Source organism: Oncorhynchus gorbuscha, linkage group LG06 (assembly GCF_021184085.1).
Source record: "Oncorhynchus gorbuscha isolate QuinsamMale2020 ecotype Even-year linkage group LG06, OgorEven_v1.0, whole genome shotgun sequence".
NCBI classification, from domain to species: domain Eukaryota; kingdom Metazoa; phylum Chordata; class Actinopteri; order Salmoniformes; family Salmonidae; genus Oncorhynchus; species Oncorhynchus gorbuscha.
Genome location: NC_060178.1, coordinates 23873933 through 23934880, shown reverse-complemented (window position 1 = coordinate 23934880; position 60948 = coordinate 23873933). Strand labels below are relative to the sequence as shown.

At 44.5% G+C, this 60948-nt stretch overlaps 1 protein-coding gene and 2 pseudogenes across 1 annotated transcript; all 3 read left to right on the top strand.

Annotated features, from left to right (window-relative positions):
- The first annotated feature begins 1615 nt into the window (after positions 1–1615).
- Positions 1616–29735, top strand: LOC124037723 (unconventional myosin-If-like). The gene is made up of 28 exons (XM_046352715.1): positions 1616–1787; positions 5329–5460; positions 6236–6325; positions 7557–7651; positions 8174–8261; positions 8518–8607; positions 9612–9743; positions 9984–10118; positions 18362–18494; positions 18677–18873; positions 18971–19051; positions 19171–19257; positions 19364–19450; positions 22000–22167; positions 22307–22392; positions 23423–23504; positions 23629–23735; positions 24055–24153; positions 24926–25070; positions 25243–25357; positions 25861–26030; positions 26168–26313; positions 26564–26710; positions 26830–26978; positions 27131–27193; positions 27384–27582; positions 27705–27880; positions 28952–29735. Exons 1-28 carry the CDS (start codon positions 1785–1787, stop codon positions 29026–29028), a joined length of 3279 nt encoding a protein of 1092 aa, XP_046208671.1. The 5' UTR covers positions 1616–1784; the 3' UTR covers positions 29029–29735.
- Positions 29736–29758: 23 nt separating this feature from the next.
- LOC124038653 lies at positions 29759–34718 on the top strand (annotated as a pseudogene).
- A 2821-nt stretch (positions 34719–37539) lies between these two features.
- On the top strand, positions 37540–55443 carry LOC124037063 (annotated as a pseudogene).
- The last annotated feature ends 5505 nt before the right edge of the window (positions 55444–60948 follow it).

Below are 60948 nucleotides of genomic sequence, written 5' to 3'. Positions count from 1 at the left end.
CGATCGATTGGGAAAGGCCCGATACATCAGCACCCTTGACCTGACCAAAGGATATTGGCAGGTACCGTTGTCAGCCTCCTCCCGAGAGAAGAAGGCATTTTCGACACCAGACGGGTTGTATCAGTACCGGGTGCTCCCGTTCGGTCTCCACGGAGCCCCTAGGACCTTCCAGCGGCTGAAGAACAAAGTACTTCGACCCCATCAGCAGTACGCAGCGGCCTATTTGGATGACATCATCATCCACAGCCAAGGTTGGGATGAGCACTTGACGTGCCTCCAGGCGGTGCTGGACGTGCTCAGACAAGCCGGGTTGACAGCGAACCCCAAGAAGTGCAAACTAGGTTTTGAGGAGGTAGAGTACCTGGGGTATTTGATCGGACGGGGGAACGTCAAGCCCCAGGAGAGGAAGGTTCACGCTGTGCGTGACTGGCCCGTTCCACAATACAAGACACAGGTCAAGTCCTTCCTGGGACTGGCAGGATACTATAGCCGATTTATCCCCAACTTTGCGGCTATAGCTTCCCCCCTCACCGATCTAACCAGGGCCCGCCTCCCGAAAACAGTGAAATGGACTAACGAGACAGAAGTGGCGTTCAGCCCTCTGAAGGAAGCGCTGTGCTCCCATCCGATTCTCGTAACGCCCGATTTCCAGGTGCCGATGGTGGTCCAGACGGATGGGTGTGAAGTGGGACTAGGCGCCGTTCATCATGTACATCAGCAGAAAGCTGGTTCCTAGAGAGAAGAAGTACTCCATTGTTGAGAAAGAGTGTCTAGCGGTGAAGTGGGCGCTAAAACACTCTCAAGTATTACCTGTTGGGAACCCACTTCACCCTGGTCACGGACCATGCTCCCCTGCTCTGGATGGCCAGGGGAAAGGACACAAACGATCGTGTCACCAGGTGGTTCTTGTCCCTTCAACGCTTCTCTTTTTCTGTTGTGCTCAGGTCAGGGGCGAAGCATGGAAACACGGATGCCCTATCGAGAAGGGAGATGTTCGTCGCACTGACGGCAGCCCCCTCCCCGACAGAGCTAAGGGGGGGTGTCACGTCAGCCACCAGGGGGAGATTTGTCGAGGCCTGGTGACAGATGGAGTATACATCACGAGGCGATGGCTCCACCTGCTGGACGTGCCAGGACTCAACGGGCTCTCCGCCCAGGACTAATTGGGGCTGATTGTGGAGTTGGTGAGAAATCAAGGGCTGATTGCTCACCAGCTGTACAAGCCCCATAAAGCTACCAGAAGGGCAGCACACAGGAGACGACTGTAAGGTGACTTCCATGTAGTTGGAGACGGTGCCCGAGCTAAGACGTTTGAGTTTGTGTGCCAAACAGGATACAGCAAGACCCGGAGCCCAGAACACGGAATCCCAGAGAGGGTCTCATGGGGAGATCCTTTTCTTTTGATTTATTACTTAATAAACACCCTTGAAACCAAGCTAATCATACTCTGTCCGTGTCTGATCTGTGTAAACGTCTTGACCAAACCTCCTGGTCTGCCACAATAGATATAGGATGATTGTATCTGTGAGTGTGTGTCCTCTGAGGCAGAGATCAGTTCTTGTTTCGCTCTAGGTCTGTGTATGAGGAAGTAGATTTGAACGCTGCGGATGTTGAAGTCTTCTTGGTGTCTCTCTGACTGACTGTGTGTGCTGGAGACTTCCTGACTGTGATGGCTGTGCTGTGAGGGTCTAGTGTGGGATTACCGACACACACACACACACTCTGGACTTTGGACAGCTGAGGCAGGACCGCAGGAAGAGAGAGGCACACACAACGCTGGCACGATGGTAACACACCTCACACACATTTAGACTGATGCGGACTCTCACTAGGGCTTGTATATTCTCTACAGCTACATGCTGAGTTTTCCTCTCTCACAGACTTACTGAAAACACGGCCTTATATGTTAAGTTGAGGTCACTTGACACAGCTGTACAGTGAAGTCTCACATTCTACCCTGAAGCTGGCACTTTGAAGCCTGGCAACTGCTGACATAGAACAGTTGTTGAAGCACAGTGATGTTCAATGGTGTCTGACTGAGATTTAAATCTGTTCCAATTCTTACACAATGAATGGAAGAGGGCATAATGTGAAATGGTAAAGATATGTCAAGATGATGGAAGGAAAATAGATAACTTCTAGGTTCTATCGCTCTTTTCAACAACTATCATACAACAAAGAGCTGCAAAACATGGGGTAGTGGACGTTAAGTAGTAGAGAATGTAACTCCTTAAATGGAGAAGATGGTTTCCTTTCCTCCTTTGACTGACAAGCCCTGCTCGTGTCCACCTAGGTTTTGGTGAGCATTCCTACACTAGAGGGATAGATATATCCTCACATTTCCGTAAGAGTGTGTGCTATTCATAACCAGAGATTGGATTCTCATGACTTTTAAACACGACGTGAGAGAAGAAGTACAAGATCAAAGACATTCAAAACTGTCCTATCAAATGTGAAAAGGAGCAGTAGATGTGTCTATTGTTCCTGAGGAGCTGGGTAAGGTCTAACCGCAGGGGTGTAAGGAGGGACTGCAGCAGAGGCGTGTTGTAAAGTCGAGAGGGTTTTGCAAGATGCAGTGGCGAGGCGTTAGAGGGGAAGTGCAGCAGCCCTGGCAGAGAGACAGATGGTCCTTTGGTTTCTATCGCAATACTTCCTCCTCACACTCCCAAGCACAGATCCTGCCCCTAAATCGCAATACTTCCTCCTCACACTACCAAGCACAGATCCTGCCCCTAACTGGATACCCAAACACAACAGATTTTCGAAGATAACGTAATTAGCCAAATTTACATTAAGCTTACATTAAGACAGTTTTCATTGTCAGATTTATTTTTGATGCCTTGTCGGGACTTTCTCTGCGACAGGCTGACAGTAGTGACAGGGATGGTGAATATAATACAGTAGTAGCACAAAGCATCTCTCAGGTCTGACACTGCACAGTAGAAAGTGAGCCATTTTTTAAACTTATCACTTGATCAAAAATCACATCAGAAATTAGCTAATTTAAGATTTTGGCTTTTGTCCACCATTTTCCACCATTTTCTTCTCTTCTCACCCCCCCTCCCCCCCCTTAAAATATTTAGATGCACTATTGTAAAGTGGTTGTTCCACTGGATGTCATAAGGTGAATGCACCAATTTGTAAGTCGCTCTGGATAAGAGCGTCTGCTAAATGACTTAAATGTAAATGTAAAATTTTATCAGCACATCCTCAGACTTGTGGTTATGACTATGGTACCACCTAATGTTAGGTAAAGAGCTGAGATACTGTAGATCAATTGAAACTTTTTTCTCTGTCTCTGTCTAACCTAATCACTGTCTTATTGTCGCTGACTTATTTGAGTGCTTTGTACAGTTTAAATATCAAACAAATGGATAATCTGATTTTGTATGTAAAAACAAGGTGAGAGGGAGAGAGTGATAGAGAGAGAGAGGGAGAGTGTGAGAGAGGGAGAGTGTGGGAGAGGGAGGGAGAGTGTGAGAGGGAGAGAGAGAGTGTGAGAGAGGGAGAGAGAGAGGGAGAGTGAGAGGGAGAGTGAGAGAGATAGGGAGAGTGTGAGAGAGGGAGAGTGTGAGAGAGGGAGAGAGAGGGAGAGTGTGAGGGAGGGAGAGAGAGGGAGAGTATGAAAGAGAGATGGAAAGAGAGGGAGAGAGAGAGGGAGAGTGTGAGAGAGGGAGAGAGAGGGGGAGTATGAGAGAGGGAGAGAGAGGGAGAGTATGAGAGAGAGAGAGAGAGAGAGAGAGAGAGAGAGAGAGAGAGAGAGAGAGAGAGAGAGAGAGAGAGAGAGAGAGAGAGAGAGAGAGAGAGAGAGAGAGAGAGGGAGAGTGTGAGAGAGGGAGAGGGAGAGTCTGAGAGAGAGATGGAGAGAGTGTGAGAGGGAGAGTGTGAGAGAGGGAGAGAGAGAGGGAGAGTGTGAGAGAGGGAGAGAGAGGGAGAGTATGAGAGAGAGATGGAGAGGGAGAGTGGAGAGAGAGATGGAGAGAGAGGGAGAGTGTGAGAGAGAGAGGGAGAGAGAGAGGGAGAGAGAGGGAGAGTGAGAGGAGAGAGGGAGAGAGAGGGAGAGTATGAGAGAGAGATGGAGAGAGAGGGAGAGTGTGAGAGAGGGAGAGAGAGAGGGAGAGTATGAGAGAGAGATGGAGAGAGAGGGAGAGTGTGAGAGAGAGATGGAGAGAGAGGGAGAGTGTGAGAGAGAGAGAGAGCGAAAGCAAGAAGAAGAAAAAATTGCGCAGTCAGAACTGTGGTTTTAACCGGCTGTTTTCGAGCCGAGCAGATTATTTATGGATTTGTTGTGATATGTGTGACAAACAAACAGCCTTATAAGTCAGGTTGTTCACATGAAAAGTTGGAATGAATCTTTACAAAAGAGCTATTCCATTACCGCCCTTGAGGACTGAAGTACTGCTGGTTTTCTTACAGTATCTACTGTACATGGTATCTTACTGATAATTGAATATCATTGATTAATTGGACAGAGAGTTGACTGACTCATTTTGGTTGAAATATACAGATGTATTCAAATGTTCTCCTCCAAAGTTATCATCAGCTGGTTAAACTCAGATCACAGTAACAATGTTAGACCTCCTTTCAGGTTCCACCACACATCAAATCAAACCGGTGTTGGGAACCCAAACAAGGCCAGGACCATGTCATTCAGTGTAATACAACATCTTTGGCCAAACCTGGGCCACCTCAACTGTGGTCAGGAAGCTCTCTGCACTACGTGGTGACAGTGATCATCATATCAAGGGCTTGAGTGTAGACAATGTAAAGGTAGTCCTTTAATTGACCATTACTTTACAATGCACCAGATTCATTTTGAGTAAAGAAATCCCCAAACCATGGCCCAAGGGTGTACTTTAAACTGAGTGCCCTCCCATTCCACAGACTCCTATAGGTAGCATCTATATTCAACAGATACCATAACTAATGGTTATCACTCTGGCAGATTAAAGTGGGAAGCAGTAGTTTACAGAGATAGCCAAACCGGCATGTGCTTACCTCATCTACTGCTCGTTGCCTGGTAACTGTCCTCAGCTTCTTGAACTGATAACCACAGTTAGTCACGTTCTTAATGACAGGGTTACACACAGAGAGACCCTGCTGCTGAGAAACTTCTCTCTGATGTCTGCTGGTGCATGTGCCTTCCAATTACAGTAGGCCCATGCTTCCTCTGGGTTTCTATACCCTGTCTTCTGTTGTAGATACCCTCTCAGAATACCTCACATTCAGTAAGAACTAGGTTCTCTACAGACCTACCTCTGCTTTTCTCTGTCTCAATTCCAAATAAAACGATGTGCATTCCCTAACCCTGACCGTGCTCTCCTGCAGGGCAGTAAGTACCACTGGCAGAGTCAGAACGTCAAGCAGAGTGGTGTGGACGACATGGTGCTGCTGTCCAAGATCAGCGAAGACGCCATTGTGGAAAACTTGAAGAAGAGATTCATGGATGACTTCATCTTTGTATCCTGTTGGATTGATTGTTAGAGAGTTCCTGTACCACTTCTCACAACAACAAAAAACACATTTTTCTGTGAAGAGATGGGTATTTTAATGTTTCTGTTCTTGTTTCTTTAAATGTCTCTTCAGTGAAAGCTAAAAATAGGAGGGGAAGCACACTGTTAAAAAATGACCTACCCACACACACACTCTCAGACGGATATATATAGGCACACGTACACGCACACACACACACATGCACACAAACAAAACATCTTACAAAGGATTTAATACCATGTAGATAGATTTCAGATGAAACATGATTGAGGTCATATCACTGGCCAATAGCATACATGTAGGTCCTTCCATTCTGTATCACAGGTGACCATAGATGGTACTCCTATTGACACGTTAGCAACAACACAATAACAACAACACAATAACAAACATACCATCCTTGCCTCAGTCATCCCCCTAGCACACATTTTCACACAGCAGACACACATCTATGTATGCAATAGTAGGACTGCACTGCTCTTCTTTTAAATTCACTGTGTGACTCAACAGCAAACTTCCCTATTTTTAGGACACTTTTTACTGGCCATTAGGCATGTACGTCCTACTTTGTGTGATTTAAAAAATATATGTGTATATATTATCCAGTCTGGATGAAACTAGGGTTTGTGATATTTTTCTTTTCGGAAGGTTGATATCATCATAAAAGATATCCCTGTGATTGTTTCAATATGACATGATTTCACCAGAAACACCCTCCCTGTTCCTTGACAGTCTTCTGCAGACCTATATTGGCTCTGTGTTGATATCAGTGAACCCATTCAAACAGATGCCCTATTTCACTGACCGGGAAATTGAACTCTACCAAGGGGCTGTGAGTAAACCATCCTATTCTTCAATGTTTACTTTGGCCTTAATATGCCCATTCATTTCCTTATTTACCTTAGTAGTTGTACACTGAACAAAAATATAAATACAACATGCAACAATTTCTAAGATTTACTGAGTTACATTTCATATAAAGAAATCAGTCAATTGAAATAAATTCCTTAGGCCTCATCTATGGATTTCACATGACTGGGAATACAGATATGCATCTGTTGATGACAGATACCTTAAAAATAAGAAGTAGGGGCGTTGATCAGAAATGTGTGACCCTCATTTGCCTCATGAAGCGCAACACAATCTACTTCGCATAGAGTTCATCAGGCTGTTGATTGTGGCCTGTGGAATGTTGTCCCACTCCTCTTCAATGGCTGTGTGGAGTTACTGGAACACGCCGTTGTACACGTAGATTCAGAGCATCCCAAACATGCTCCATGGGTGACAGGTCTGGTGAGTATGCAGGCCGTGGAAGAACTAGGACATTTTCAGCTTTGTGGAATTGTGTACAGATCCTTGCAACATGGGGCCGTGCATTGTCATGCTGAAATATGAGTTGACGACTGCAGAGGAATGGCATGACAATGGGTCTCAGGATCTCATCACAGTATCTTTGTGCATTCAAATTGCCATCGATAAACTGCAATTGTGTTCGTTGTCTGTAATTTATGTCTGCCCATACCATAACCCCACCGCCACCATGGGGCACTCTGTTCACAACGTTGACATCAGCAAACCGCTCGCCCACACAATGCCACGTGGTCTGCGATTGTGAGGCCGATTGGAGGTACTGCCAAGTTCTCTAAAACAACGTTGGAGGCAGCTCATGAGCTTCTCTCTCTCTCTCTCTCTCTCTCTCTCTCTCTCTCTCTCTCTCTCTCTCTCTCTCTCTCTCTCTCTCTCTCTCTCTCTCTCTCTCTCTCTCTCTCTCTCTCTCTCTCTCTCTCTCTCTCTCGCTGTCTCTCTTTTCTCTCTCTCTCTCTCGCTCTCTCTCTCCCTCTCTCTCTCTCTCTCTCTCTCGCTGTCTCTCTCTCTCTCTCTCGCTGTCTCTCTTTCTTTCTTTCTCTCTCTCTCTCCCTCCCTCCCTCTCTCTCTCTCTCTCTCTCTCTCTCTCTCTCTCTCTCTCTCTCTCTCTCTCTCTCTCTCTCTCTCTCTCTCTCTCTCTCTCTCTCTCTCTCTCTCTCCCCCTCTCTCTCTTCCTTTCCATCTCTCTACCTGTAAAGGCCCAGTATGAAAACCCTCCCCACATCTACGCCCTGACTGATAACATGTACAGGAACATGATGATTGATCAGGAGAACCAGTGTGTTATTATCAGGTGTGTCATTATAACAGTCTCACACTTTATTTATAAAGTCTGCAATCTGTTTCTTCTGGAAGGCAAGATGTAGGCCGAGTGCTTCTCTGTGCCTCCGTCTTACACACCTTAGGCCGATGTTTCCCAACCCTGGTCCCCCAGGACCCCCAGCAGTTTCATTGTAGCCCTTGACAAACACACCTCATTCAACTCATTGAGGGCTTGATGATTAGTTGACAAGTTGAATCAGGTCTGCTTGTCCATGGTTACAATAAAAAGGTGTGCTGTTGGGGGTCCTGGGGGACCAGGGTTGGGAAACACTGCCTTAGGCCTTCTCATGTGTGTCATTCCACCCAAGCTCACTGAGGCCAACTTTCACTGCTTTTCTCAAAACTACCAAAGAATCAGTGTTTCATTTCCTTTATACCAAAAATGTAACTGTGAATTGCATGTGCAGCCATAGTTAACCTTTCCAAAAAGTTTCACACAAAGTATTTGACATTGCCTCTAATATGTCTGTGTGTTATGTGTGTGTTGTGCCAGCGGGGAGAGTGGAGCTGGGAAGACTGTGGCTGCCAAGTACATTATGGGTTACATCTCCAAAGTATCAGGAGGAGGTGATAAAGTGCAGGTATTAGCATATTACCATTCATAAAACAACTATTAACATTATTACCATTCATAAAACAACTATTAACATCATTACCATTCATAAAACAAATATTAGCATCATTACCATTCATAAAACAAATATGAACATTATTACCATTCATAAAACAAATATTACCATTATTACCATTCATAAAACAAATATTAACATTGCAATTGCTAATGACTGTGATGGAGACTCTGAAGTGCTGTGTTGTTTCTCCGTATGTTGTTCTCAGCATGTGAAGGACATCATCCTCCAGTCCAATCCTCTACTGGAGGCCTTCGGCAATGCCAAGACTGTCCGCAACAACAACTCCAGCCGCTTTGTGAGTGATACGTACAGCAATCAGCCTTCCCCTTTCCCATTATTTCTCTTTCTATCCTCCTCATCTTGTACTTCCTTCTCTTCTCCAGACACTGGGTGTGGCCTATGAAAGCAAGACTGATACTGTAAACTTTTCATTTCTGCAACTATTTCCCCAGAACTCTAACGGGTCTGTTAGTCACCTGCTACCTATTCTTATAGCCAATACACTGTGAGGTTGTTGTTTTTCCTGTGCTCTACCAGAGATGATCTGGATTCTGAAGATATATAACCACCGAAGCAGTATGCAATAGTCACCTTTCAACCTCTCCCCTTTCTCTACTGCTGTAACCCTGAGAAGTTCTTGTCAGTTCCTAGCCACACCCACATGCAACAGAGCAGGCTTTGTAAATGTGTGCCTGTCACCTCTGGGGTTTCCTGCCTCTGAGGTGCTCTGCTGTGCGTACTGCAGGCCTCTATTACGGAAGAGCAACACAATGAGATCAAAGAGCTTGAGAATCTGGAACTGAGGTGAAATCCTGGGTGGGGTTAACATCTGTCTAGTAAAGTCATGTAACCAAAAATGTACCCATCAGCGGATGTCTTAAAAGGAAAATCCACTCAAAAACTATATTTTGGTGTTGTTTTCGTTAGTCTACTGTTGATACAGCCGTGTGTTTTGCATGTCAGATGTCAGGTTCTTAAGATATTGGACTTTCAAGAAGCAAAGTGTCACCGGCCTCATCATCATGATGATGCAAAATGCAGTGGACTAATGGAAAAAATACTAAAATATCGATTTTTCCTTTATAGGCTAAATATCCTTCCTACACGTTTATGTTATTTACATACAAATATATTTTTTAAGGAGTTAACCACAGATTGTGTCACTGCTCTGATGCTCTCATTTTCCCAGTCCATACTAGGGCTATATCCCCACTCCAAACCACAACCCTCAAGTCATAACGATGAACCATGTCTAACTTGAGTTATATGTTTTTTTGTGGGTGGGTTCTGATCTAACAGGGTAAGTACTTTGAGATTCAGTTTAGCAGAGGAGGAGAGCCGGACGGTGGTAAAATCTCCAACTTCCTCCTTGAGAAGTCGAGGGTGGTGAGCCAGAACGAGAACGAGAGGAACTTCCACGTCTACTACCAGGTCAGTCAGGTCCTGAGCTAGGCCAGCACTAACACAGCTAACCACAATGACTCTCTCACTACCCATCTTTAGGAGAGATGTCCCCCTCCTATTGGCCTTTCGTACAACTGTTGCACAATGTGAATGACCTTCTCACCCTTGAGCACATTAACGGTTCTGTGGTATTTCATAACTGTGTGTAAATTGTTGATGTGTAATTAATGTTCTTTCAGTTGTATTTACCTGAACTGTTGTATTTAGCTAATAGAGGGAGCCAACCCCCAGCAGAAAGAAGCCCTGGGCATCATGACTCCAGACTACTACTACTACCTGAACCAGTCAGGGACATACAAAGTGGACGGAACCAACGACAGCAAGGACTTTCAGGAGACAATGGTACTTTACTCCATCAGGGATTAAAACATATAGTACACTTTTTTTCACAGAAGCACTGGGAGCAAAATAACACTTCCGGTTTACACTACCAGTCAAAAGTTTGGGATCACTTAAAAATGTCCTTGTTTTCCATGAAAACATACATGAAATGAGTTGCAAAATGAATAGGAAATATAGTCAAGAAGTTGACAAAGTTATAAATAATGATTTTTATTGAAATAATAATTGTGTCCTTCAAACTTTGCTCTCCATCCTCCATTTGCAGCAATTACAGCCTTGCAGACCTTTGGCATTCTAGTTGTCAATTTGTTGAGGTAATCTGAAGAGATTTCACCCCATGCTTCCTGAAGCACCTCCCACAAATTGGATTGGATTGATGGGCACTTCTTACGTACCATACGGTCAAGCTGCTCCCACAACAGCTCAATAGGGTTGAGATCCGGTGACTGTGCTGGCCACTTCATTATAGACCGAATACCAGCTGACTGCTTCTTCCCTAAATAGTTCTTGCATAGTTTGGAGCTGTGCTTTGGGTCATTGTCCTGTTGTAGGAGGAAATTGTCTCCAATTAAGCACCATCCACAGACATGGCGTTGCAAAATGGAGTGATAGCCTTCCTTCTTCAAGATCCCTTTTACTCTGTACAAATCTCCCACTTTACCACCATCAAAGCACCCTCAGACCATCACATTGCCTCTACCATGCTTGACAGATGGCGTCAAGCACCGCGTCTCACGAATGTTCTTCTTTGTGATCCGAACACCTCAAACTTAGATTCACCTGTCCATAACGCTTTTTTTCCAATCTTCCTCTGTCCAGTGTCTGTGTTCTTTTGTCCACCTCAATCTTGTATTTCTATTGGCCAATCTGAGATATGGGTTTTTCTTGGCAACTCTGCCTAGAAGGCCAGCATCCCGGAGTCGCCTCTTCACTGTTGATGTTGAGACTGGTGTTTTGCGAGTACTATTTAATGAAGCTGCCAGTTGAGGACTTGTATGTTTCTCAAACTAGACACTCTAATGTACTTGTCCTCTTGCTCAGTTGTGCACCGGGGCCTCTGATAGGTGAGAATTGTCTGTTAATTGAATGATTAGAATATTCCGCCCTGAAACATATAATTGTATGGAATTGATTAGAATGTATAAAATCACAATCAATAAATGTGTAGTCCTAGTCAGAATTAGGGTAAAACAATATGTCTTTATGGTATTTTAAACACAGACTGTCTAAGCTTGGTGCCGACCTGACTAGAGATTTGGGAGAGAACGGGGAGTACGTCTCAAGGACAAGGTCACTAATCTCTGTCGGTTGGGTAGTGAGACAGACAGTGTGTGCGTAGCAGGACATGTGTGTGCGTCTGTTTGTGTGCATGTGTGTGTGGGTAATGTGCGTATGTGCGTCTGTTTGTGTGTGTGCGTGTATGGCTGTGTGAATGTGTGTGTGTGAGAAGTCAGTATAAAATGAATTGTTTTGTATTCTTGACTTCAGAACGTTCCGTGAATAAACCTTTTTGACTATTTTAGCTGGACCTCCGTCTGTTTTAATCAACCAGGATCTTACAAATTCTGGTTTGCAGACTGAGGGTAATATAATTAAATTTTGTGATGTACCTGGAGAACGTAATTCTCTTATCAGCCGCCCGCTCCTCTTTCTATTCTGGTTAGCGCCAGTTTGTGCTGTTCTGTGAAGGGAGTAGTACACAGTGTTGTACGAGATCTTCAGTTGTTTCTTGCCAATTTATCGCATGGAATAGCCTTCATTTCTCTGGCTAGACTGCAAACTCTCCTTCCATACTCATATCAAACATCTCCAATCTAAAATCAAATCTATAATCGGCTTTCTATTTCGCAACAAAGCCTCCTTCACTCACGCCGCCAAACTTACCCTAGTAAAACTGACTATCCTACCGATCCTCGACTTCGGCGATGTCATCTACAAAATAGCTTCCAATACTCTACTCAGCAAACTGGATGCAGTTTATCACAGTGCCATCTGTTTTGTTACTAAAGCACCTTATACCACCCACCACTGCGACCTGTATGCTCTAGTCGGCTGGCCCTCGCTACATATTCGTCGCCAGATCCACTGGCTCCAGGTCATCTACAAGTCCATGCTAGGTAAAGCTCCGCCCTATCTCAGTTCACTGGTCACGATGGCAACACCCACCCGTAGCACGCGCTCCAGCAGGTGTATCTCACTGATCATCCCTAAAGCCAACACCTCATTTGGCCCCCTTTCCTTCCAGTTTTCTGCTGCCTGTGACTGGAACAAATTGCAAAAATCGCTTGTTGGAGACTTTTATCGCCCTCACCAACTTTAAACATCTGCTATCTGAGCAGCTAACCGATCGCTGCAGCTGTACATAGTCCATTGGTAAATAGCCCACCTGTAACGACGTTCGTCTGTTGTAAGAAGAGAGTCAGACCGAAATGCAGCGTGTAGGTTACTCATGACTTTAATGAAATGAAAACGGTACATGAAATAACTGATATAAGAAAACAACAAACGGAACGTGAAACTAATTACAGCCTATCTGGTGACTACAACACAGAGACAGGAACAAACACCCACAAAATACAAAGCGAAAGTCAGGCTGTCTAAATACGGTTCTCAATCAGAGACAACGACAAGCACCTGACTCTGATTGAGAATCGCCTCAGGCAGCCAAGCCTAACTAGACACACCCCTAATCATACACAATCCCAATGCTAATAAAACCCCAATACGAAACACAACATATAAACCCATGTCACACCCTGGCCTACCCAAACATATAACAAAAACACAAAATACAATGACCAAGGCGTGACACCACCCAATTCAACTACCTCATCCCCATACTGTTTTTATTTATTTACTTTTCTGCTCTTTTGCACACCAGTATCTCTACCTGCATATGACCATCTGATAATTTATCACTCTGCTAAATTGTAATTATTCGCCTACCTCCTCATGCTTTTTGCACACAATGTATATAGACTCTTTCTTTTTTTCTACTGTGTTATTGACTTGTTTATTGTTTACTCCATGTGTAACTCTGTGTTGTTATCTGTTCACACTGCTATGCTTTATCTTGGCCAGGTCGCAGTTGTAAATGGGAACTTGTTCTCAACTAGCCTACCTGGTTAAATAAAATAAAAAATAAAAAATGTAAAACTATTTTACGCTACTGCTACTCTCTGTCCATCATATATGCATAGTCACTTTAACCATATCTACATGTACATTCTACCTCAAACCTCGCTACTTTTATAGCCTCGCAACTGTTTTTCACTGTCTTTTTACTGTTGTTTTTATTTATTTACTTACCTATTGTTCACCTAATACCTTTTTTGCACTATTGGTTAGAGCCTGTAAGTAAGCATTTCACTGTAAGGTATTTGTCATGTTTTGTCATTGATTATCATGTCTTGTCCCTGTGCTTCCCTTCTATTCGTTTCCCTCTGCTGGTCTTATTAGGTTCTTTCCCTCTTTCTATCCCTCTCTCTCCCCCTCCCTCTCTCCCTCTCTCGCTCTCTCTCTCTCTCTATCGTTCCGTTCCTGCTCCCAGCTGTTCCTCATTCTCCTAACTACCTCATTTACTCTTTCACACCTGTCCCCTATTTTGCCCTCTGATTAGAGTCCCTATTTCTCCCTCTGCTTTCCGCTTCTGTCCTTGTCGGATCCTTGTTTGATGTTTGCTGTTCTGTGTCCTTGTTCCGCCCTGTCGTGTTTTTGCCTTCTTCAGATGCTGCGTGTGAGCAGGTGTCTATGTCAGCTACGGCCTGTGCCTTCCCGAAGCGACCTGCAGTCTGTGGTCGCGTCTCCAGTCGTTCCTCTCTACTGACGAGTGGATTTCAGTTTTCCTGTTTTGTATTTACCTAAGATATATCCAGGATTATCGTTTTTGTTTCTCTCGACGCCGGTACCGTGGTGCCTTCTTCCTCTCCCGCCGGAGCGGGGGTTTTTTTTGTTAAGAAGGACGGTACTCTGCGCCCCTGCGTGGATTATCGAGGGCTGAATGACATAACGGTTAAGAATCGTTATCCGCTTCCCCTTATGTCGTCAGCCTTCGAGATTCTGCAGGGAGCCAGGTTCTTTACTAAGTTGGACCTTCGTAACGCTTACCATCTCGTGCGCATCAGAGAGGGGGACGAGTGGAAAACGGCGTTTAACACTCCGTTAGGTCATTTTGAATACCGGGTTCTGCCGTTCGGTCTCGCTAATGCTCCAGCTGTCTTTCAGGCATTAGTTAATGATGTACTGAGAGACATGCTGAACATCTTTGTTTTCGTTTACCTTGACGATATCCTGATTTTTTTCACCGTCACTCGAGATTCATGTTCAGCACGTTCGACGTGTACTCCAGCGCCTTTTAGAGAATTGTCTCTACGTGAAGGCTGAGAAGTGCGCCTTTCATGTCTCCTCTGTCACATTTCTCGGTTCTGTTATTTCCGCTGAAGGCATTCAGATGGATCCCGCTAAGGTCCAGGCTGTCAGCGATTGGCCCGTTCCTAAGTCACGTGTCGAGTTGCAGCGCTTTCTCGGTTTCGCTAATTTCTATCGGCGTTTCATTCGTAATTTCGGTCAAGTGGCTGCCCGTCTCACAGCTCTTACTTCTGTCAAGACGTGCTTTAAGTGGTCCGTTTCCGCCCAGGGAGCTTTTGATCTCCTCAAGAAGCGTTTTACATCCGCTCCTATCCTTGTTACTCCTGACGTCACTAAACAATTCATTGTCGAGGTTGACGCTTCAGAGGTGGGCATGGGAGCCATTCTGTCCCAGCGCTTCCATTCTGACGATAAGGTCCATCCTTGCGCTTATTTTTCTCATCGCCTGTCGCCATCGGAACGCAACTATGATGTGGGTAACCGCGAACTGCTCGCCATCCGCTTAGCCCTAGGCGAATGGCGACAGTGGTTGGAGGGGGCGACCGTCCCTTTTGTCATTTGGACTGACCATAAGAACCTTGAGTACATCCGTTCTGCCAAACGACTTAATGCACGTCAAGCTCGTTGGGCGTTGTTTTTCGCTCGTTTCGGGTTTGTGATTTCTTATCGCCCGGGAAATAAGAACACCAAGCCTGATGCCTTATCCCGTCTCTTTAGTTCTTCTGTGGCTTCTACCGACCCCGAGGGGATTCTCCCTGAAGGGCGTGTTGTCGGGTTGACTGTCTGGGGAATTGAGAGACAGGTAAAGCAAGCACTCACTCACACTGCGTCGCCGCGCGCTTGTCCTAGTAACCTTCTTTTCGTTCCTGTCTCTACTCGTCTGGCTGTTCTTCAGTGGGCTCACTCTGCCAAGTTAGCTGGCCACCCCGGCGTTCGGGGTACGCTTGCTTATATTCGCCAGCGGTTTTGGTGGCCTACTCAGGAGTGTGACACGCGCCGTTTCGTGGCTGCTTGTTCGGACTGCGCGCAGACTAAGTCAGGTAACTCTCCTCCTGCCGGTCGTCTCAGACCGCTTCCCATTCCTTCTCGACCATGGTCTCACATCGCCTTAGACTTTATTACCGGTCTGCCTTCATCTGCGGGGAAGACTGTGATTCTTACGGTTGTCGATAGGTTCTCTAAGGCGGCACATTTCATTCCCCTCGCTAAGCTTCCTTCCGCTAAGGAGACGGCACAAATCATCATTGAGAATGTGTTCAGAATTCATGGCCTCCCGTTAGACGCCGTTTCAGACAGAGGCCCGCAATTCACGTCACAGATTTGGAGGGAGTTCTGTCGTTTGATTGGTGCTTCCGTCAGTCTCTCTTCCGGTTTTCATCCCCAGTCTAACGGTCAAGCAGAAAGGGCCAATCAGACGATTGGTCGCATATTACGCAGCCTTTCTTTTCGAAACCCTGCGTCTTGGGCAGAACAGCTCCCCTGGGCAGAATACGCTCACAACTCGCTTCCTTCGTCTGCTACCGGGCTATCTCCGTTTCAGAGTAGTCTTGGGTACCAGCCTCCTCTGTTCTCGTCCCAGCTCGCCGAGTCCAGCGTTCCCTCCGCTCAGGCTTTTGTCCAACGTTGTGAGCGCACCTGGAGGAGGGTCAGGTCTGCACTTTGCCGTTACAGGGCGCAGACTGTGAGAGCCGCCAATAAACGTAGGATTAAGAGTCCTAGGTATTGTCGCGGTCAGAGAGTGTGGCTTTCCACTCGTAACCTTCCCCTTACGACAGCTTCTCGCAAGTTGACTCCGCGGTTCATTGGTCCGTTCCGTGTCTCTCAGGTCGTCAATCCTGTCGCTGTGCGACTGCTTCTTCCGCGACATCTTCGTCGCGTCCACCCTGTCTTCCATGTCTCCTGTGTCAAGCCTTTTCTTCGCGCCCCCGTTCGTCTCCCCCCGTCCTTGTCGAGGGCGCACCTATTTACAAGGTACGGAAGATCATGGACATGCGTTCTCGGGGACGTGGTCACCAGTACTTAGTGGATTGGGAGGGTTACGGTCCTGAGGAGAGGAGTTGGGTTCCATCTCGGGACGTGCTGGACCGTTCGTTGATTGATGATTTCCTCCGTTGCCGCCAGGGTTCCTCCTCGAGTGCGCCAGGAGGCGCTCGGTGAGTGGGGGTACTGTCATGTTTTGTCATTGATTATCATGTCTTGTCCCTGTGCTTCCCTTCTATTCGTTTCCCTCTGCTGGTCTTATTAGGTTCTTTCCCTCTTTCTATCCCTCTCTCTCCCCCTCCCTCTCTCCCTCTCTCGCTCTCTCTCTCTATCGTTCCGTTCCTGCTCCCAGCTGTTCCTCATTCTCCTAACTACCTCATTTACTCTTTCACACCTGTCCCCTATTTTGCCCTCTGATTAGAGTCCCTATTTCTCCCTCTGTTTTCCGCTTCTGTCCTTGTCGGATCCTTGTTTGATGTTTGCTGTTCTGTGTCCTTGTTCCGCCCTGTCGTGTTTTTGCCTTCTTCAGATGCTGCGTGTGAGCAGGTGTCTATGTCAGCTACGGCCTGTGCCTTCCCGAAGCGACCTGCAGTCTGTGGTCGCGTCTCCAGTCGTTCCTCTCTACTGACGAGTGGATTTCAGTTTTCCTGTTTTGTATTTACCTAAGATATATCCAGGATTGTCGTTTTTGTTTAAGACTGGAATAAAGACTCTGTTTCTGTTAAAGTCCTTTTGGGTCCTCATTCACCAGCATAACAGTATTGTTGTATTCGGCACACGTGACAAATAAACTTTTATTTGATTTGACTTGATTTGACTAATCAACTAGTATAAAGAAGGCCAGTTGTATTGCTTCTTTAATCAGAACAACAGCTTTCAGCTATGCAAACATAATTGAAAAAGGGTTTTCCAATGATCAATTTGCCTTTTAAAATGATAAACGTGGATTAGCTAACACAAAGTGCCATTGGAACACAGGAGTGATGGTTGCTCTTCTACCACTGTGATTATTATTATTTCACCCTGCTGGCCATCTATGAACATTTGAACATGTTGGCCATGTTTTGTTATAATCTCCACCCGACACAGCCAGAAGAGGACTGGCCACCCCTCAGAGCCTGGTTCCTCTCTAGGTTTCTTCCTAGGTTCTGGCCTTTCTATGGAGTTTTTCCTAGCCACTGTGCTTCTACACCTGTATTGCTTGCTGTTTGGGTTTTAAGGCTGGGTTTCTGTACAGCACTTTGTGACATCAGCTGATGTAAGACGGGCTTTATAAATACATTTGATTTGATTTGATTTGCTGATCATGGGCCTCTGTATGCCTATATAGATATACGCCTGTCAGCAACGGAGCTACCACACCCGTTGCTGACAGGTGTATAAAAGCACACCGCCATGCAATCTCCATAGACAAACATTGGGGTGGCAGGTAGCCTAGTGGTTTGAGCATTAGACCATTAACCGATAGGTTGCTGGATCGAATCCCTGAGCTGACAAGGTAAAAATGTGTTGTCCTGTCCCTGAACAAGGCAGTTAAACCACTGTTCCCTGGTAGGCTGTCATTGTAAAATAAGAATTTGTTCTTAACTGACTTGCCTGGTTAAATAAAAAATATTAATTTAAAAATCAGCTGTTTCCAGCTACAATTGTCATTTGCACTATATTTCTGATCAATTTGATGTTATTTTAATGGACAAAAACAAAAAAACAAGGACATTTCTAAGTGACCCCAAACTTTTGAACGATAGTGTATATTCGTAACACAGGCTTATAATTTGCAAAATATACTGTTCTGCTGCGTATTCTTCCATCATATTCCCTCAGTCCCAATTCTAGATGTTGTTGTGTGTTGTCTGGAACAGGAGTAATGCCTCTCTGTTGTATTTTGTCCACAGGAAGCCATGCATGTGATTGGGATCCCAGTGGCCCACCAGGCTCAGGCGCTGCAGATCATAGCAGGAATCCTGCACCTTGGAAACATCAGCTTCATAGAGGCAGGCAACTATGGCAAGGTGGAGAGCACTGACTGTGAGTGGGAGACATGAGAACGTGCAAACATGCATAATACATTTGTAAATGTCCCCAGTGAAGATGGAGAAACACATTGGAGACATTGGGGATAGTAGCTCAAGCAATTTGCCATTATGTAGACAAATGTATATATTTGTCATGTGTTGTGTTCTGTTCTGTTTGTATTTTCTCCCTCCCAGTGCTTGCCTTCCCTGCCTATCTGCTGGGCGTTGACCCGACGCGCCTGCAAGACAAACTGACCAGCAGAAAGATGGACTCGAAGTGGGGTGGAAAGTCTGAATCCATCGATGTGACTCTTAACCAGGAACAAGCCACCTACACCCGCGACGCCCTGGCTAAGGCCCTTTACACCCGGCTCTTTGACTACCTGGTGGAGGTTAGGGACATCTACTATAAACTGCAATGATACACACAGAGACATAAATACAGTAACGACACGTCCGTTTCATACTAACTAATTATCCCCCTACCAGGCCATAAACAAAGCCATACAGAAACCTCATGAAGAATACAGCATTGGCGTTCTTGACATATATGGTTTTGAGATATTCCAGGTAAATCAAATATTAAATCAATAGAAATGTACATCTCTGATGGGATAACGAGACAAAACACAGGTATGATGATAATATGTTGTAACATTGTCTCTAACCTGGATGTGTTCCTCTGACAGAGGAATGGGTTTGAGCAATTCTGCATCAACTTTGTCAACGAGAAGCTGCAGCAGATATTTATTGAGTTGACACTGAAGGCTGAACAGGTACAAACCACTCTCAAACATCAACACTTTTCATTTCTTTAAGCGGGGTCTTGGATGATGTTTAATAGTTATATTGGCATTGTCTATCTCCCTGTGTTTCTCCCAGGAAGAGTATGTTCAGGAAGGCATCAAGTGGACACCAATTGAGTATTTCAACAACAAGGTTGTCTGTGACCTCATCGAGAATAAGTTGGTAAGCTCAAAATTATACAATCTCTCCTCAACTGTGTCTACAGTCACATCCAAAAATATTGGCACCCTTAATAAAGATGAGCAAAAAAGACTATCAAATACAGTACCAGTCAAAGTTTGGTCAACCCTACTCATTCAAGGGTTTTTCTTTATTTTTCCTATTTTCTACATTGTAGAATAATAGTGAAGACATCAAAACTATGAAATAGCACACACAGAATCATGTAGTATCCAAAAAGAAAGTTAAACAAATCAAAATATATTTTATATTTCAGATTCTTCAAAGTTGCCACCCTTTGCTTTGATGACAGCTTTGCACACTCTTGGCATTCTCTTAACCAGATTCAGCTGGAATGCTTTTCCAACAGTCTTGAAGGAGTTCCCACATATGCTCAGCATTCTTTTGCTGCTTTTCTTTCACTCTGCGGTTCAACTCATCCCAAACCATCTCAATTGGATTGAGGTCAGGTGATTGTGGAGGCCAGGTCATCTGATGCAGCACTCCATCACTCTCCTTCTTGGTCAAATAGCCCTTATACAGCCTGGAGGTGTGGTGGGTCATTGTTCTGTTGAAAAACAAATGATAGTCCCACTAAGCACAAACTAGATGGGATGGTATATCTTTGCAGAATGCTGTGGAAGCCATGCTGGTTAAGTGTGCCTTGAATTCTAAATAAATCAAAGATAGTGTCACCAGTAAAGAACCCCCACACCATCACACCACCTCTTCCATGCTTCACAGTGGGAACCACACATGTGGAACCACACATCATCATCTGTTCACCTACTCCGCGTCTCACAAAGACACAGCGGTTGGAACCAAAAATCTCAAATTTGGACTCATCAGACCAAAGGACAGATTTCCACCCGTCTAATGTCCATCGCTTGTGTTTCTTTGTCCAAGCAAGTCTCTTATTATTATTGTTGTCCTTTAGAACTGGTTTCTTTGTAACAATTTGACCATGAAGGCCTGATTCACGTAGTCTCCTATGAACAGTTGATGTTGAGATGTGCCTGTTACTTGAACTCTGTGAAGCATTTATTTGGGCTGCAATCTGAGGTGCAGTTAACTCTAATGAACTTATCCTCTGCAGTGTAGGTAACTCTGGGTCTTCCTTTCCTGTGGCGGTCCTCATGAGAGCCAGTTTCATCATAGCGCTTGATGGTTTTTGCTACTGCTACTGCAGTTGGTTCTTGAAATGTTCCGTATTGACTGATCTTCATGTCTTAAAGTAATGATAGACTGTTGTTTCTCTTTGCTTATTTGAGCTGTTCTTGCCATAATATGGACTTGGTCTTTTACCAAATAGGGCTATCTTCTGTATACCACCCCTTCCTTGTCACAACACAACTGATTGGCTCAAATACATTAAGAAGGAAATACATTTTTACAAGGCACACCTGTTAATTGAAATGCATTCCAGGTGACTACCTCATGAAGCTGGTTGACAGAATGCCAATAATGTGCAAAGCTGTCATCAAGGCAAAGAGTAGCTACTTTGAAGAATCTCAAATATAAAATATATTTGTATTTGTTTTACACTTTTTTGGTTACTACATAATTCCAAAAGTGTTATTTGAATGAGTAGGTGTGTCCAAACTTTTGACTGGTACTGTAAATAATGATTTTATACTCATAAATGCTCAAATTAAAATATTTAGTTTAACAAGTGATACAAACATTTTTTTAAAGATAGGTGTCAACATGTTTGGCAACCCTGTTTTCAATACTTTGTGCAAACCTCCCCTTTACGCGGATGTAGCCTTTTCCTATAATATTTTATGAGATTGAAGATCACATTGGAAGGGATCTTAGACAATTCCTCCACACAGAATATTTCCAGATCCTTGATATCTTTCGGTCTGCGCTTATGGACTGTCCTCTTCAATATAAACCACAGGTTTTCAATGGGGTTCAAGTTCAGAGACTGAGATGGCCATTGCAAAATGTTGATTTTGTGTACAATTAACAAATTCTTCGTGGATTTTGATGTTGCTTGGGTTCATTGTCTTGCTGGAAGGCCAAGTTTAAGGTTCCTGGCAGAGACAACCAGGTTTTTGGCTAAAATGTCCTGGTACTTGGTAGAGTACATGATCCCCATAACATCAAAGATCCACCAGCATATTTTACAGTAGGTATGAGGTTATTTTCTGCATACGCATCCTTCTATCAAGACCAAACACCACTGGTGCATGTGTCAAAGAGCTCTATTTTCGTCTCATCTGACCATAGCACCCGGTTTCAATCCAATTAGCCTATTGGCATGGAGGTGTCGTCTACTGTAGATTTGGAGACTTGGTGACCCCAGGATCTGAAACACAACCAAAACAAACAGCAAATGCATCCAAAAAGTTTGTAGAGTAGAAATATGGGAAAACAACAGCACTATTGTCACTGTCCCAATACTTCTGGAGCTCACTGTATTATTTATATCATACCGTCGTTTTTGCTAAACTTTATCAATGGAAATGGTGCCAATCAATTTGGATGTGTCTGTATATTCTATTAGTGGCTACCACTCTAAATGTCTAACAATCCCTCCCCTCAAGAACCCGCCAGGCATCATGAGTGTGCTGGATGATGTGTGTGCCACCATGCATGCCAAGGGTGAGGGGGCAGACGGCACCCTGCTCCAGAAGCTCTCGGCGGCGGTGGGCACACACGAACACTTCAACAGCTGGAACTCGGGCTTCGTCATCCACCACTATGCAGGCAAGGTGAGTACCCGGAGAAGACAAGAGTTTTAAACTCAAAACTGATTTAAGTAAACACTTCATGTGGGTAGACATATGGGTGAGGTGTGAAGGTTGCTGTGAATTTTAAGACTTACACATAATGCATTATCTGTCACCTCAGGTCTCCTACGAAATAAACGGCTTCTGTGAGAGAAACCGGGATGTCCTTTTTACTGACCTTATTGAACTGATGCAGAGCAGCGAACAGTATGTATTCCTCTATCTTTACCTGAACTGACACATCCCAGTAAGCAAAATGACGTTGAAAGACATCTTTTAGACCTCTTCTCCAGACTTGGATGTCAGGTTCATTTTATGTGCTGAACGAATGGTGAAAATGCATATGTTCTTCACGTCGATAATACAATTTATGGACATCGAAAATACATATTTTCCGGACGTCGAAAATACGTGCAGTATTTTCCTGATGTTGAAATCAGGTGCATTCTAGGTGCTGAATGAAAGGTGAAAATATGTATTTTCCGGACGTCAAAAATACATATTATACAGACATTGAAAATACGTCTTTTTTCAGTCATTGATTCTATGGCCAAATTTCTCAATGACATAAACATTATATCACAATAATAATTTTTCAAGCCTCTTAATATAGGAAAGAGGAGCCAACTGACGAGTGCAACAGAATATTTATTATTGCTCCCTAGTGATGGGACGATTGATACCGGAGCTCCGACACTCCGATGCAGTTTTCGAAGCACTTCTGATTCGACACAACGTAGCGATGCTTGTAACAAAGTAACAACACCACCTGATGATGACGTTCCAAGCTTCAGATGTTACACTACCATCTGACCAGTGTTGGAACTCAGAACTGAAGGTGCTGACCTTTGCTGGAAGCTTTTAGTTTTTATCTAACTAGATATTTCATATTTGTGTTGTTTGCTCTATAACCTATTCGTTTATACGCCACCGTGATATACAATAAGGCTGTAACAACAAAAAGACAACAGTCACACAGTGGCCGAATAAATTCAACTGCACATACATTTGTGTAATCACAAAACCGGACAGCAACATCTGTCCGGTGAAGTCCACAAAGCAAGTATTGCATTATCCGACAGTTACTGTATAAACACAAAAAGTTGAATCCCAATGCCATCCTCCTCTCTTTCATGACTTTTAGTTTTTGTTTTCATAGGCTACCTAGTTAAAATTCTTGCAAGCCTAACGTAATGTGAAAAGCAATTCAATATGATCCTCCATCTTGTCCCCACAGTGCCTTCATCTGCAGCCTCTTCCCTGAAAACCTCAACACAGACAAGAAGAGCAGGCCCACCACTGCTAGCTGTAAGATCAAGGTAACAGTCCCCACTCTACTACTGTACCAGAACTATGGTTCAGTAGCTGAGTGTAACAGCACTCGCAAAGATTTCAGTTTATCAGTACGTGGTTGTACATCCATCCCTTATGTTCTCTCTGCAGAAACAAGCCAATGATCTGGTGAACACGTTGATGAAGTGCACCCCCCACTATATCCGATGTATCAAACCCAACGAGACTAAGAGACCCAAGGACTGGGAAGAGAGTCGGTGTGTCCCTATAACACTCCCTAACAGACATCATATACAATAGCAGATTATTTTGGGATTTCAGAAGAATTCAGGTGCTATAATTCTCTAGTTTGGAACATTAGAACATAGGTGATATTGAACCTGTGTGTGTGTGTGTGTGTGTGTGTGTGTGTGTGTGTGTGTGTGTGTGTGTGTGTGTGTGTGTGTGTGTGTGTGTGTGTGTGTGTGTGTGTGTGTGTGTGTGTGTGTGTGTGTGTGTGTGTGTGTGTGTGTGTGTGTGTGTGTGTGTGTGCGTGTGTGTGCGTGTGTGTGCGTGTGTGTGCGTGTGTGTGTTTAGGGCGAAGCACCAGGTGGAGTACCTTGGGCTGCGGGAGAATATCCGTGTGCGTCGAGCCGGCTACGCCTACCGCAGAGTCTTCAATAAGTTCCTACAGAGGTGAGTCTTACTTACTCTTAGGTGTGTGTCCTTCAGTGTCTGCTGGGTGTCCTCACAGTGTGTGTGGGGGGATGGAGAGTCTACTGTATGCTCTACCCAGTACCTGACTCACTGTGTGTGTCCTTCAGTGTCTGCTGGGTGTCCTCACAGTGTGTGTGGGGGGGTGGAGAGTCTACTGTATGCTCTACCCAGTACCTGACTCACAGTGTGTGTGGGGGGATGGAGAGTCTACTGTATGCTCTACCCAGTACCTGACTCACAGTGTGTGTGGGGGGATGGAGAGTCTACTGTATGCTCTACCCAGTACCTGACTCACTGTGTGTGTGGGGGGATGGAGAGTCTACTGTATGCTCTACCCAGTACCTGACTCACTGTGTGTGTCCTTCAGTGTCTACTGGGTGTCCTCACAGAGTGGGGGGGGTGGAGAGTCTACTGTATGCTCTACCCAGTACCTGACTCACAGTGTGTGTGGGGGATGGAGAGTCTACTGTATGCTCTACCCAGTACCTGACTCACTGTGTGTGTCCTTCAGTGTCTACTGGGTGTCCTCACAGTGTGTGTGGGGGGATGGAGAGTCTACTGTATGCTCTACCCAGTACCTGACTCACTGTGTGTGTGGGGGGATGGAGAGTCTACTGTATGCTCTACCCAGTACCTGACTCACTGTGTGTGTCCTTCAGTGTCTACTGGGTGTCCTCACAGTGTGTGTGGGGGGATGGAGAGTCTACTGTATGCTCTACCCAGTACCTGACTCACTGTGTTTGGCCTACAGGTATGCCATCCTGACGGCAGAGACGTGGCCGTGCTGGCGGGGGGGAGAGCAGCAGGGGGTCCTGCATCTCCTCCGCTCTGTCAACATGGACACAGACCAGTACCAGATGGGACGCTCCAAGGTCTTTGTCAAGGCCCCAGAGTCGGTAGGGGCCCATATACTGTAGTTCTCCCTGGGAAAAGTGCTGTTTCATTCATCTTAATGGGACTTCCCGGGTTTAAGGGTGAATAAATTAACTGTATTAAAAGGTGTGAGGTATTACACTGCAAAATAGTTTATTTGATCTCAGCATTCCCTCTTCCCTCCGTCTCCTCTAGCTCTTCCTATTGGAGGAGATGCGGGAGAGGAAATTCGACACGTTCGCCAGGACCATCCAGAAGGCCTGGAGGAAGTACATCGCCAGGCGGAAATATGAACAGATGAGGGAAGACGGTGAGTGTGTCAATGATCCTGGTGTCACGTTCCTCATAAGGAGTAGACCAAGATGCAGCGTGGTATGTTTCCATCCTTTATTTTGGAATAGAAAACTTCAAAGAACAAAACAACAAAGCGAACAAATGAAATGTGAAGCTATAATAATGCTCTCAGGCAACTATACATAGACAAGATCCCACAAAGTACAATGGGGAAATGGCTACCTAAATATGATCCCCAATCAGAGACAATGATAAACAGCTGCCTCTGATTGGGAACCATACCAGGCCAACATAGATATACAATTCCCCTAGATAACCCACCCTTAATCACACCCCGACCTAACCAACATAGAAAATAAACAGCTCTCTATGGTCAGGGTGTGACACCTGGAGAAGTGTGGGGATGGAACAAGAAAGAAAAATGATTATACATAAATCAATTTGGATATACAGCAATGAATATATGCCCTCAGAGGGTCTTAACATTCCCAGGAACTCTCTCTCCCATGTGGTCTCCAGCTTCAGACATCCTGTATAACTCTAAGGAGCGGAGGAGGAACAGCATCAACAGGAACTTTGTAGGAGACTATCTGGGACTGGAGCAGAGGCCTGAGCTCAGACAGTTCCTGGCCAAGAGAGAGCGAGTCGACTTCGCAGACTCTGTCAACAAGTTTGACCGCAGGTTCAAGGTGAGCATACCACTTCCTCCACCACAGAGTGGTGAGGAAAACCGAGCCAACGCCGGGGTTAACAGCACAGCATGGGGTTGACTTCTTACTTCTTCCATTTATACCCACTCACTCTCTTCCATTATCTCTCTCTCCAGTCCATCAAGAGGGACCTCATTCTGTCTCCCAAAGGCATCTACCTCATAGGCAGAGAGAAGGTGAAGAAGGGGCCAGAGAAGGGACAGATAAAGGAGGTGTTAAAAAGGAAGCTGGAGTTTGAGAGTATCCACTCTATCTCTCTCAGGTAAAGCTTTTTTCTCACTGCTGAAGTTAGATCAGCATGTAACAGTGCAGTGTGGTGTCATCTCCAGCCAGTGTCAATGGGAGTTTTTGTGGTTAGTGTGGTTTAAGATAAAACAGGAACTGATAACACAGGATCTTTTTAAACTCTGCATTGTGCAATTATATCACCCGCCTGTGTGGGTATGACACTTCTTCTACCAATGCCAATCCCGTAAAACTCTAAATTTATATATTTCTCCCTCTCACTATAGTATGAGACAGGATGATTTCTTCATCGTGCATGAGACTCAGTATGATAGTCTGCTAGAGTCCAACTTCAAGACTGAGTTCCTCAGCTTGCTCTGTAAGCGCTATGAAGAGGTGACCAAGAACAAGCTGCCTCTCTCCTTCAATGACAGGTAGGACTACACACATACTGGATAGCGAAATCCTTGCTGTATGACTTCATGGTTTAGTGGATTGGATTAACTTTGGATAAAAGCATCTAGTAAAATCATCCGTCGTTGTGGTTCTGTAGGCTGGAGTTCCGGGTGAAGAAGGAGGGCTGGGGAGGAGGGGGCACCCGTGTTGTGGTGTTCCAGAGGGGACAGGGGGACCTGGCAGAGATCAAACCAGCTGGAAAGACACTCACCATCACGGTGGGAGATGGCCTGCCCAAGACCTCCAGTGAGTAACAGGGAGAGAGAGAAGCACATGCAGAAGGAGAAAAGAGAAAAGAGAGTGTATATCTATAGATTACTCAGGCTGACTTGATATATAACATATATTATTTTTCCTAATATGTCATCCTTTAAAAATCAACATGTTTATTTTGTCAGAGCCCACCAAGAAGGGAGCGCTACAGATCCGTGCAGGCGGCAGGAGTCAGCCTCCCAGTAGAGGTAAACTCATGAATCTGTTCAGACATGTTCCTACGTCATCGGCAACAATCACTCCATGAACATGGACTTGCAATCCTTACTACTGTGTACCACCACCATGATAATTATGTTGAGTTATTAGTGTATGAATGGATGTACTGTATGTCTGTCTTGTGTTTACCTTGTATCTCTGTTCCTCTTCTTTGACTAGGGTCCCAGAATGGTGCACCCAGAGGTAGAGGTGCTCCACCGCCCCAGCAGCACACCTATACCTCCCAGAAACAGAACCGCCCCCCCAGCGCCGTCCTCCCCAAACTGGGCTCCCAGAATCCCAGACGAGGCCCGGCTCAGACTCAGACTCAACAGAGGAACCTGGACTTCCTCAACGTGCCTGACCAGGGCGTGTCTGGGTGAGCTGAATAAACTGAGCATACATTGGGCATTCACAAAAATATACTATCTAAAGTGAAAGATAGAACTTGAGCTCTCATCTCTCTCCCAGTATATCTCATCCCTTTATACCTCTCTTCAGAATGCAGAGGAAGAGGAGTATCAGCAGCCAGCGGCCACCCCCGGCCCCATCCAGCCGGTCCAAGGCCCAGCCCCGCCCCATGGGCCCACGTTGCCGGGCGTTGTACCAGTACGCTGGCCAGGACACCGATGAGCTCAGCTTTGACGCCAATGATGTCATCGACCTGCTCAATGAAGGTACACGTTGGGAGGGAATAGAATAGTACTCAATTGTTTATTTGTGAAAAAAGAAACCGTGTCCATTCGGGAACAAAGGAAAGGGGAAGAAAGAGGAGACTAGAGCACCAACTGGGTTGTTTTACGCTTGGCACTAGTACACCACTGCTGTAATGCTTGGCACTAGTACACCACTGCTGTAATGCTTGGCACTAGTACACCACTGCTGTAATGCTTGGCACTAGTACACCACTGCTGTAATGCTTGGCACTAGTACACCACTGCTGTAATGCTTGGCACTAGTACACCACTGCTGTAATGCTTGGCACTAGTACACCACTGCTGTAATGCTTGGCACTAGTACACCACTGCTGTAATGCTTGGCACTAGTACACCACTGCTGTAATGCTTGGCACTAGTACACCACTGCTGTAATGCTTGGCACTAGTACACCACTGCTGTAATGCTTGGCACTAGTACACCACTGCTGTAATGCTTGGCACTAGTACACCACTGCTGTAATGCTTGGCACTAGTACACCACTGCTGTAATGCTTGGCATAGGTACACCACTGCTGTAATGCTTGGCACTAGTACACCACTGCTGTAATGCTTGGCACTAGTACACCACTGCTGTAATGCTTGGCACTAGTACACCACTGCTGTAATGCTTGGCACTAGTACACCACTGCTGTAATGCTTGGCACTAGTGCACCACTGCTGTAGTGTTTGGCTCTAGTACACCACTGCTGTAATGCTTGGCACTAGTACACCACTGCTGTAATGCTTGGCATAGGTACACCACTGCTGTAATGCTTAGCAGTAGTACACCACTGCTGTAATGCTTGGCACTAGTACACCACTGCTGTAATGCTTGGCACTAGTACACCACTGCTGTAATGCTTAGCACTAGTACACCACTGCTGTAATGCTTGGCACTAGTACACCACTGCTGTAATGCTTGGCACTAGTACATCACTGCTGTAATGCTTGGCACTAGTACACCACTGCTGTAATGCTTGGCACTAGTACACCACTACTGTAATGTTGGGCACTGGAACACCATTGCTGAAAGGTTACCTTTCCCTTGCAGATGCATCAGGCTGGTGGAGGGGCAGGTTTCGTGGCAAGGAGGGACTCTTCCCTGGGAACTATGTGGAGAAAATCTGATGACTGCCTGTTCTGTGCCCGAAAAGTTGGATGGCATAACGATCCACTGTAAAGCAATGGTGAATTGCATGTGAGCCAAACAGTAATATCTGATTCACAAGCGTTTCAACAGGATCGTCATGTTGACACCAGTGCTTTGTATTATCTGCACAACAATATCAGTACAGAGAAAGAAACATGTTGAAAAGCTATCTGAAACAGAAGACTGCGCCTTTTTTATTTTTCATTTATGTTATATTGTCAGCCATAACTGATTTAACTGGGCATTATTCCAGTTTCACAAAGAGGACTTTGATGCAAAGCTTTGAGGTGCTGACGCAAAAGAAGATGCAATGATGTTATGCACATACATTTTTTTTGTGATATCAAATGTAGGGCCATCAAGTGTCGATGTAAAATCCTCCCAAAAGTCCATATTTTATATTCAAGTAAATACTACCTGTAAGCAACCAGTAGGAGGTACTGTTGCACCATTTCCATGTCTTCAACTCTTGCAAATGGTCTGAAAATGAAAGGTTGACTGATGTATGATAATATACATGAGTCTTTGGTGTTATAAGCTTCTTTCTGCTTTGTTGGATTCATTACAATACGAGTTTATGGACTTCTTTTATAACTGTTGTAAAATAACTTGAATTTCTATTTTGTGCCCAGTGACAGTGGTCACAATAAAGAAATATTTTCTATAAACGCAATTGATTGATACACTGTTTGCATCATCATTGGCATCATGAGTAACTAAATTGAACTTGATACTTTAAGACCACCTCATTCTTACATCATGTTAGCGATGTGTGATGAACCCTAGAATGCATCCTTGTTCGAAGTGTCGTAAACCTGTACGAATGCTGTCTTCATTATGGCTATGAATGATGTGTCACCTTGAATTGGTAGCCTAATGATTCCTACAGGTGGTTGTGAATGACAGGTGGACAAAAGAGAGTGCAGCGCAGCAGATTATTCTCCAGCTGGGAACACTGGTCCAACAGGTGAGCCGTGAATACAACTGGGAGCTTCACGTGTTCAAAATTGAAATGCTAATCATTTACAATGGTCAATGTGTGGTTGCAGGTTTATACTATTCATTGGAGCCGTTACTGAAGCATGCAGCAAGTATGTTTTATAAATACATGCCTTGACAATAAAACTACATGTTCTGTTATGAGCAGACTAGATACTTCATGAATACAGCCATACAAATAGTAATGGGTTGCATGTTAAAAACCTCTAAAGGATCCGTCCCTCTTTTTCAATTTTCGACCTAAAATTCCATACCCAAATCTAACGGCCTGTAGCTCGGGACCTGATGCAAAGGGTATGCATATTCTTGATAGCATTTGAAAGGAAACACTTTGAAGTTTGTGGAAATGTGAAATGAATGTAGGAGAATATAACACATTAGATCTGGTAAAAGATAATACAAAGAAAAAAACATTTGTGTTTTTTTGTATTTTTTCTGTACCATCAACTTTGAAATGCAAGAAGCGCCATAATGTATTATTCCAGCCCAGGTGCAGTTTAGATTTTTGCCACTAGATGGCAACAGTGTATGTGCAAAGTTTTAGGCTAATCCAATGAACCATTTAATTTCTGTTCAAAACATTGTATCAAGACTGCCCAAATGTGCCTAAATGGTTTATTAATAACTTTTCAAGTTCATAACTGTGCACTCTCCTCAAACAATAGCATGGTATTATTTCACTGTAATAGCTACTGTAAATTAGACAGTTCAGTTAGATTAACAAGAGTTTAAGCTTTCTGCCAATATCTGATACCTCTATGTCCTGGGAAATGTTATTGTTACTTACAACCTCATGCTAATCGCATTAGCCTACATTAGCTCAATCTTCCCGTGGGGGACCCACCAATACTGTAGAGGTTTAAACATACATGGTATCCGTAATAACTGAATATTGTCACTGGTACCTGTGGAGACAGGAACAATAGCCATACTGTGTTGATCCTGAGCATGATCCCCTGTTTATTCTGATGATCCATAAACAGACCAGTAGCGCTGATCTCAACTATGACCTCCTTCCACGGAGCTTTACATCACTGACCGGACTTCTTAACATGAAAATACAACTGTATGATTGTCTGGGCTCTTTGGTCCTCATCTTGCTTCAAACTAGCATTGGCCTAGATTACTTTTTTAATGAATGGCAATATGTGGGGATTAAGTGGGATACAACATGCAGTCCATCAATATTGACGTAATGGCGTGTTTTTTTAAGAGTAGGGAATAAGCCAGTCAAGACATTCATAATAGGAACAACCCTATTGAGAACCATTATACAGGTGTCCATGCTGCTGACTGAGCTAGTTATGCCGACTCACCTCCCTGGCACAAAAGTTTCAATTAACATCGTCAGGAATCTTCTTGCTTCTAGAATAAATTAATAATACAATGGCAAAAGGCGGGTAACGAACGATTTGCTACCTATGACGTCCGTCAAAAGCAAAGCGCATGACGAGATCGGACCAATGTGGCCTCACACTCATGCGCTTGTGCCATCCCTGCGGGTACACCTGGCCCTTTGAGAATATGAATAGCCGCAGCTTTTGCCATTCACGCATGTATGTGTATTTGCTCTAATTACTATAATTTCAAACTATGCCCAATAAGGAATGACTTAATGCTTTAATATTGTTGGTTTTAGTTATACACATATATTTTATCATAGCGCGTTGCCTGTTGCGAAGTTTGGATATCAGGTAAAGCTTACCCATGCACATTTGGTTTCCATTCAATTTAAAGCCTAAATTGAATTGATAGGTTGTAATATAGCAAAGGCACCGGGAATGTGTCAATTTAACAATAGTATTTCTTGCCAGACCAGGGCGTGAAGTAACATTCAAGACTAGTGCAACTGGATCGGGAGAATTTTGTCCCCTATTAAAACCCACCTGCCACTTGGAGAAGAAAGTAGATGTGTTTGGATTACAAAATTGGAGGGAAACTCTATATCGATTTTATCTAGTCATCTGAGATGGTGGTCATATACAATTCCATATAAACACATGCTGTTTTGTTGTCAATATAATTTATATCCACAGGTGACAGGTGTTTTGATGATGACAATTTCATGATGATGACTTGTATTATTGAGTCTGTGGATGCAAGGTATTTTGCAATCTACTTACAACCTACTTGCATATGTAGCCGATGTGAAATGGCGAGCTAGTTAGCGGCGGTGCGCGCTAGTGGCGTTTCAATCGGTGACGTCACTTGCTCTGAGACCTTGAAGTGACTCGACGTGTGCAGAGCGTCCCTGGTTCGCGCCCAGGTCGGGGCGAGAGGACGGACGTAAAGTCTATACTGTTATGCATTCATGGTGATGAGATGACATTTGCTTTGGGGTCAAAGCTAATTGTAGATTGCAGTATGGATGGTTGAAGCAGAACAGTGTGCATTGGCAGTCCTTCCTACTCTGTTTGTCATCTATTTATAATATAATATTTGAACAACAATAGCTCATATAATTTATCTTTATTATAATTGGATTGTGACATGCAGAACAGCAAGAGCAACACTGAAGCATCCATTTTGGTGACTGGTTTAAGAAGCCCATGACAAGGCACCCACACCTGGATATTTGCTTATCTTTTCAACGGGGGACAAACAGACAACAGACATTTCACTTGAGCCCGTCCCTGTTATGGAGTCTTCAAAAAGTGGACCAGCACGTGGAGTCTTTGAAAAAGGCTTCATCCACATTGTTAGTCACACTGTGTTGTATGCTGGAAACTCTGAAAGTAATAGAAAATAATGGCCTAAATGGTCTCACTCTATTCTTTCTTTCTCTAGTCAAGTGAGAAGATGATGTGTTCTCCTATGAAAGCTCAGATCTGGACTGGTGTGAGGCAAACTACAGGCACTCTGAAGTACACTGTGCGTGAACATGATTTATTTCTTACAATATCCAGCTGAGATATACACCTCTGTGCTCACTGTGCCTTTTTAAAACTCCATTGCAGTATACTTGTCTAATATATTGTTGTATTTTATTTGTTTGCGGAGGACCATATTTTATGGCCACAATGATGATAGATGTAGTGGACAGGTGCATCACTCACTGCATTACATTGTGAATCCCTCTTTTAGAACACTCCTTTCTGTTTCGCCAGATGAGCAGTCTGTTCGTCTTCGTGATCTCCCCCATCATGCTGTACCTGCTGCACACTTACGCCAGGGAAGTACCTGTACCTGGTCTGGATCATGATGGTCTTTGTGGGTGTGTGTCCACTCTTCTCTCCAAACATCAGGACAAGCTTCATTAAGTTATAACTCCACTCCCAAGATGCCCTCATCGGTCTGCTTTAGATACTGGGTAGGGCCAGGGCTAGGGGCCATTTAGGAATTGGGCATCAATGTGTGTCCCCTCCCTAAAGGTCTCTTCTCTGCCTACTTCCACATGACCCTGAGCTTCATGGGCCAGATGCTGGATGAGCAGTCCATCCTGTGGGTGCTGGGGCTCTGCTGGGGCTCTGCTATGCCCTCTGGTATTCCTATGCTTCATCAATGACAGGTTGGCCACCATAACACCTGCTCAAGGCTTCTGCAGCCAAATCATTATCTGTGAATACTGGAAGTAGCATATACCGTGTTTCACCTTCCTGTCTCTATTCAATGTAACCATGGGGCAGCGGCCATGTGTGTTTAGATCTCCCTGCTACAGGATCACGCGGTTGTTCTCTCTATATGGAACAAACGGCAATACATACTGTAGGCTGTTAATAAGGCAGGAGACAACGACAGGATCTTTTTACAGGACATGCCAGGTTGAAACAGAAGCCATGCTAAGCCAGGAGCCTGACAACCAGGCCAGGAGCAGCCTGGTAGTATGCTATATAGTAGTATGCTATATTCACCAGCCAGTCGGAGAGAGGGGCTTCCTAGCGTTCTGAATGACTCTCCCATTAACACTGTTTTAATATTAAAGTAAAGGGTGGGAAAAGATTAATGCAATATTAATGAGAGTGTGAACATAATCCCAATTGAACTATGAAAAGGGCCCACCCTGTGCTCCTTTGTCAAACCCACTGACAACGCCTACGTCCTCAACTGCCTTGCCCTCTACATCACCTACTCATTGGGTCTGGAGATGAGGATGTAAGGCAATACCTCTCATTATTGTACTGTACATTACTGTCCAGTGCACATTCTATCACTCCATCAGTTCACTGTCTGATAACTGCTTTCTGTTCCTCTCTCGCTCATGCGCTCACTCTCTCTGTTTATCGCTCTGCTTTATTTTCCCCACTCACAGCTGTACTGACCAATAGGTGCTACGGTTATGCTGGTCTGGTGTTGGCCTGTGGGGGATGGCAATCATCTACTGGATCAGTGACTGTTTCGGATGCATCCTCTGGCAAAAGCTCAACTTCTGCTATCTGCATGGCATCTGGTAAAAGTAGGGGATAGGATGTGAACAGAAATTAGACATAATATTCTCTCTTTGATGTTGTGAATAATCATGAACAGACTGACATGTGTCTATTCACCCTCTAGTCACATTCTGATTGTGATCGCTGTAGCCTACCCAAGCACCCTGATAGCCTACTAGGATGCCAACTACGAGATACCTTACTCCCTGTCAGGCCTTCAGTACTGGCCCAGTGATAACTGTGTCCTGGGCTTGCCTTACATCGTCCTGAAAGGAACCACCAAGACTCAGAAAAGATGTTAGAGAATGTTCAACTTCTCCAAGAGACAACTTGATGGCTTTGGTGATGAAATGTGCTATGTAGTGCCGTGCAAGGAAAAGTGTCTAATGCAGTGCCTTTCTTTTTACTTAGCAGTGACTCCGTTTTGAGAAATGGTTGCAATTCATAAGTTTGCTCCTTATTTGATATGATAACAGAATCAATGCACATGTTAAAGAATTAAACAAGAATTAATGTGTGTATGTTTTTATATGCATTTTGTGTGAATTGATCAATGCACTCATCTGTTATTTGCGTCCATATATGCATGGATATTCTCTCCACATGTTTTTATAAAACAATTTTGTGTATATCTGTGTTTTGGTATAATAACATGATTGGCTTTGTAGTGATGAGAATGGAGATGATTTCAACCCCCAAAATACAGTGTTTCTTAGATGTAGGGCTGAATCACAACCACAACATTTTAGGGGTAAAGGGCTTGTAGGGTTTGTTTATATAACCTACAACTTTACATTTGTCATCCTTTTCAGGGATAATATCATATTATGTGTGATCTGAACTAAACTAAGTTTAAGACATTTTATACAACCACATAAACATAAATGTTTGTCTTGGTTCGGAGATCTTAAGATGTAAGTATTTTTGGATGTTATTACAGAAAATGTAAGGACCATGTCAATGTTTGTTATGTGTGGAATTCTACATCTATGAGATCAATTAAATGTGTATATGAATAAGATTAACGGTTACTGAATTAAATTCTATGATGAATTTGAGACGTTTCTAAATATACTGAAAAATATATAAACCCAACATGTAAAGTGTTGGTTCCATGTTTCATGAAGTGAAATAAAAGATCCCATAAATGTTTCCATATGCACAAAAAGCTTATTTCTCTCACATTTTGTGCACAAATTTGTTAACATCCCTGTTAAGGAGAATTTCTCTTTTGCTAAAATAATCCATCCACCTGACAGGTGTGGCATATCAAGAAGCTGATTAAACAGCATGACCATTAACTTGTGCTGGGGACAATAAAAGGCCACTCTAAAATATGCAGTTTTGTCACACAACACAGTGCCTCAGATATCTCAAGTTTTGAGGGAGTGTGCAATTGGCATGCCGACTGCAGGAATGTCCTCCAGAGCTGTTGCCAGAGAATTTAATGTAAATTTCTCCACCATGAGCCACCAATGTAATTTTTGAGAATTTGGCAGTAAGTCCAACCGACTTCGCAACCACAGACCACATGTAACCACACCAGCCCAGGGCATCCACATGCGTCTTCTTCACCTGCAGGATCGTCTGAGACCAGGGCCCCGACAGCCGATGAAACTGAGGTGTATTTCTGTCTGTTATGAAGCCCTTTTGTGGGGAAAAACTGAATCTGATTGGCTGGGCCTGGCTCCCCAGCTGCGCCCCTGCCCAGTCAAGTGAAATGTATAGATTATGGCCGAATGAATTTATTTCAATTGACTGATTTCCTTATATTAATTGGAACTTAGGAAGGTGTTTTGAACAATCTATTGAGCATTAGACGTAATGCAAAGAAATTCATCTGGAAGGTTGAAACCTACCTCTACAGTGTTTTGTTTCAGGATCATTGCTAAAAGAACAAATATCTGAAAAAGAAAACCCACCAGAAATTCCCCCGAAAGAAAATAAATAGAGTATGAACTAGAAACGTAAAATAATTTGGTACATTGTAGACATTTTTTCAAAGCGACATTCCTACCTGAAAGATACAATAGATTTCTGACACAAAGAAATTGGGGCATGAACATGATACATGTCACCGTTAACTGTCAGCAGCAACAGTGACATCTAGTGTACAGATTAGAATATGTATTTATTTATTTTGTAAGCCCCTGTAAAGTTGTAAATATGTAACAACCATTGACTTTATGTATGACTTACATATTGGGTAACAACAACCCATATGAATGATCTATGTGTGTGTGTGCGTGTGTTTGTACATTTTATACAATTTCATTGAAAACCCTTTCAGTGATGGCTTAAATCAAACGTGGCGACCACTTCAATAGTGGAGAAGCAAAATATATATTGACTAAGTGACGTTTATATGTCTTTGACAGCCAGGTGGGGATTTCAAAAAGCCTGATTCATGCCTCAAAGACAGGATCAGTGTGAGTGACACAGAGGCCAGGGCTGAGAGAGAACTCTGACACTGTCCAATATCACACATCAAATTGACGTCATTACGTACTATAAGCAAAATCAAAGTCGTTTTTAAATTTCCCATATTAGTAGAAAACAATGTAATTAAGTTATATGACTAATGTCAATGTCACAAATTAGTGTGTTGGATTACAATTTAAACGTTTAAATGTCAATAATGTTCCAGTTTCAATTATACATGCAATTAAGGACAGGAACTCCTTTGGGAATATGATTTTCAATTGTGAGGCAATACGCTGTTACTATAGGATAAATTCATGTAACTTCTAACCAAATATATGCATTCCACATTTGGACCAACATCTTTACTGCTTTACATATTCTGACAAGCGCCCTATCAGTGGGACAATTCGTTTTGCATGGCCCGGTGCACCGGTTGTGTAGAGATTTAATTTAAGGACCAATGGAATGTTACACAAATCCAAACCCTGCTACCCGGGACACCGGTCCATGTAAAACGAATTCGCCCACTCGTAGACGGTAGGTAAAATACTTTAATTGTATTTGTCGATCGTGAGAAGTCCCTCCTCTGAAGTACTACGGTTGGTGCAATTACAAATGGCTTACATTTTTGCCTACTTGATTGGATGAGAAAGCTTTCTGTTTTGGTTGCGTGCCAGCAGTTGTCTGGAAGGGGAGGGATGCTGTATGACTTCCGGTTTAGGCTGAAATTGACACACAATGAGGAGCAGGGAATAACCTCGCGAAACGCCGCTGTAAATAAATAACGTTAGAAGAATCACTGAAGCCACAGAATCATGGAGAATCAGGTAAAGTGACTTTTGTGTCCCCTGAACTTTTAACGAAAAAATACTTGAAGGCTGTGCCCGGGACAGGAATGAATGCCTGGTGCTCGAAAAAATCCTGCTAATCGAACTCATAGTTGGCTCACGAGCTGTGCTAGCTAGCCCCACACTCAATCGCATACATCGGTATTTGACATAGCGAGCTGGCTAACGTTAGCTTAACTCAGCATTGCTAGCTAGCCACACAATCAGACGGGCATACAAATGGATTTATTGCCTAATTTTGTGTTATGGACGTATATATTGAGAAAGTAAGATGTATAACTTACTCCTTTCCCAGTTTATAACCTAATTTACACGAGCTACTACATGCTAGCGTTCTCGGCCCTTCGCTAGCTACGTAAATAGCTGCTACAAGACGCCGGTGGAAAGGATTGCTCTTTCCAGGTCTGGGTGGAGGGGAGGGAAGGAGGAGTGTGTATCTAGCGGCGACGAATTGGAATTGAAAAGCGGGAATTACATCACCAGTTTAAAGGCAAAGATTGTGCACTAATGTATATATTTGAAAATCCTAGAGATACAAATTGTATAACAGCTAGCTGGACACTGGATGGTTGGGGGAAAACTTATTGAGGAACGTCCATGCATGTCCACATTGACTTCCATAGACAGACATTAGTAGGCCATCTTATTTTTCGAAATATCGTATCGGTAACTCTGACCCACTGTTACTCACGCTAGGTAGGAGTTTTCATGCTCATCATGATAATGCAAACTCTATTTCCATATCAAATTGACTCATGGAGTCTACCTGTGGGAAAATGTCACTGTCCGGTGTTACCCCTTTGAAGTATGCTAACAGTGGAATTCCGTGACGACAAGGAAGTACTAATCGTTTTAGCCGGTTTACCGTGATTACTCAGTGGCAAACAATATAAAACGGTACACCATCAACAGTCATGAAACACCTAACATAGGAATTGTATTTTTGTACATTTCAAGGTTTGTTTGTATGGGATGTAGAATTTTTATAAATAATCGTATGTCTGAAATCTAGACCATAACAAATTTGTTTTTTTGCTAAATTGCCCTCTGGCTACATGCCTTATTTCTGGAAATGTGATAAGTAATGCTAATGTGCCCTGTTGTGCATCATGACGTCTAAGTTGTACGATTTGTGCCATATGAAATCACCATTCAATTCACAATAATGCACCAGAGATGGACAGGGTCATACCAGAAAAATGGTGGGATAGTGACATGTTTTATAGTTGGAGTAGACTGGAGTGCGAGCTCTCTAAGGGCTGTGGTGTCTGGTGGGCCTGCCCACCTGTACAGAGCTCAAAGTGCTGCAGGTGTGTCCTGTTGTGGTCTGCTGTCTTCGAGCAGTGGAGAAGCAGGTTCTTTTCAGAGGGAGTGCAGTGACATTTGCCAATTTTTTTTTTCTTCTGTGTGCCTCATCAAAGGAGTCTTTCATATGATTTTTCCCCTAGTGGAGATTAACTTGGTTATGAGGGGTGTTATTTTCATGGCACGTGGGGGTTCATTGTTGTGAGACTCTGCTTGTCTGCCAAGTAGGGCATTTCCCTTCAGAATATCCATTTTAGATCAGGGGGGAGGAGGGTCACTTGCAACAAAAATGGCGGCTCAGTGTATTTTGTTATCTTTCTGTTGTGGCAGGGAAGTGAACCAAAGGAAGTTACTGAACGTCATACTGTTTCCATAAATGTTTCAGATGAATCTAGAATCTTGTCTTTTTCCTCCAGTCAATGCCAACCATGTCAGACCTATTTTGTTTGTGATGATCTCGGTTTATGAATGGTTGGTCATCTCTGAGCTGTTTTTTTTTTATGCCAGCGATCCTGGGGAGCTGGTTGGTTGATGGGGAGGGGCTCAATGGCTGCTGCACTGACCTAGGGTTTGGTAGCGACTGGAGTTTAAGGGCATTACCGCCACAGAATGGCTAGGTGAGATGCCGGGGGGGGCTCAGAGTCCCAGACCAGCTCATCTCAATCCTGTCCCCCTAATCCCTCCACTCATTCACAGCACACAAGGACTGTGGAGAGAAGGTGACAAATCCCCACATTCTTCAGGCCAGGGCATAAAGTGACTTTTCTGTCCCCTCGTCCCTCTCTCTTCCCAATCCCTCTTTAGTAGCTGTCCCGATCGCTGCAGCATGTCATTTGGATGTCCGTTCAACTACTATCATTGTTCTCGGTAACGAATCACAGTCTGTAGTTTCTGATGTGACCATCTCATAAAAAACAACTTTTGTACTATCAAATAATTTTAATTTCCATAAACTCAACTGTTTCCTATCTAATCTACTAACTTGCGATGAGTGATCAATTTCAGATGCTAATAGTTGTTTTTGTATGTCTGACCTTGTGTCTGCAGTGCACAGTCCAGGTGAAGCTGGAGCTTGGACATCGAGCCCAGCTGAGGAAGAAAGTAACCTCGGAGGGCTTCACCCATGACTGGATGGTGTTTGTGCGAGGGCCTGAGACGGGGGACATACAACACTTTGTGGAGAAGGTCGTCTTCAGGCTGCACGAGAGCTTCCCCAAACCCAAGAGAGGTGGGTCAGACAAAACACCCTCGCAACAACCGCACTTGCTCATGCACAAACATACACACACACACACACACACACGTACCTGGCTGAAACTGGTTCTGTGATTACTTTGTTTGTTTTTGTCTGGGGATAGGAGAGGGGATTCACTATGGATGTAACAATTCACTGATGCACTTTGGTCCCCGATTCAAATGTTTAAGATACAAGTGCATTGGCCCATGGACCCCGAACCGATCCAAATGTAGCATGCATAGGTCAGAAAATCGATTAAAACCTTATGAATCACCAGTTCACACTTTTTTTCCTTACATTCTTTCTACCTTCCAAAAATATCTAATATTTTCTGACAACTGATGTGTCCACTCCTTCAGGGTGGAACTGCATGTAACTGTGTTGACGGTCATTGATCTACAGATCATTTTGGATTCCGAACAACCCCATTCAATATCAGTAGCCTAGTCAAACTGTGCGCTGTGCCCAGCTTTGCATGCTGTCCAACGCGAGGTGGGCGGCCTGTTCCTGATCTTGCACATCTGCGCGGCACCTTCAGCGTTCAGATAATAAAATGGCTTGCGTGATATTACGCTTTATTAGTTGAGTGACAACCTATGTAATTTGCTAGGTTATTATTATCATCTATGCGCTGTTGAAAATTACGTTTTACCGGAATAAAAGTAAGCTACCGGAGACGACTGTCATCTGAATATAGCCTAACTGCTGACCCTGGCTTAAAATATAATTTATTTTGATCATCAGTAATAGTTTTGGTAGTTTTGCTTTAAACAATCCGTGTATATGGTAATTTTTAAATATACAGGTAAATTTGATTATTTCATAACGTGGACAATAATCACTTTTGCAAGGCACACTGGATGGCCGATGCCAGAAAAGATCTCACCGTTGAAAACGTCCAAACGGTCAAACCCATTTTATTTTGAGATGGAGGCTGAAATCCAAAGTTGTGTTAGCTATATATTCATTGGCTATGTCATTGCTAATTTGTAAATGATATACAGTACATTGGTACATTACTAGGTCACACTTCCTCTGCAAAAAATACTAGTTAATTAGCGGGTGATGGTGATTTCAGAACCAAAGTAGGGGGAGGGGCAAAAAACAGGCTACATTGTCCCCCCAATCTGGTAGTGGGTGGTAGATGCCTTATGGCTCAGCTCAGGTGCCTGCATAGTACATATACCATAGACATTAACACACACACAGAAATAAACTCGTACAGATCAAACTCAGAGGCCCAGCTCATGAGCTCCATCAGCAGCAGATTTTGATTTAGAATGGAAAATTAATGTGTTTATGCAACAATTGTTAGTGCATCTATTTGTTCTCTAATCAAACCAAATTGCACCGATTAGTTTGAAACTAAAATGTATCGGAGGCCATGTATCAAATCGTCTTGAAAGGGAAAGATACACATCCCTAGAATTCACCTTGACAACAGTTTAAATCAATATTGTAAAATGTATTATACGGTAGCGTGAAGTGCAAACACACAGAGGGCCTTCAGAGCGTTGCCTACTACATCAAGCATGCATGTTGCTCAGTCAGATTTGGTCCATTTGTGCTGAACTTCAATGAACATGATGTGTTCTACAGACCAGGCACATCTCTTCTCATTAAGTCACTGCAAAGCTTTGGGTCGTTGTCCACGGTCATTATGGTTATTGCACATTATTGCTCCCATAAGCTTTTAGCTTCAGGTTGTAATGACTGACTCTCAATGGGAGGCTGGCACTAGTTCGCATTAGCCTTCTAGCAATGGCCATTGATGTTATCCTCCTGAATGTATGTTGATGTGCTGTCGTTGTTTCTGCAGTATGCAAGGAGCCACCATACAAAGTGGAGGAGTCGGGCTATGCTGGGTTCCTCATGCCCATCGAGGTCTACTTCAAGAACAAGGTGAGAACTCTGTCAGAGCCTCTGTAATGGTACTATGTTAACAGTGTCAATCTATCCCCCAGGATATGGGCCACTGTTGCATGTGATTCCTAATGGATTAGAGTTCCTCTGGTGCTCAAATCACATCGGATATAGTTCTCCTACAATGGCTTGTTTATATTATCCGGCACCATCTGTATAAGATGGGTGTTTTCCTGTGGGTCGTTGGTCAATATTCATGTCATTTGGTTTGGTATTTAATGTGTCTGTTTTAATTTCCTCAATGGTTCATGTGCTGTTTCTAGTCTGTCATGTGACAGTATTTGTGTGTGTGTAGACACCAGGTTTAGGTGTCAGTGATACTGGGGCTGTGTGTGGTGACACTGGTCATGCTAGTAGTGGGCATTTGGCTGCTGGTCTGGCTGGTGTCTTGTCAGCAGTCTGTCTGGCTGAAAGTCCTCTTCATGTCACTGTAGCGCCTGTTTTAAACAGGCCTTCAGTTTATCTGCTGTGAATGTTTTTACTGTGTCCTGTATCTGTAACCCATTGACTCCTGGCATGCTCTGAAAGTGGCGGGTGATCAGAAAGAATCCATTTGTTTACCAAAATGTTCTACTGTTTGCTGAAGTTCTCTCCCATTGTGGAATGTTAGTTCTTATCAGTGTGTGCACTCCAGGTATGCCTCTTATTGACTTGGTTGGGGAATCGCTTATTCTTACTGTTAGCTGATAATATTCTGATAAGGGCTTGGTGGGGCTGATTAGATATGTTCATTATTATTTACAGGAGGAGCCCAAGAAGGTGTGCTTCAACTATGACCTCTTCCTGAACCTGGAGGGGAACCCCCCTGTCAATCACTTGCGCTGTGAGAAGCTCACCTTTAACAACCCCACCCGGGAGTTCAGACGCAAGCTTGTCAAGGCTGGAGGGGTGAGCTGGGGATGGGGTACAGGGTGGATGTGGGATGGGTTAGAATAAGTGGGAAGTGGAATGGCAAGAGGGAATGTTGTTGACGTGTCTCAGGGTTGAATTTACATTTAATTAGAATTGGTCACACCCCGCAGAAAGCAGAATTGAAGGAATTAGAATTTAATTCAAACCAATTGAACTCAAACATGAAATTCTCATTCATTTGACAAATATTTTATCAAAAGGAAATGACACTTATTAATGCAAAGAATACACACATACCATTTCACATATTAGTTTGATTATAACGCAAAAATTTGTCATGAGATGTTACATGGTTCCCTTCTATACTGCAGTGTTTGATCTAATGCATCCTGGGAAATGTATTCTGATATTGAAAAACATTAAGGGAATTATGAATGATTTATAGACAACCCACAACATGATCTTGAAATATTTTCAGACCACTTTAATTATTTGAAATCGTTTTAGGACAATGAGTTTTTAAAATGAAATGTTATGCTTCAAGCATACTACATGGTACTGATAACCAAACATTATGTCAAAATTAACATTTATATGGTGATGTGCAGAATAAACAAGCCATTGGAATTTCCTTGAATTAAATTATACTTCCTTTGAATTCAAATTAAATTCAGCTTTCTGTGGGGTTTGGCCAGTTGAATTGAATTGGAATTAAAGAGCAAATTGCAACTCAATTCAGAATTGATCCCAACCCTGGTGTGTGTGTTCTCATTATTTTCCCTATTTGTTTGTCTCTCAGGTCATGGTGGTGCCAGAAGGGGCAGAGGCGGTGTCGAGGCCCAGTCCAGACTACCCCATGCTCCCCACCATCCCACTGTCTGCCTTCTCAGACCCCAAGAAGACAAAGACCTCCCATGGTTCAAAGGTGAGCAGTACTTCCTAGACTAGTACACTGATAAGAAAGAAGGCGTAGGAATGTGTATAGGATTGCTCAACCGGTCAATACAGCAGAGGGTAGGGAGAATAGGAGAGTAGAATACAGTTGAGATAAGGGACGACAAACCCGTGTGTCTTTTTGTTTCCCAAGCCTTTAATAATATCATGGGATCCTTTCATTAATTCAGCTGGACTTTGCTGCCTACTCTAGGTCACAGTTGATCCCAAATAAACCTGCATGATTACAAACATCCTTTCCTGGTTTAGCATTTACCACCCTGTTGAATTATCATAGTACAACATGGACGATGTTCTGCGTATGGATATGTGCATGCATGTTGTGCCGAGTATGTGATCGGAGTTGAGCGGTTGGAAATCCACGTCCTCTCCAACCGCTCTGCTAAAAAAACGCTCCGCGCTCACGAAAACATGAGCCTGCAACGAAAACATGCGGTCTCTCTTTCACTGCAGCCGAGGTGAGTAAGACATTTAAACGTGTTAACCCTCGCAAGGCTGTAGGCCCAGATGGCATCCCCGCGACCTCAGAGCATGCGCAGACCAGCTGGCCGGTGTGTTAACGGACATATTCAACCAATCCCTATACCAGTCTGCTGATCCCACATGCTTCAAGAGGGCCACCATTGTTCCTGTTCCCAAGAAAGCTAAGGGAACTGAGCTAAACGACTACCGCCCAGTAGCACTCACTTCCGTCATCATGAAGTGCTTTGAGAGACTAGTCAAGGACCATATCACCTCCACCCTACCTGACACCCTAGACCCACTCCAAGTTGCTTACCGCCCAAATAGGTCCACAGACGATGCAATCTCAACCACACTGCACACTGCCCTAACCCATCTGGACAAGAGGAATACCTATGTGAGAATGCTGTTCATCGACTACAGCTCGGCATTTAACACCATCGTGCCCTCCAAGCTTGTCATCAAGCTCGAGACCCTGGGTCTCAACCCTGTCCTGTGCAACTGGGTACTGGAATTCCTGACGGGCCGCCCCCAGGTGGTGAGGGTAGGTAACAACATCTCCTCCCCGCTGATCCTCAACACTGGGGCCCCACAAGGGTGCGTTCTGAGCCCTCTCCTGTACTCCCTGTTCACCCACGACTGCGTGGCCACGCACGCCTCCAACTCAATCATCAAGTTTGCGGACGACACAACAGTGGTAGGCTTGATTACCAACAACGACGAGACGGCCTACAGGGAGGAGGTGATGGCCCTCGGAGTGTGGTGTCAGGAAAATAACCTCACACTCAACGTCAACAAAACTAAGGAGATGATTGTGGACTTCAGGAAACAGCAGAGGGAACACCCCCCTATCCACATCGATGGAACAGTAGTGGAGAGGGTAGCAAGTTTTAAGTTCCTCGGCATACACATCACAGACAAACTGAATTGGTCCACTCACACAGACAGCATCGCGAAGAAGGCGCAGCAGCGCCTCTTCAACCTCAGGAGGCTGAAGAAATTCGGCTTGTCACCAAAAGCACTCACAAACTTCTACAGATGCACAATCGAGAGCATCCTGGCGGGCTGTATCACCGCCTGGTACGGCAACTGCTCCGCCCTCAACCGTAAGGCTCTCCAGAGGGTAGTGAGGTCTGCACAACGCATCACCGGGGGCAAACTACCTGCCCTCCAGGACACTTACACCACCCAATGTTACAGGAAGGCCATAAAGATCATCAAGGACATCAACCACCCGAGCCACTGCCTGTTCACCCTGCTATCATCCAGAAGGCGAGGCCAGTACAGGTGCATCAAAGCTGGGACCGAGAGACTGAAAAACAGCTTCTATCTCAAGGCCATCAGACTGTTAAACAGCCACCACTAACACTGAGTGGCTGCTGCCAACACACGGACACTGACTCAACTCCAGCCACTTTAATAATGGGAATTGATGGGAAATGATGTAAATATATCACTAGCCACTTTAAACAATGCTACCTTATATAATGTTACTTACCCTACATTATTCATCTCATATGCATACGTATATACTGTACTCTATATCATCGACTGCATCTTTATGTAATACATGTATCACTAGCCACTTTAACTATGCCACTTTGTTTACATACTCATCTTATGTATATACTGTACTCGATACCATCTACTGTATCTTGCCTATGCTGCTCTGTACCATCACTCATTCATATATCCTTATGTACATATTCTTTATCCCCTTACACTGTGTATAAGACAGTAGTTTAGGAATTGTTCGTTAGATTACTTGTTGGTTATTACTGCATTGTCGGAACTAGAAGCACAAGCATTTCGCTATACTCGCATTAACATCTGCTAACCGTGTGTATGTGACAAATAAAATTTGATTTGATTTGAAAAACTGCTGCTCCAAATTCACTCCATTCATTAAAATCACAATTTAACCACCACCAATCTATTTTTGTGACTACCTGAACCTACCATTTGGTTTTGAAGTATTGAAACCAAGCCATATGATTAGAAACAGTATTTTAATTAACATGAAATGGTGAATGTAAGAAGCGATCATCATTTCAAATAGGCTACATGTCATATTAAACATCTTATAAACACTCTAAATAGGTCAGGAGCCTGACAGAGTCTGAGAAGGAATGGAGATGTATTATTTAGGCTGTATTATTTCAATTCTCTCAAGGCTATAGCCTATAAAGAAATACATTGTTAAGCATTTGCGACACACTAGGCAGGTAAGGAGTCAAGTACATTAAGCACTCAGCATTTAAACAACATTTAGTTGTATTAAATCATAGTCTATAAATTGTGCATATAGGCTGTGACTTAGAATTAAATAGAAATTAAATGAAAAATGCCTTATTAGGCTCAGTCTACAGGGCCTCTTTTAATTCATTTTTAGAAACATGAGTTTGGCCAGAGTCTGTGGTTTCAGGCTCATGTGATGGTGCTTGGAGAGCAGGCCAGTAGCGGAGAACATCCACTCCTCACTTGCAAATCCACTGGGGATGCTAAACACCCTTTTGGCCATCCTTGGCAGGGATGCAGAGTTGTTATTTTCTATAGGAAGGCCTAAAGGTTTTTAGGCTAAATAACCCAATCAAAACACAAAGCTAATTGACAGTTGCCAGGCCAATTGCACCAAAATCAATTATGGCCAATTGTCTAGATACTAGAACAGCAATAAAGGAAACTTTTAAGAGATTACATTTTTTGTTTATAAATACTTTGCTACAATTACACACTTAATTAGCTACCCACCTTGATCCTTTCTTTTAGCATGTGCACATAGTAAGTACACCATCGTGCTTTCGGGTTATGTGTATTTTCAGAAGTCCATGATTCTTTAGTTGCGGACATCACCGCACTCTTTTTCTTTTGGCCACCTTGATTTTGCACCTCTTTGTTTGATCTGTTTCTTTATGAAAATATTTTAGGGAACTCTGTGACCGTAGCTAAAGCAAGGGTCTATAGCATCACACAAGTAGACTACAAATGCATGCTGGGCCGGGAAGGCCCTAAGCTCGTGAAGTGAGCTCTATTGGAGTGAAATTGCAGCGGGCAGGAAGGTTGATGCGCCAGCAATTTGGGAATATTGCTCCGCGCTCCAGTCAAATTGGCTCCTCGCACTGCTCTGCTCACATAGTGGGGCAAAAAAGTATTTAGTCAGCCACCAATTGTGCAAGTTCTCCCACTTAAAAAGATGAGAGAGGCCTGCCATTTTCATCATAGGTACACTTCAACTATGACAGACAAAATGAGAAAAAAAATCCAGAAAATCACATTGTAGGATTTTTAATGAATTTATTTGCAAATTATGGTGGAAAATAAGTATTTGGTCACCTACAAACAAGCAAGATTTCTGGCTCTCACAGACCTGTAACTTCTTCTTTAAGAGGCTCATCTGTCCTCCACTCGTTACCTGTATTCATGGCACCTGTTTGAACTTGTTATCAGTATAAAAGACACCTGTCCACAACCTCAAACAGTCACACTCCAAACTCCACTATGGCCAAGACCAAAGAGCTGTCAAAGGACACCAGAAACAAAATTGCAGACCTGCACCAGGCTGGGAAGACTGAATCTGCAATAGGTAAGTAGCTTGGTTTGAGAGCAATTATTAGGAAATGGAAGACATACAAGACCAACTGATAATCTCCCTCGATCAGGGGCTCCACGCAAGATCTCACCCCGTGGGGTCAAAATGATCACAAGAACAGTGAGCAAAAATCCCAGAACCACACGGGGGGACCTAGTGAATGACCTGCAGAGAGCTGGGACCAAAGTAACAAAGCCTACCATCAGTAACACACTACGCCGCCAGGGACTCAAATCCTGCAGTGCCAGACGTGTCCCCCTGCTTAAGCCAGTACATGTCCAGGCCCGTCTGAAGTTTGCTAGAGAGCATTTGGATGATCCAGAAGAAGATTGTGAGAATGTCATATGGTCAGATTAAACCAAAATATAACTTTTTGGTAAAAACTCAACTTGTCATGTTTGGAGGACAAAGAATGCTGAGTTGCATCCAAAGAACACCATACCTACTGTGAAGCATGGGGGTGGAAACATCATGCTTTGGGGCTGTTTTTCTGCAAAGGGACCAGGATGACTGATCCGTGTAAAGGAAAGAATGAATGGGGCCATGTATCGTGAGATCAGCAATGGCATTGAAGATGAAACGTGGCTGGGTCTTTCAGCCTGACAATGATCCCAAACACACCGCTCGGGCGAAGGAGTGGCTTCGTAAGAAGCATTTCAAGGTCCTGGAGTGGCCTAGCCAGTCTCCAGATCTCAACCCCATAGAAAATCTTTGGAGGGAGTTGAAAGTCCGTGTTGCCCAGCAACAGCCCCAAAACATCACTGCTCTAGAGGAGATCTGCATGGAGGAATGGGCCAAAATACCAGCAGCAGTGTGTGAACCTTGTGAAGACTTACAGAAAACGTTTGACCTCTGTCATTGCCAACAAAGGGTATATAACAAAGTATTGAGAAACTTTTGTTATTGACCAGATACTTATTTTCCACCATAATTTGCAAATAAATTCATTAAAAATCCTACAATGTGATTTTCTGGATTTTGTTTTCTCATTTTGTCTTTCATAGTTGAAGTGTACCTATGATGAAAATTACAGGCCTCTCATCTTTTTAAGTGGGAGAACTTGCACAATTGGTGGCTGACTAAATACTTTTTTGCCCCACTGTACAATGTTAGACCTTCAGTGGGCCTTTGGCTAAGTGCATTGACAGAGTGATTATCAGCTCAGTTATGATGCTTCCACTCAGATCTTTCTTGGCTGACAATCAAAAAATATGTGGCGGAGCACCTGCATGAATGGCCCATACTTACCTTTATGATATATATTTACAGCCCAGCACCTAATTGAATAGGGATGTGAGTTTGATATCATGTGTACTTGTCCTGTCTTTAGGAGCCCAGTAAAGAGGGCAGTGGTGGCAGCAATAAAGGGCCCAAGCCCCACAAGCTGACCAAGGAGCACCGCGAACGCCCCCCGTAAAGACTCTGAGAGCAAGGCGGGGTCCAAGGGTGACAGCGACCGTGACGGGGGAGGAGGGGGCAGCAGCAAGAGCGCCCGCGAGCCCTCCTCTTCCTCGTCCAAGAAGCCAGCAGAGATCAAAGTCAAAGATGAGGGCAAGGTCCTTCCCAAGGCCGCCTTCAAAGAGCCCAAACTCACCCTGAAGGAGGCCAAGATGGAGGGCATGTCCCCCAAAGGAGGGGGGGGAGGGGGTGGTGGGGGAGGAGGAGGGGTCCCGCTGGAGTCCAAAGGCCCCGGGAAGCGTCCCTCCACTGTGGAGTCTCCCAAACCCAGTGCCAAGAAGCAGAAGAAGAGCAGCTCAGAGGGATCTAAAGGGGCAGCTGCAGGGCCCTTCACCGGAGCCTCTCCCCGGGTCTCCTCATCGTCTGCAGCCGCCCCTGGCTACCCAGAGAAGAAACCCCCCCAAGGAGAAGGGTCGTTGGCCCAAGGGCAGCAAGGCCGATACTCAGGAGGTCAAGGAGCCCAAGAAGCTGCCTGAGTCTGATGACTCCAACTCTGAGGATGAAGCATCATCCAAATCAGAGCAGTCAGCCCCCTCCAGTCCCTCTAACTCAAGCTCCAGCTCTGATTCCAGCTCAGAATCTGACTTTGAGCCTGGACAGAAACAAGGCCAAGGTAAGCCTATCATTCTCTAGACAGATAACATGGGATTTACACATCCACTGGAGAAGACATTCTGACACATTGGTTGTCTTTTATTAGGCAGCATGGTTTGTGCTTTAATGTAGGAATGGTACTGTTGCTAATTGTTATAATATTTTTTAAATATCCCTCTTTTAGGCTGACCTATTCAGATGTTTAAATGATGGTTGTGTTGTGTCAAATATGTGCATTTAGAAAATGTTCTCTGTTAACGGTGTGTACTTACTCTAGGCCCACTGCGTTCTATGGTGGAGGACCTACAGTCGGAGGAGTCAGATGACGACAGCAGCTCTGAGGAAGGGACGCCTGTCAAGACCAACCCGCCCAACCGTGACTCACGGTAAGTCTCTCAATTTCTCACTCTTTACGTTACTGTGTCATAGACCTCTGATGCTTCTGTAGTTAGGTAATTTTCACCAGTTCGTCTACTCCTTAGGAAATTAGCATTGCTTGGCTGTTAATGTTTGTAGCGTTATGAAACAGTGTGCCCTTATGTCTCTAGCAAATAAGCACGTGTTAGCTGTTCTTTATAGGTGTTACTTTAAAGATTTGAATTATTTGAGCTGCAAACAACAATTGGAATTCTTAATCCTTTTGCAAAACGTGTGCCCACCCACCACCTATATACACAGGCTCCCTGTGCTAAATAGGGCACAATGAGAGCTTTCTGCCTCTGTTCCCTGTCAGACTGAGCCTGGACAGTGAGAGTGACAGCAGTGACGGCTCGCACCGCCCCAGTCGAGACCCGGTGCCAGCTCCACAGAAACACAGCTCCTCCAATAACAAGGTAAAGCACGGCTCCCCCGGTAACGAGGTAAAGCACGGCTCCCCGTTAACGAGGTAAAGCACGGCTCCCCCGTTAACGGGGTAAAGCACGGCTCCCCCGTTAACGGGGTAAAGCACGGCTCCCCCGTTAACGGGGTAAAGCACGGCTCCCCCGGTAACGGGGTAAAGCACGGCTCCCCCGGTAACGAGGTAAAGCACGGCCCCCCCGGTAACGAGGTAAAGCACGGCCCCCCCGGTAACGAGGTAAAGCACGGCCCCCCCGGTAAAACGAGGTAAAGCACGGCTCCTCTAATCTCTCCCAGGACTGGACTATTTTCTCCGTCTCCATTGTCGCTCCAGATTTCTAATTCTATTGTTTCTCCTTTGACAAAATCGCCATCATTAAAGGTGCTAATGAGGCCTCCCGGGTGACGCAGTGGTTAAGGGCGCTGTACTGCAACGCCAGCTGTTCCATCAGAGACTCTGGGTTCGCCCCCAGGCTCTGTCGTAACCGGCCGCGCCTGGGAGGTCCGTGGGGCGACGCACAATTGGCCTAGCGTCGTCTGGGTTAGGGAGGGCTTGGTCGGTAGGGATGTCCTTGTCTCATCGCGCACCAGCGACTCCTGTGGCGGGCCGGGCGCAGTGCGCGTTAACCAAGGTTGCCAGGTGCACGGTGTTTCCTCCGACACATTTGTGCGGCTGGCTTCCGGGTTGGATGCGCGCTGTGTTAAGAAGCAGTGTTGCTATGTTGGGTTGTGTATCGGAGGACGCATGACTTTCAACCTTCGTCTCTCCCGAGCCCGTACGGGAGTTGTAGCGATGAGACAAGATGGTAGCTACTAAAGAAATTGGGGAGAAAAATGGTTAAAATTCAAAACAACAACAAAAAAAGGTGCTAACATTACAAATTGGATTTGAGAGAATTTTTGCATTGTAGTTTCAGAATATATAATATAATATATCTGCCACTAGTAGTGGATGCCGCTCCGGCGGGAGAAATCAATAAGCAAATTTCACAGCCAATCACAACACTGGCGGGTAAGTAATAATGTGAAACACTTTCATTCCACTATTAGCGCCAGCTATAATATGGACATTGTCAGAAGTTACAATGTAGAAATTCAGTTATAAGTTCTGTGTAGCACCTTTAAATATTTAATTTCTCCTTCAAACTGGTATTTAAAAAAATATATAAACTCAGCAAAAAAAAAGAAATGTCCTGTCAACTGCGTTTATTTTCATCAAACTTAACATGTAAATATTTGTATGAACATAACAAGATTCAACAACTGAGTCATAAACTGAACAAGTTCCACAGACATGTGACTAACAGAAATGGAATAATGTGTTCCTAAACATATGGGGTCAAAATCAAAAGTAACAGTCAGTATCTGGTTTGGCCACCAGCTGCATAAAGTACTGCAGTGCATCTCCTCCTCATGGACTGCACCAGATTTGCCAGTTCTTGCTGTGAGATGTTACCCCACTCTTCCACCAAGGCACCTGAAAGTTCCTGGACATTTCTGGGGGGAATGGCCCTAGTCCTCACCCTCCGATCCAACAGGTACCAGACATGCTCAATGAGATTGAGATCCGGGCCCTTCGCTGGCCATGGTAGAACACTGACATTCCTGTCTTGCAGGAAATTACGCACAGAACGAGCAGTATGGCTGGTGGCATTGTCATTCTGGAAGGTCATGTCAGGATGAGTCTGCAGGTAAGGTACCAGATGAGGGAGGAGGATGTCTTCTCTGTAAAGCATAGCGTTGAAATAGCCTGCAATGACGACAAGCTCAGTCTGATGATGCTGTGACACACCGCCCCAGACCATGACGGACCCTCTACCTCCAAATCCATCCCCCTCCAGGCCGCGGTGTAACGCTCATTCCTTCGACAGAAAAAGGTGAATCCAATCATCACCCCTGGTGAGACAAAACCGCGACTCGTCAGTGAAGAGCACTTTTTCCAGTCCTGTCTGTTCCAGCAACGATGGGTTTGTGCCCATAGGCGATGTTGCTGCCGGTGATGTCTGCTGAGGACCTGCCTTACAACAGGCCGACAAGCCCTCAGTCCAGCCTCTCTCAGCCTATTGCGGACAGTCTGAGCACTGATGGAGGGATTGTGCGTTCCTGGTATAACTCGGGCAGTTGTTGTTGCTATCCTGTCCCGCAGGTGTGATGTTCGGATGTACCGATACTGTGCAGGTGTTGTTACATGTGATCTGCCACTGCGAGGACGATCAGCTGTCCGTCCTCTCTCCCTGTAGCTCTGACTTAGGCATCTCACAGTACGGACTTTGCAATTTATTGCCCTGGCCACATCTGCAGTCCTCATGCCCCCTTGCAGCATGCCTAAGGCACGTTCACACAGATGAGCAGGGACCCTGGGCATCTTTCTTTTGGTGTTTTTCAGAGTCTGTAGAAAGGCCTATTTAGTGTCCTACGTTTTCGTAACTGTGACCTTAATTGCCTACCGTCTGTAAGCTGTTAGTGTCTTAACGACGTTCCACAGGTGCATGTTCATTAATTGTGTATGGTTCATTGAACAAGCAAAGAAAACAGTGTTTAAACCCTTTACAATGAAGATCTGTGAAGTTATTTGGATTTTTACAAATTGTCTTTGAAAGACAGGGTCCTGAAAAGGGGATGTTTCTTTTTTTGCTGAGCTAATATACATTTACTCATTTATTTAACCTTTATTTAACTAAGCAAGTCAGTTAAGAAAAAAATCTTATTCATAATGACGGCCTCCTGCGGGGACGGGGGCTGGGATTAAAAATTTAAATAAATTAAATACAAATCTTGAACAGAACACACGAGAGACAACACTACATAAAGAGACCTAAGAGAACAGCATGGCAGTAACATGTCAACACAGAATGGTAGCAATATAACATGATGGCAGCAGCACGACATGGTAGCAGCACAAAACAGGGCACACAACAGCACAAAGGTCAAGGAGGTAGAGACAACAATACATCACACAAAGCAGCCACAACTGTCAGTAAGAGTGTCCATGATTGAGTCTTTGAATGAAGAGATTGAGAGAACCTCTGCACGTGTACTTTGTTGACGTTTGGGTTATTACCAATAGTTATCATTGATGGCTAAGCAGTGTGTTGTATTCCTAGCACCACAAAAGGAGACTGGCGGTGTGTCAATTTTTGCTCTCCTAAAGCACCATCCTTCCCATTCTGATCTCTGTTTATCTGCTTTCCACTCTTTCTTCCATTTCTCTGTCTCTGTGTTCCGTCTCCCTCTGAGCAGGTCTTGGGCAGGAAGAGCCCAGACATCTGCAGCCGCCCAGAGAAGGTTCTGAAGAAAGGATACGAGAAGGTAGGAAGGGTAAATAATCACAGTTTTACATGACCTTTGTTTCTTATTTTTGTGTTCAAACATCTGTTTTAAGTGGTTATATTACCAGTGTAGTGTTCAAATTCTACAATACTGCTCTATCACCACTATTATAGATATATCACTACCAACTCACCACCCCACACATTCCTGGTGTAAAACTGCAGTAGAAAACACTGGTTAATCAGTAATCATATACCTAATAGTAGACTAAAGGAGTGCTCCACTAACCACAAACTCCCTTCTCTTCCTGTTCTCCAGGCCTACACAGAGGAGCTGGTGGATCTCCACCGCAGACTGATGGCTCTGAGGGAGCGCAACGTCCTACAGCAGGTATGGAGCAATGACTAGCCGTGTGTGTAGTCAGGTGTATTCATGTTACAAAACATACTTTTCCATCACACTATCAGGCCACGCTATTGTGTTATCATCAATGTGAATTTGTAGTCATCTAAGTCCTCTCCTCTCCTTAGATAGTGAATCTTATCGAGGAGACGGGGCACTTCAACGTGACCAACACCACCTTTGACTTTGACCTGTTCTCTCTGGACGAGACGACCGTCCGCAAACTACAGAGCTACCTGGAGGACACAGCAACGTGACAGCAAGCCCGTAGCGCAGTCCCTGGACCCCCGCTGGGGGGGAGTAGTAACAGAAGCTACAGCCACACACCAGACAGAGCTAAACCACAGAACAACAACAGAACACACACTTTCACTTGTCGCTGGAGAAGAACAGAGGAACGGGGTGAGGGGAGGAGAGAGGTCAGAGTAAGAGAGAGCAGCTATGCTGCAGTCCCTCTAACCTGGACTGGACTAGAGGACAGGACTAGGAGCTGGCCTGTCTGGACTGGATCTGGCAGGAGACGTATTATATATGTTTCTTGTGGAGAACAGCACAGCAGCCTGTGTGCAGAACTGTGGAATGCGACCACTCTACTCTCCCTCCCCCTCCTGCCCTCCCCCCTCACTTCTAGCCTTTGCAAACCCAATACGTCCCCCCTCTATCTCCTCCCTCCCCACTCACACTCCCTTAGTCGACACACCACTCCTCCCCTCCCCCTCCTCTCAGCTGGAGTTCATTTCTCTGTAGGAATTTTCCGGTCTAGGTGAGTGTGTGTGTGTCTGGATGTGTGTGTCTGGATGTGTGTGTCTGGGTGTGTGTGTCTGGGTGGGTGTGTCTGGGTGGGTGTGTGTGTTTGGGTGGGTGTGTGTGTCTGAGTGGGTGTGTGTGTCTGAGTGGGTGTGTGTGTCTGAGTGGGTGTGTGTGTCTGAGTGGGTGTGTGTGTCTGAGTGGGTGTGTGTGTCTGAGTGGGTGTGTGTGTCTGGGTGGGGGTGTGTGTGTCTGAGTGGGTGTGTGTGTCTGGGTGGGTGTGTGTGTGTCTGGGTGGGTGTGTGTGTGTCTGGGTGGGTGTGTGTGTGTCTGGGTGGGTGTGTGTGTGTCTGGGTGGGGGTGTGTGTGTCTGGGTGGGGGTGTGTGTGTCTGGGTGGGGGTGTGTGTGTCTGGGTGGGGGTGTGTGTGTCTGGGTGGGGTGTGTGTGTCTGGGTGGGGGTGTGTGTGTCTGGGTGGGGGTGTGTGTGTGTGTGTCTGGGGGTGTGTGTGTGTGTCTGGGGGGTGTGTGTGTGTGTGTCTGGGGGTGTGTGTGTGTGTGTGTCTGGGGGTGTGTGTGTGTGTGTCTGGGGGTGTGTGTGTGTGTGTCTGGGGGTGTGTGTGTGTGTGTGTCTGGGGGGTGTGTGTCTGGGTGTGTGTGTGTCTGGGGTGTGTGTGTCTGGGTGTGTGTGTGTCTGGGTGTGTGTGTGTGTGTCTGGGTGGGTGTGTGTGTCTGGGTGGGTGTGTCTGGGTGTGTGTGTGTGTGCGCGCGTGTCTGGGTGTGTGTGTGTGTGTCTGGGTGGGTGAGTGAGTTTGTGTGTCTGGGTGTGTCTGGGTGGATGAGTGTGTGTGTGTGTCTGGGTGAGTGTGTGTCTGGGTGAGTGTGTGTCTGGGTGAGTGCGTGTGTGGGTGAGTGCGTGTGTGTCTGGGTGAGTGTGTGTGTCTGGGCGTGTGTCTGGGTGAGCATTTCAGAGGCTTTAGGGGGATGAAATCTTTGGTTCGTGACTCTAAGCTTGAGCACAAGCAACAGCCCTTAAACACACACACACTGTGAGAGGCATTTGGGTCCCATTCCAGAGTGTCTTCACACATGCAGGTACTAAGTTGTGTACGTGCCTGTTGGTGGTAGTGTGTTTTAGATGGGGTTCATCTCTTGTCTGTTCAGTTTCCCTTCACTTCCTCTTTGAAAGCTGAACCTCTACACTCCCTCCCCTCTTCTATCTTGATGTGCATGAAAGGGCTCAATTTCTGGGGAAAGGATCATTTCTGAATTGCCTTTTTAGTGGTGGGGGGTAAAAAGCCGTGACAAGTAGCCATAGTCTCCCAGATCCAAGAAAAAAAAGGGGCCACGCTTTTTTACATTTAATTTTTGTACTGATATGTTTGGAGTATTTTTGGGATTGCATTTCAGATACCTGTGAGCTATGAATGTATTCCTGTTCATTTTCTAGGGCTAGAAACAAACCTACTATCCTCTTAGTGCCTTTTATGTCTGTCCACTGACACTGGTTAAAGAGCAAAGTCCTTCCTCTGACTAAATGTTAATTGGGAAGCCTGAAACTCCAGTTTTGTCTTAACAGTGCCCTGTCTTGAAATCAGTTGATGCTCCTTGTGCGGTTTGTCTGCAGATTTGTAGCTTCTTCCAGGGATCGATCTCTGCTGTTATAAGGAACATAAGCCTTCCAGAAATCCTAAGACACTGTGCATTAGCAGTGGTCCTTTAGGGATGTTCAGGCATCTTCTCCAAATGATTGCCTTTTCTTTCCAGATCTTAATATGAATGGTTGTATAGCTCATGTTATGTTGTCTGAGCTGTAGTTTTCTATGGAAAGGGGCTGTGTCAGACCAGGCCTATCATTATGGAAAGGGACAGTTCCAGACCAGGCCTATCATTATGGAAAGGGACAGTGCCAGACCAGGCCTATCATTATGGAAAGGGACAGTTCCAGACCAGGCCTATCATTATGGAAAGGGGCTGTGCCAGACCAGGCCTATCATTATGGAAAGGGACAGTTCCAGACCAGGCCTATCATTATGGAAAGGGACAGTTCCAGACCAGGCCTATCATTATGGAAAGGGACAGTTCCAGACCAGGCCTATCATTATGGAAAGGGACAGTTTCAGACCAGGCCTATCATTATGGAAAGGGACAGTGCCAGACCAGGCCTATCATTATGGAAAGGGACAGTGCCAGACCAGGCCTATCATTATGGAAAGGGACAGTTCCAGACCAGGCCTATCATTATGGAAAGGGACAGTTTCAGACCAGGCCTATCATTATGGAAAGGGACAGTGCCAGACCAGGCCTATCATTATGGAAAGGGACAGTGCCAGACCAGGCCTATCATTATGGAAAGGGACAGTGCCAGACCAGGCCTATCACTCAGTCAATCTGCAAGACATGTTCCTCTTACTGTGGTCCCTCTAGCCTTCACATCCACTGTGGTTTCACACTCAGACTAATGGTCTGTCTCTTCTCCTCTCTTTGGGTGATCCCCTCCCTGCTTCATTCCCCCCTCACTTTTCTTTCTGTTTCACCTCATGAACAGTTGTATTTATTCTAATGCTAATAGCTTTAATAGTTATGTCCATTCTGTTGCCTGCCTCTGCAAAGTGCACACTCGCCTCTCTGGCCCATCTCCTCTGTGAGGGTGCTGTGGTGTTAAGGACTCTGAATGTGTGGTTCTGTTCTAGAGTGAAACAACAACCGCCTTATTTTCCTCTCAGCATCCACTCTGCTCTGTCCACCACCCTTGTATTTGTCTGGGTGTGCCTATGTCAACACAACAAGTCCCCGCAAGTGATTTTTAAGATGAATTTGCATCTGTGAGTGTGATAGATTGTGTGTGTCAAGCGAGTGGAAAAAGAGAACGTTGCTGTCTTCTTGTGTGTGTGTGAACTTTTAACTCCCAAGTCCCAGTTCATGAACTCTACCCCTTAACCGGGGGCGCTCAGTTTTCCCTTGTCATGGAGTTTGGGCGCAGTTGGGGGGCGGGGGTGAAGGGCCGCTGAAGGGGTGAGTGGCAGGGAGCCCTGTGCAGCTCTCCCAGAGAGAACCCCATCTACCATCTACGAACAGTCAATCTTTTATTTATGTACCTCTGCACTTTTGGCTGTGGTGACTTAAGTACTTAAGTAATTATCTAAACTGTATTTTTAAGAATTTTATACAATATTTACATGCAATACAAATAGATTTTTTGCCAATGTTTTTTAAAATTCTTATTTAATTGTTTTTATTTGTATTGGCATGTTTTGTCATTATACATACAGAAACATGCTGTCAGTTCTGTTAATTCTAGTGTTGCGTCATGGAAAACTTCCCTAAATGTTGTATTGTGTATCATAGTTGTTGCAGTTGAACACCATGGAACAGGGTTGGGAATATGTTTGATGTATGAGCTAATCATGTCGATATCATCCAGTATAATTATATCAAGCAGGAAAAGGTGGACTTTTCAGTGAGAATAAGTATTTTTATGTGTATGTCCTATTATAATTTGAGTGTTTTTAACTCAAAGTGAGGCAGCGTTCTATTTGTCCGTACTCTATGAGGTATGGTTACGAAGCCCAGGCATAAACTGTCACCCCCTTCCCCCCGTTCAATATTTCTCTTTATTTTTATCCAAATTCGACCCCTTAACCTCTTAAATAAGAACACCATAGAAAGAGATACCATGCCAATTCAAACTATATTATATATATATATATATATATAATCACATAATTGTATGATAAGCAAAGGTAGATCATCTACTCTGAATTTTAACGGGAAAAAAAATACAAATAAGCAACGAATGGTGACTGTTCCTTAGGAATGTGAGGTGGCAAGAGGGCAGAGGGCCGTTTTCTGTATCAGTGGTTATTATACGTGTCTCTAACCAGGTTTCCATCCAACTTTTTTACGCGAGTAAAGTACATATCGGATAAAAAAACCATCATGACCAGTCTAATGGAGACAGAACCTTTTCCGGTAAACTTGACAAATGTCGACAAAACAAAATACGCCGGACAAGGTGGGATATTTGTGTGTAGGTAAAATGAATTATGAACGAAATGTATCTGGAAACTCATTTATGCACAAATATTAAGACATCTGGAGTCACGCGATGACGTGTGGTTCTCCCTCTACGATTCGTCGGGAAAGCATGCCGTTTATTAAATTACAGATTAAATGAATAATTATCTTAGACCAGTGTTTCCCAACTCTGGTCCTCCAGTAGCCCCAACGTCACACTTGTATTGTAGCCCCGGACAAAAACACCTGATTCAATTAGTCAAGGACTTGATGATTAGTTGACAGGTAGTAATAAAGTTTGCTTGTCCTGGGCCACAACAGACCAAGTTTGCTTGTCCTGGGCCACAACAGACCATGTTTGCTTGTCCTGGGCCACAACAGACCAAGTTTGCTTGTCCTGGGCCACAACAGACCAAGTTTGCTTGTCCTGGGCCACAACAGACCAAGTTTGCTTGTCCTGGGCCACAACAGACCATGTTTGCTTGTCCTGGGCCACAACAGACCAAGTTTGCTTGTCCTGGGCCACAACAGACCAAGTTTGCTTGTCCTGGGCCACAACAAACCAAGTTTGCTTGTCCTGGGCCACAACAGACCAAGTTTGCTTGTCCTGGGCCACAACAGACCAAGTTTGCTTGTCCTGGGCCACAACAGACCTAGTTTGGGAACCCCTCGGCTAGAGCTCAGGTGTCAATACCAAATTGGGCACACTCGCTATATAACACAAAATGCTTTGTTAGAACCATCGGTAGAGTTAAAAATGCGATGGAAACTGTAATAGTATTTTTGATTCGGTACATGGGAATTTGTTTGAATGTGCCTACGTCATGCACAGCCTATTATTTGCAAGGAGTCCATTTGATGGTAATGCATCTCTGGTGGGAAAATGAACAAACTGCTTTTATGTGGATTTTAGAATATTCGCATGAAACTCTGTCGCCAATTGGATGGAAACCTAGTTTGTGACAGGGAACGTGTAAGCTTTATTTGTCAAAGCAGGGTTTGCTGGCGGGAAGGGGTGATAAAGTGCTACCATGGGCTGAACGGCAGAACACGATTTGGTATTTTAAACTTGGCATACGATGCCACCATGTGGCCATACAATGCAAGTTGTGTTAAGTACAAAAATGTTATTTTAATGTTATTTTTTATTTTGAAATCATATATTATTAATAAAGTCATTGAGTACTGTCTGTTGTTGTTGTGGCTCTTAGATGACCAGTGTTTGAACTCCTGAACTCTGGGTGGACTCCATTTTGAAGGGGTGAATTATATAGGTCACATGGGGATCATTTCGTGTTAAACAGATTGTGTGGTGAATCGGGCACTGCAGAGTTTAAACGGTCATGCTGACAAGGTTTATGCCTCACTCAAAACAACTGCGATTCTACTATTACAACTTCCAAGAGTAAGTTTAAAGCCGGACTGAGTAAAATAAAAAAAACATGATCATTACATGGGTCTATCTGGTGCTGTGGACAATAAAAGCCACTCTAAAATGTGCAGTTTTGTCACACAACACAATACCACAGATGTCTCAAGTTTTGAGGGAGTTTGCAATTCAAATCCAATTTTATTTGTCAAATGCGCCGAATACAACAGGTGTAGACCTTACTGT

What these genes read in the sequence shown, in the direction of transcription:
- LOC124037723 (XM_046352715.1), top strand. An exon ending in AGGACTTTCAGGAGACAATG is followed by an intron (nt 10,119 to 18,361) that starts GTACTTTACTCC and finishes TTTTGTCCACAG; the next exon opens with GAAGCCATGCATGTGATTGG. An exon ending in TTGTCAAGGCCCCAGAGTCG is followed by an intron (nt 25,071 to 25,242) that starts GTAGGGGCCCAT and finishes CGTCTCCTCTAG; the next exon opens with CTCTTCCTATTGGAGGAGAT.